We start from the raw sequence: 57,535 nt of genomic DNA, 5'->3' as shown, positions 1-57,535 counted from the left end.
GAAAAAAATGAAATCGGATGATAATGATCACTAGATCATGAACGGTTTAGATAGAGTACACGTGCCAGGTGGACAAGGTTAGACCCGTAGGTGTGAAAAAATGCTGTATACTTTGTCTTGGTTTAACTGTAATTTCCAAATGGTAGGAATTTGGTTTAGGAATTAAATGATTCATTAAATGGGATTTTGGAAGGGAAAATCATAGACAATCTACTGTGTGATGTTAACGGCCACTTTTCAGCACATGTGGGGGTTGCCCCACCATGCTTGTCTTTACGCTACTACACAGCATGTGACCCCAATTGTATTCCTTTATCTATAAGCTGCTGTAAAGAAAATTCTATAATTCCAAACAAAAGGATATTATTAACTTTGTATCAAGGGGGGGCGATACTTATATTTCCACCCCCTCATTTTTGTTCTTACCATCTTCACTACACTAGCACATCTACTTATATACATGCATATGATATTCCATGCAAATGTACAGGGTCACAGATAGGCTTTGTTACCGGATGGACGTGTTGCAGCTATAAGTCCAGCCAAAAATTATAGTAGGGCCCTCATTATTGGATGATACAGATCGGGTAATGATATATTCAACCATTTTTCTTCTTTGGTCACCCTAGTGTCAGAGGGTATCGCCCTTTGAGGGGGCTGGCTCAGAGAAAAAAAGAGGGGCCAAGGCCGAATATATCGATTCCCTACAGGTCCATTAAAATATTAAAGTCGGACCCGCATTACTGACCGATCTAAATCATTCATTTATTGGTCCCCACGGTAGATGCCATATATATCATCCCATAGGTTGATCCTAACCATCCAATTTTTAGAAGTGTATACACCATGCCGTTCATTTTACAGCAAATATATCGGACGGTTAGGATCATCTTATTGATATGTTTTTATTTTTTATGTGTAGTAATAAGAGCCCCACTACGCTTTTGCCATCGATTAAAGTTTGAAAATAGGTTCTCTCTCAGCCCTTAAATGATTTTCATATCCATTGTATTTCAGTTTGTGCTTTGCTTATGCTGCCCGTCTGGCCCCCTATTGTATAATCTTTTTGTTCCTTTAATGAATATGGTCGGGGTCTTGCATAACCCCAGCTTGCCCATCAAAAAAAATAAAAAAGAAGTTTGAAAATAGGCCGCCCTCACCTAACCAGCGGCAAAAGAATAAAGCCAGATCTCCTTTTTAGCTCCTCTAATAATTTGTAAATCTCAATGAATCAATGTTTGATGTTTCTAAAAGTTTCTTGTTTTTCCTTAATTTTTTTTTTTTAGTTCTTTTGGCTCCTTTTTTCAACGTAAAATGGGCTAAAATAAATTTTACACCCTAATCTTCACTTATAATGTGTGTAAAATTTGTTTTACAACCATTTTAGAACGAAACAAACAGCGTTTGTGAAAGAACGAGTGCAGGTGTTCTTTACGATATATTCTTAGAAGAAAATGAAATTTCCACCTTAGCCCCTGTTTCCTTCTGGGTAAAGTGGGCTTAAAACATGTTAACTTACCAACTTCTCCAATCCAAAAGCTTAAGCTATTGGAGAAGTTGGTTAGTTAACATGGTATCAGAGCCAAATGTCTCAAGTTCAAAACTCAATACCACCAGCTACTTGCTTTGGAAATCTCAAATCCTCCCCTAATTACGGTCTCATGATGATATTCTTTACCAACAACTGTAAGTTAGGCCAGATGCCACGCGTAGAGAACACTTTGATCATATAATCATGTGCCCTTGTTCCATCAAGCCTCGTTTAGGAATCAACTAAGAAAAGTTAAGGCCATGTTTGGATTACAAGAAGTTTTTGAAAAAGTTTGGAAAGGAAAAATATTTCTAAAATTTCCTAGTTTTTGTAGACACGAAGAAGATAACTTGAACCAAACTTATTCAAATTTTACTCAGAGGGACCCTTAAGTTAAGATAATATCTCTCTAAATTAACCATAATCATATCGTCTCATTCTAAATTGTGGGAAGAAAATTACAAAAATTTTCATAAAAAATGTTTTTCTTGCAATGCAAACATTTTAGTATTTTACAGTCCTTTGTCTTCCGCATGTGATATTGTTTTCTTCGGAGACTAAGACCATGTGGGTTGCCGTATAATATTCTAGAAGATCAACATAATACTCTAGAAGATCAACTGTCTCGATTACATAGACAAAAGGTCTTAATATTCACGCTATGTGACTGTTCTCTCATGCAAGTATGCGACAGCCCAACGGAGAAATGCCTTCTGCGTTACTCCCTAGCAAATCCCTTAATTTTAAGGAAATTACAACCAAAAGGTGGCGGAAATGCTACATGCTTAGGCATTGTTTTCTAGTCCAAAAGTGATTATTGGACTCAATATTAAACTCAATTTTTAGTCCCATAATCAGTTTCGGACAAAATCAATTATCAAAATCTAAAATGAGCAGGGCCTTAGGATAGCTCTCTGTTCACTTATCAGTAATTAAGGGCCTGTTCTTTTTGGATTTTGAGCCGGATAGATCTTTTCACCTTCTTCATAAAAAATTTCTAAAGATTCATCAGCCAACCCCAACTAGTTTGGGACAAAGGCTTAGTTGAGATGGCATGAACTAAGCCATATATACAAGGAGGCCGGGAAATACATGTTTTATAAGGAATTTCATGTACTAAAGCAACGTGTCTGGTCTTGTCTGTCATTTCAGATAGGATGAAAAAATCCATATGAAGGGCATGAAGCCAACAAGTTCAGTCGTTAAGTGTCACAAGTCATAAGTCCTTACTAATAAGGGCACTCTCAGTGTAACCGAAAAGTCAAAAATAGAAAGAAGAAGTCAAGAAGATGTACATAGAAATCTCTAGAGAGTCTAGAAAGATCTAGGAAGGTCTTAGACCGCTGGATGGGTGTCAAATGGCACGATCTGGACCGTTGATGTAAGTCCAAGGCCTATAAATTGGGGAGTCATGAGCTGAGCTGAGTTGAGTTGAGTTGAGAACTGAGTTTGAGTCCAAAAAAACTGATCATTGGAGTAAAAATTGCGTTCATTTTGAATTGAAATAAAATAAAGTGACCCAAATTCACGGATCTAAAGCCAGTAAGCCACGCGTTTTGATATTTGAGGATGTCACGGGCGGCTTCTGGCACTTAGCAATAATGTTGTAGCTAGACTGTTATTCAACACGTAATAATTTTTTATTTATATATATTTTTTAAAAAGTAGAAATAGGACACGCGTCACACCATGAAAATTGCCACATGGCATATAAACAGTGGCCTGGACCCACGTAAAAATTTCATGCGGTGCCACGTTATGGGGCGAAGAAATTTAAGGCACTTTCAGGATCATTTCCCCTCGTAAAATTGTAAAAATGTGAATGGAGGGGTGCCGCTATTGAAACAATGGGGTGGCGGATGTACATCATTTCTTTGTTCCTAAAAAGGCCAAAAGGAAATTATAGAAAAAGACATCCACGTCATTGTAGGGTCACAACCCAGAAATAGGCTTAAGTAGTTAGATTTACGTGCATGTGTAATATAATTGGGGTTGTTGATCTCATGGGTTGCTATAAAAAATGTTAGAATTTGTGGGATCAAACTGTTAGATTGGATTAAGATCTCACCGTTGGATCATCTTGGAAGGTAGATTGGGTAAGTTGGCTAAATGAACCATCTAGAAAAATCAGGCAACAGATAGAAGAGACAAGCAAGAGAGATTATAAAGTAGATTTGATTAGGATTCTTTCCCTTCATAGTTATGTTGATTTGCTTTTATATTTATCATATAAGTGCTATATATAAGCACGCAATGATCATCTTGTAATAGTATTCAAGAATTAGTGAAAACCCATGTTTTGATAATAAAAAATTTCCCTTTACATTATCATTTTCCTATTTCTTTTACATTTTTTTTTTTTTTTTGGTATATTTTTTATTGTTCCGGATTTCAACCTTAACCAAACAACAGAAAACCCATGTCTTGATAATATGGCGAAATCAGGCTTTTTAATTTCCTGCTAATGGGTTGCTAGCTTTTCTAATTCCTTACTTCTAGGTTTTTCAATTCCTGTATCCTCAAAACATGGTGAGGAGGATATCAATAGCTTTCTTGAAAACAAAAGGTTGAAACTTTTGAGGATTTATAATAGAAATGGTGCACTTTTATGACCCACACACTAAAAAGGAAAGTCACTTAACTTTACCCTCGTTCCTTAAAGACACTAATGGGCCCCCACTGTTGCCTCATTTGAATGATCAGATCTCTGTTGATCCGAATGACAACGAGAAGAAGAGCTTAATCAGATGAGTCTCTTCTTTATCTCACGCATATGGGTTGCCCAGTCTGGATGGGAGCAAACCCATATTGCATGTCTCACGATGTTCTGCAAGATCAACGGTATTGATCTCACATACATGCCCCAAACGTAGACATGAATACATTAGGTACCATTACTTCAATTTGTCATACACAGATAGGATTTAACAGTAACAATCGACACTGGGTCCCGTTCGGGACGTGTAATCAGGGCCGTTGATAGAACCCAGTATCATCATTAAGAAAAAACACTCATCTCACTTTCTCTTTGCATTCATTTCCTCCTCTCGAAACTCGAAAGGGAGGAGATTTTTCAATCAATTTGTGGTGGGCACTAAAGTAGTAAATAATTTATAATCTCTTAGTCTTTTTGACTAATAGTTTCACATGTGGACAGAGCCATGAAACCTTTCTTTCGTTCCTGTTTGTTCTATTTTTTTTATTATATTACCAATTCCATCTCCATCGTACGATCATAACCCTCCGATCCTGCGCATAATAAAAACCTCTCTAGATCAGAGGGCTAGGATCGGATTATGGAGATGTTTTTTGGGCACGACTTACATAGGTCCAGGGCGAACAAATGAATGGTTTGGATCATACTACGTGGGCCTCACTATTTTTATTTTTATTTTAAACTCGATCTTATAAAGAATGCAGGGTTAATTTCTTAGGTATTTCTCTTCAAATTTGTCTCTTAGAGGTGTGATTACATAAAATACTTTGATTAAGAGAACCTCTGTTACCATTGACATGCTTTCATTCATGGTCATTGGAGCCGTGGGCCCAGGGGACATGAGCAGCTCAGTGGACGATGGGGAAATAACAAATGTCAGATCTTTATTAAATACCCTGAAGACCTATATTATCAATGGTACTATAGCTACAAAATTCTGCTATCACCCCTTTATATTTACTTGGCACACCGCGCTCTAGTTAGGGGTGGCAAAATTGGCCGAACCGAACCGGAACCGAGCCGAAACCAAACCGAAAATTCGGTTTCGGTTTGGTTAAACCAAACCGATTCAAATTTTGGTTTGGTTCGGTTTGGGTCTCAAACCGAACCGAAACTGAATATTTGCAATTATTATGAGTAAAGGGTGGCAAAATTGGCGGAACCGAACCGAAACCGAACCGAAAATTCAGTTTTGGTTCGGTTTTGGTTTGTTAAAACCAAACCGATTCAAATTTCGGTTTGGTTCGGTTTGGGGGTCAAACCGAACCGAAACCGAACCATTGCCACCCCTAGCTCTAGTGTATTTATGACCAAGGTTCTAAATTTCGGTTTTGGGAGTAATTTCGTGGGTAACCAGAACCGAAATTTTAGCCGAAATATCGTATTTTTAGACCAAAATTTTGGCTGAATTTTGTAAAGGGATAAAAAATTAATATTTTACCAAAAATTTCGACTGAAATTTCGGTTTCGTAACGTTTCGATTTCGGTCCTCAAACAGAACCCGAGGCCATTTAAAGTAATGTGGCTGCAGAGCCCATGGTCATGTCAAATAATGGAGAGTTTGATTTTCTACATTATTACAGTAGTTTCTTTGTGATAAAATAATAGAAGCGAATATTTTTCAATCTCCTCCCTTTAACTCTTTCATAGTTTTGATTCAGTGAACTGGAGAACCCAATTGAAGTCTTTAAAATTAAGAGAGGGAGTGGAAATATCAACCCACGCCCTCTTCCATTAGCTGTTTATTAGTTGTTTAGGTAACTTTAGGGGGTTAAAAATTTGCTCCCCATTTTTTAACTAGAAGGACCCCAATTTTAGTGGTTTTATGACTTAGACAAAAGTTTCAATACTCAAAAACCCCTACAATGTGTTGGGACCAGGGTAGAACTCGCCCTCAAAAGCTAGCTGTTAAGGGGAGGGAACCCATTCCCTAATAAGCCCATCCACATCGTTACACTTTTCCGATGTGGGACTATTTTGCTTTCACGTGGAACCCCCCAACACAATGAGTATGTTCGTGTTTAAAATGAGGTGAATTTATCATCACTAAGGATTTGACTTGTAATTCACGTGGTCCACAGAATCAACATTCTTGATCACCGAATTGCACATTTTAGCATAGAAAAGGAATGCATATAAAGTATATTTAAAGCTAGAAGCATGATTTAATGCTTAACATAAGGGAAATGATATATTCCCGTGCAATCCACAAACCTTGAACTACCTTGTTGTGTAGCAACAGAGGCAAAATAGAGGGACTATTGGATCCCCGTTGTAGAGAATTGAATACTTTGATCACCATTGAAGAGGATGAGATTTAGTTCATCCCCGTCGAAGTCAAGTTTTTCAGAGTTAAACTGAAAAATACTCAAAAGTTCTCAAAGAACTGAAATGCCTAAAGTAAAATTTTCATTCGATAATTCAAGAAAGTTTATTACCATGCTCTAATAACATCTATTTGTAAGAAATGAAACCCTAAAAAGCTAACGTATGACCTAAGCAACTAATCTAAGTTATACATTTAAATTAACATAAATAAAACCTAAAAACTTAGCTAAAATAATCGAAATCCCATAACAGACCCATATGATGCTAGTAAATCGGCCTTAACCTCTTCAAATCAAGTCCAAATCATGTGATCTTAGGCTCATTGGATTGGTAATAGAAATTACCTTTCTAATAATATCAAAATCAAATCAAATAGATGAGATTTAATGCCTAAAAAGTAGGCTACAAAAAGGATGACGAAAATAGAATTTGAAGAATAAGAAATTCCTTCCAAAATTTATAAATATCCATTGTAAGCTTCAATATATGATCTAATAAAAATAGATCGACATAAATTGATGAAAAAATCGACTTAATGTTTTGCCATTTACCCTTCACTTCAATCTCCAAGCTATCAGATTCAATTTATTTGTGTTATTCGTTCATGATTTCGTAGGGCACATCGATCATCGGTTCCAGTGAATCGTTGATCACTTCGTTACCATCAAAAGTCAATAGTTCGCCATCTAAACTTTTAGCAAAGATTAAATACACATCTTCCGTATATTCATCATATATTTGTGGTGACACCAGATATATGATTTCTTGCTCTGAGTAGTAATGAAACAATTTCAAATCTGGTGTTACCTTCCAATCTTGGCATTCAACAACTCTTCTTTAAAGTGATTGAAGATAATATGTAGGCATCGTGAATCGACGCAAACATCGCTACCAAACTTCTTCTTCAACCCAAGGAAAAAATGTGCTATGATATCAATTGGTGCAGTCCAAAAACCTCGAACTACCTTGTTGCATAACAGCGGAGGCAAAATAGACAAAATAACAAGAAATTCTTCAAGTCGAACGGATGGAATTTGATGGCTAGAAAGTAGGCCACAAAAAGATGATGAAAAATAGAATTTTAAGAATAAGAAATTCCTTACATGCCGAATGTTCCTATCTTCCCTGTGCCACCCCTCTAATGTATTTATTTACAACTACTCTTGGAGGATCTTGAGCAAATGAAAAGTTATTTGGCCATTCGCTATCTTAGGATCATTTGAGGGCATTCGGTTGCCGTTTCCATCCACCTCTTGTTCCCTACACCAAGAACAACTTGGACTTCAAAACCTGTCAATGCAATTTCAGGTTACAACTTGCATCACAAAGTATATAAGTGCATTTACCCTTCCATTATCAACACTTACAATTTCTGTCATGTGCTCTTTGATAGAACCATTTTTCCTTCCATGGGATCAAGTTGCTCGGTATCCTTACATTTGCACCCTCACCCACGTCAATGCAGTCTTATATCCACTGCCCAATGTGCATCCCCACCGTTGTCTCCAAAACAAATTCCTAGTATCTACACTCAGCTACCAACCCCTCCACTAAACCATCTCTCAACTGACCATGTACTAATTAAATACACCCATATCTCCCTACCGTGTTCGAGCCCCAAGAATTCCACCATCATACCATCAACCCATCCCATGGTAACTGATGCAGGAGCATCCCACCAGAATTGTCAGAGATCAAAGGTCCATGTTAAGTCCAGCTCATTGAAGCTAATTTTCTTACTCCAGAAGAGATTTCCATGGAAATTTTATTTGTTAGAAAAGATTGATTGTGTAGGAAGTTGAGTCGGTCAAGTAATTTGTTGATCACCAAACTGATGGACCCCACATTTTCCCCCAACTACTCAACTCGCCCATTCCAGAAGAGCGGGCCCACTGCAATCTGACGTAGCAAAATGTCACTTTACTGGCCAAGAAGTTGCCACGTTGTCACCCCTCCCTGATGCCAACGTGGCACTCATCCACCAACAGATTTTCCCAAACTCCCTCTTTAATTCTCTCTCCTACAAATCCAACAACATGACCCCCTCCATAAAAACCTTTCTAATCTCTCCAAAACTCACTTCAAATCTTCTATTTTCTAACCCAATTCCCCTCCCTAATCACTCCCTAATCATGAATTTCTCTTCAAATTCTAGACCCACATCCAATTTTCAAATTACCTATCGTGTTCCAAGACTAGACACCAATGAAATTGACGCAGTCGCCGGAGAAAATTTCCGGCGGTACACGTCGCCGGAGATAAAGAAAAATGGCGCCGGAGTCGCCATTGTTTGGTTTAGGAATGATTTGAGAATATTGGACAATGAAGCATTGTATCGGGCGTGGACGTTGGCCGGAGAGATCTTACCGGTATATTGCGTCGATCCGCGCCTTTTCGGGACTACCCATTACTTTGGATTCCCCAAAACTGGAGGTATAATGTTCAATTAGTTTGGTTGTATTGCTTTGTAGTAGAAGAGTTAGTTGCTTTTCTATTAGAGAAAGATAAACAACTTATGATTAATTATAAAGAGGGCTGATTGGAGAAAGAAGTAGAAAGAAATGGGAATCTGAATCATACAATTAAGTGAAATTTGAAATTTGATGGGAATAAACATTAATTGGTTAAGCAATATTAATAAGTTAAGTATTAAATATGCGCTGATTAATCACGTTTTATGTTATTTTATCCTTTAAAGATCTGCACCCAACTGAAATTATCTGGAAAGAATTACACCCAAATAGGAATCTGAATCATACAATGAACCCTAAACTTAAAATTTAATGAGAGTAAATATTAGTTAGTTAAACAATGGTTTTGTAAACATGTCAGCTAGTTGATCATTTTATCTTTCAAAAAAAAATATTAGTTAGTTAAACATTAAATATGATCTGAAGTTGGATCTCAGATTATTAAATGCTTTGATTAATCATGTCTTTTGTTATTTTATCCTAATAACAATTGCACCCAAATGAAATTATCTGAATGGGTTTTATGTAATTTTGAAATGTTTTTGCATATTTACAAAATTTGAAATTTTAATGAAGTGGATAGAGACAGTAAATTTTACTATGATGCTCGAGGTTTGTTTTGTTTTGTTACGGCGCTTTCAATCGGCAAAAAAAATCGGAATAAGAGACTTCACACATCAGCTTAGGTTTTTTTATTTTTATGGTATCTTAATTTCCTCTGAAGAACTAAAGAGAGTAAAGTTATACTTCTTCGTAAGTATAATGTGCGCATTCTGACTTCAAGAATGTAACTTACAACTAAAATTCATCTAATGAAATCCAATGGTTATGTTTCAGACATCCACAACTTGAGGTCTGAATCTGAATATAACTAAGTTTCAAGTTTGTTTTATATTATATGGATTATCATTAAATTAGTTAATTAAGAACTATCTTATATCATAAAAATTCATGTTTATGTTAGAATTCATGCTTGGGATTTTTTTTTTTCATTTTACTTATTTTCTGTTTGTAATTCCTCATGACTAATGACAGCTTTCAGAGCACAGTTTCTCATAGAATGCTTGGCCGACTTGAAAAAGAATCTAACCAAGAGGGGATTGAACTTGCTCGTAAAACAAGGAAAGCCGGAAGATATCCTACCTTCAATTGCAAAAGCTGTTGGTGCTCATACAGTTATGTGTTTTCAAGGAAATCGGCTTCATTTCTTTGTTATTGATCATCTTTTCTGTTTAAAAGATCCATTGGATTTCCAACTTAATGGCAGATCCATTGGATTTCCAACTTGAAGGGTGATCTGTTAGAATTATAGCTTTCTTCTGGAGTTTTCATTATGTTTTCTAAATATTCATAAACTGTACCTTCTTTTAATTCGTGGTTATCTATAATTACGTAGTTTTAGCAGTATTATAGGGAATAGTTCTTATGCTCCATTTATTCTGGAGTAAAATGGGCGTAGGATCTTAGGTTTGATGCTGTTGTTGTTAACATTGCTAAGGCAGATTTTTCTGATTGAGTGTTATGATATCAGGTTTATGCTCATAAAGAAACTTGCAGTGAGGAGGTGACTGTCGAACGGCTAGTTAGCAAAGGTCTGAAACGAATAGTGTTTCCATCAGGAACCACCAACCAAAACTCTACAAATCCAACTCTCCAACTTATATGGGGAAGTACTATGTACCATATTGAGGACCTGCCATTTAGTCCAGGAAGTTTACCAGATGTGTACACGCAGTTTCGCAAGGTAAAACTCACTTGTCCTTGACTGAAGTTGAATTCGCTTTTGAACTTTGATGTCTTTAGAGGATTCTTGATTGAATGCTCCATGTTGTTGGGACCAATTTACAGTCTGTTGAATCCAAGTGTTCTATCAGAGGTTGCTACAAGCTCCCCTCGTCTCTTGGGCCTCTTCCTAGCAATGGTTTGGATGAGATTGGTGGATGGGGATGTATACCTTCCCTTGATCAGCTCGGAATTCACAAGGAAAAGGTAGGTTAAGGTCCCATTTTTCTCCGATTTTCTTTTCCATATCTTCCAGTAAACATTCATGCCCATAACTCTGTCTGTATAGTGATATTACTGAGATTCAAGGTTTTCAAGTAGCACAACTCACCATAGGTGTCTTAGATCGCTAATGGCCAGAGTGTGGGAGTGAGGAGAGAATGAAAAGCCCAGAAAAAAACAATTTGAAGTAGCACATTTTTTTCACTGTTTTTTAGAGAAATCTCATGCCCTGTTTCATGCTCTCTCCACTCCTGCCCTCTCAAGTCTCTCCCCCTTCTTCTCAGCTCCTCTTTCACAATTGGGCCAAAGAATATTCCATGGAATAAGTTTTCACGGTTGCCAAACGTGCCCTTAGTTTTCTCATATTGAGTCAAGGGAATTCACATGAGGAACCATGAACCAACAAGCTAGAACGATGTTGCATGGATATTTGAAAAGATTTAACAATTGTATTGAGACTCCATCCCTCCTTTTTGCCACCACTCGTCTGTTTGGTGTTTATATTCTACTCTTCATACCAACATAGTATGATTATCCTCTTGTTATTCATGTTTTATTTCTGATTATTGGTTTCATCATTTAATTTTCTGTTTTATTTTTCCCCTTTCAGGGGTTTTGTTTTGTAACATTCATGAAGAGTGGCTTGCTACAACTGCTTGAATAGAAATGGCTAGAATTCTATCAGGAATTTATGTTAGTCTTCAAGTTATTTTGCACGGAGGCATTGTGATTTCTGTGGACTAAACAGAAGAAATTTTTCTTTCTGAATGCAGTGTGACAAAGGACTGTGCTTTGTTGGGGGCGAAAATGCTGGTTTGGGAAGAGTTAATGAATATTTTTGGAAGAAGGCAAAGAAATTTCTCTCAGTTTTTTCTAATTATGTTTTACTTGATAGACATTTTAGTTAAAGACCTAGTGTTTCATGATCATGGTGTCCAGCAACTAAAATAAGAGATGCTTCAATATGGGTGGCCTTTCTGTATTTTACATTTTTATCAACATTAGTGGTTGAGAACTGAGTTATTTTCTGTAATTGCCTCTCTTTCCATTGCAAAAATATATATTAGATTTAAGTAATAACTTAAAGGAAGGTGATACAACAATAGCATCTAAATCCATATATGCATATCCTTTGAAGGAGATTATAATTCTGCCAATGCATTCTCTGATTATCTTAGTGGAGAAGATTATCAAATAGAGTTTAGATGGACTGGTAAGATTAGCATGGACAGAAAGAACTGTCTTTACAACTTTCCATGTTACTATGCATTACTAATGTCTCTTCCTGTTAGTTAATATAATGCCTAAAAGTTTCATATATCTATTTATTGTAAACCAGTGAATTATGAAGTCCCGGTAAGCATGACATTGAAACAACCGAAATGTTTCCTTTACCTTCTCCACCAAAATGGATACTAAAACCGAAATGCATACCAAAACTAAAATCATAAGCGTATTAGTAGTATGCTTTATAAATATGTATTACATAATTATATTTATATAAATTGCAAGTGAAATGTAATGTATGTATTTATTATGTGTACATATTTTTATGAATTACATGTGAAATGTAGTATCTACTGAATTATTAGAGATGTGGAACAATGCATGTCACTAGGTGTTCAATGTTTTTAAACCGTTATGGATGGTTGTCTTGCTTATGCGATGGTTTCTATGTGTATATTTGTGCTTATTCTAGCATCTCCTAAAGTTATATAAAAAAAAATTCTATCACTTGAATATGTTTCCATGATTTTAAGAGATTTCCAACGAAATTTTCAACTGAAAACGAAATGTTTCTGTTTCCATGCTGACCGAACCTGAAATTTAAAACCTTGCTTAGTTCTTGAAAGCCTACTAACATGGTTATCCAATTTCCAATGGTTTTCAATTACATGCAGGACCTTTTAAGAATTTATAAAGAGACAAGAAACGGTATGTTAGGACCTGATTACTCAACAAAATTCTCTCCATGGCTTGCCTTTGGATGTCTCTCTCCACGTTATCTGTATGAAGAGGTTAGTAATGTCTGTCCATTAACCTACTTAACTACACTCATCTCAATACCCAAAAATATGACTCATTCTACTTATTGGCTCCATTTGATTTGTTAGGTGAAGAGATATGAAAAGAACAGAATTGCAAATGATTCAACATACTGGTATTTCACTTTCTGTGTTTACCTGCAAGTTTCAGATAAAGTTGTTAATGTTTTCTAACTTCAGAGACACTTCTTTTCTTAGCATGCACCAGTACCTTCTAATTGTGTTCATTACCATATAATTAACTATAATTAACTACATTTATAGTACTTCCTCTGCTCTGATACAATGCTTATGATATGATTTCAGGGTCTTATTTGAGTTGATATGGAGGGATTATTTCAGGTTTCTGTCAATGAAATATGGGAATTCTATATTTCATCTAGGTAACAAATATTGGTTTGCTTTTATATGTTTTTTCCTGGGCAATGATTAATTCGCACCCCCTGTAGGATAATTCGCGCCCCTTTAATGTGAATTGACGTTAAGAAGCGTTAAAAGCCTGCCACATAGCCTCCTTTAAAGGGGTGCAAATTATCCTACTGGGGGTGCGAATTTATCATTGCCCGTTTAAAATAATAATAATAAAATAGTGGCTATCTCTTTTAAGTGAATTATCAAAAATGAGAATTTATTCATTGTACTAGGTGAAAAACTTAAATTTTCTTTTTCTTATTTTTAGTTATTAGCTACTTACTATTTTTATAAGAATTAATATATTTCTACTTATCCAATTATTTATCTGTTTGTATTTTCCACTGTTAAGTATTATTTTCACATTTACGTAGAGTCAGACATTGTCAGCGTCGTTTTCATGATTTCCCTGCCTGAGAGAACCCATTTTATTGCTCATATTTGGGAAATAGGGATAGAAAAAATCATTTTCCCTTCCATGTGATTTCCTCTTCAGTAATCATGATGCAATAGGGGCTTCTTGGATTTTGAAATTTTCAGCAGCCTGGCCTTGGGTTTAATTAACAAATGTCATCACAAGCTCAAGTGTGCCCTGGTCTTGACAAACTTGGGCAAGATGGATATCGGAAACTCTCTCGCTATATCTCAAGATTAATCATTCTTAAATTCAGAAGAATGTGATAGCAACATTTAAGTAAAAAAATTTTAAAATGTTTTTGGAACAATTTATTCTACTTATGTATCTTTCTTGTACAAGGTCAATGCATATTTTTACAAGTTTTAAACATGGAACTATTTTCCGATATCAAATTGGCAATGACATTATTCTTTGTTACCGGAATTTCTCCATTTTTAAGTCTACCTGCTAAAATATTTTTAGGTGGCCCAAGAAAAGTGGAGTCTCAGTGGAGCCAAGACCAGAAATTGTTTGAATCTTGGAGAGATGGTTGTACAGGGTAAATATTTTTTTTTAACTTTTAAATTCTTGTTGTTTTTTACAATTAAAAAACAAATTGAAGACTGTTTATTTATCAAGTAAAAAAACTTTTTCATAAGAAAAATTCCCCTTTGCAAATTGTAGGTACCCTCTCATTGATGCAAATATGAAAGAACTGTCCACAACTGGTTTCATGTCGAACCGAGGACGTCAGGTAATCTGAGTTGCATTTAAGAATTCTGGTTTTTAATTTGCTAAAAACATTCAAGAAATATAATGAAAACATCCATATTCAACTTTCTATGCAATACAGAAGGGATATACAAATTATTCCTCTCCCAGTAGTAACAAAAGCAACTTCCCCGTAATCTTTTAGAAAATCTGAAATCTTAACACATGAATAATTATTCATCTAAATTCTTTTTTTTTTTCTACTGAACAATTTGCAGAACATGCCTTTTGTCTATCTTTGTCAATTTTCAACAACTTAAAGCCTAAAAAAATCAGGAAACAAAAAACTCCGCTCAAAATCCGATCCACTTTTTCCTGATTTTTTAGCCACATCTCACCCTCAACTCATTGGTGCCCTCTCAAATCTCTCCCCCCCACCTGCCCTACCCCTCTCTTACCACTTGGAGACACAAATTTATCATGAAAAAAAAATCCTGGCGGCCAGACTTGGCCTAAAATGCTCATTTCATCATCAGATATTCTAGTGAACAGTCCATGAAAGATTAGCAAAACTTGAGACGGGCAGAATTTTGCTTCTGCTTGAATTTTTCCATCACATGTGTAGTATATTAAAGGTGTTGAAGATATGCAAAGGCCTGATCCATTAAAGAAAATTTTGGATCTTCTATGTACCATACATAGATATTTGTTATGTTTTTGTGTTATTTACTGAAAGAAAATATGTTGTTCTGTTAGTTTGTTTCTGTTTTAATTTTGTCCTTCACAAGTGGCATACTACTATTAAATTTGGCAGTTTCATATTTACTAGAAATATTGATAAAAGAAAGACAAAGTATCAATTTGTAGAAGTTAGATTTTTCCATTACCATACACTAGTATTCAAATTTTTGAACAATGATTCAACTTTAATCTGTACAGATTGTTTGTTCATTTCTTGTACGAGATATGGGCATCGATTGGCGGATGGGGGCCGAATGGTTTGAAACATGCCTCCTGGATTATGATCCATGTTCGAATTACGGGAACTGGACTTACGGAGCTGGTGAATAATCACTATCAAAATTCACGTCTCTGCTTTTTATTGATACAGATTGTTACTTTGCATACTGGTCTTTAATGTATAAATTCAGGAAATGACTTGGTGACTCGAATTCTATTTAAACTCATATCATCTTAAACGAAAAAACACGTCCATAATTTCAAAAATGATCAAAGTAGCCTCTGTTTTTCAAAAGCTATTGATAGTAAAAATGTTTTTCTTCAAAAGATCATAGCATAGAAATGTCATTTTGTTGGAGCTACTTTACTGGCCGGTGCCTGTGGGCATATGAATGATGTATCCATTATGCGGATAAGGCGAGACATCTGACGTAAAATTTGTTTTACGCCCCATTTTACGTCACAATTTACCAAACTATAATATTGTTTCATTGCAAGGTACACCTTTTTCTGTTTAAATTTAACAACCTCGATCTTGTTTGCATATGATGTCCACTAAAAGCATAATATGCCTACTATTGTGATAAACTTTCAAAATTAGGTACTTGCTGTCTTTTAATTTTCCCCTTTTATATCTAGGAATGAGAAATACAATTTATGCAGCTTTTTATACTTTCATGTTTTTCTTCTTAAGTAGTTGGTCTTTTGACAGGTGTTGGAAATGACCCAAGAGAGGACCGATATTTCAGTATTCCGAAGCAAGTAAGTTCACCCAGAATTTTGTTTAGATAGATCAACTTTTATTGGGGAACTTTGCATGCTCAAATGTCTCAAGGGAAGATTAATGAAAATTATCTTTTCTGAAGAAAAACATCAGTACCATCCATAAAAAAAAATTATTTAATACAGCCATCCTGCAATCTAGTTCTGTTCAAAACAGTTCATATTACTTTCAACACGGGGAGGAAACAAATAAAAACATATTCAAGAAAATTCCTGCAATCCAAGCATGGCCTAAAGTTATACTTCCAACATGGGGATGAGGCACTTAAACGTAATTTTGAGTCCAATAATCAGTTTGGGACTCACAATCGGTTCTCAAAATCCAAAACAAACAGGGCCTTAATAAACTCTGATGACCCATCATTGGTTCCAGAGTTTACTCAAAAAATCCAAATCCGGTTTATACTGTTTCTGTATTTCAATAATTCATTGTAAGTTTCACAAAAAAATATTTATAAGTTCTGAAAAAAAATTCTACATTCGGAGTGAAGATTTCTAAACTCGATTATTTTCCAGGCACAAACTTACGACCCTGATGGCGAGTACGTTGCTTACTGGGTGCCAGAGCTACAAGTGCTTCCAAAAGAGAAGAGGAATTTTCCAGGGAATTCATATATAAAGCAAGTTGTGCCTTTGAAGTTTGGAAACACAAAACAGAGGTATGGTCATGCCAATCTAGAGATGCAGAAGCAGAAGAAAGAGTACAGAAGATAGTCTCTCGTTTGTAGAATGAAAAATACTTATTCTCAAGCATAGAACCATTCTCACATAAACCGTTAAAGGGGGGGGATTTTATCCGTTTAGGGGGGGATATAATTTCCGTTAATTATTCATCAATACTGACCAATAACAAAAGTGCAGCAGAAGTCACTACCCACCAACATTTTTGTTGGCCTCCGGAATTGGCTAAAGTTTAGTGGATTGTTATTACATTACAATCAGCATGTTTTTTAGCTGCAAACTGGTATCAACACTCCCTTATGTTTTTAGCTAATTGTGATAGCCAATGACATATGACAGTCCCTTGTTTTGATAAGTGCACCACTTTTTCTATTTTAAATTTCCAAAACAACTGTTCCTAGGCTCTTTTACAACAGCACAGGACCAGTTAATCAATTGAATGATCCTAACCCTTGATCCACCAGGCCTCGTTTTAGGGTTCTGCCACGAAAATCTAAATCATTGATTTTTGTACTCATTTATCTTTCGGATGGTATATCAGTTTATCAATTGAATGATCCTAACCCTTGATCCACCAGGCCTCGTTTTTGGGTTATGCCAAGTAAAGCTAAATCATTGATTTTTGTAGTCATTTATCTTTCGGACGGTATATCGACCTTGTGGGTTGCACGGACTAAGATCAACGGCCTTGATTACACATACATGTCTCCTTGTGGGAAATTGATCCTGAGATTGGCCGTCCGTCCGCCTAGTCCGACCGATAATTCGTAGGCTCATCCTAAGAGACATTTTCGGCACAAGATCGTTGATCGGACCGGCAACCATAAGTCAGGCCAGATGCAGCTGAGAATACATTGGTTGGATGATCCTAAGCTCTTAATCCATCAAGTCTTGTTTAAGGATTCTGCTGGTTGACACAATAGCAAGTCACCACAACATTTCTCAAACAGTATTTTAAAGCTGCATTTGAGCATTTGAGTTATATAATATAGTTGAGTAATACGTCTCTGCAAAATCTGAAACATCATATTGTTTAGCACAGACTGCTATATGGCTCAGATCAAGTTACAAAACAACATGTCTAAATATTTACATACTGCATTTGAAAGCCAACAACATATGGACTAACAACGCTTCAGATCAAAATCATGAGAAGGAAAGAAGCTATGTACAATTTGCAGCGAGAGTCACACCTGCATTTCTCATGGGAGGGGCACAAAAGACGCTTCCTGCAAAAGATTTCAGACCACTGTAGAGACACACCGAATACTACGGCTCCGATTGCCGATAACTAAGCCGCTAACAGAAATGGGGCTTTGTGAGACCCTTTGCTCTTGGAAAAGGGTGTCTTGTATAAGCGGGTTGCTTGCACGAATGGGTGGAGAAACTGAGTAGTAGGGTGGAGAAGCCTGCAAAAAACAAAGAAAAATTACTAACAGAACTGGTTTTGGTTATCCTGAAGCAAGTATGTATTTGGGCAGATCATATACTGCAGATTAGAGAGAAAAGTAGATGGGGAGAGGCAAATTCCTCAAGGCCTGTTTGGATTGCAGGAATTTTCTGGAAAAGTTTGGAAAGTTAAAATATTTCTACTTCCAATTTTTTTTTCACACAAACGCACAATAAAAAAAAAGATGTTCAACAATCCCTATTCAATTTCTACTTAGAGGGAACTTCAATATATGATAACATTAGGAAATGTTTTTCTTGCAATCCAAGCAGGGTCTAAGCTCATTAATAATTTCTGGCAGAATTTTAACTCCATAGTAAATATGACTGACAGTAGGTACCTAAGAGGGATATCTTTCGCTATCTTGGTTCAATCCTACATAAAGAATGAGAGATTGAAGATGATGTTAACCACAAAATAAGAGCAGGTTGGTTGAAGTAGAAGCATGCTTCAGGAGTTCTGTGCGACCGTAAAATACCTACCAAGTTGAAGGGAAAGTTTTATAAGACAACTGTGAGGCCAACCATGCTGTACGGCTCAGAATGTTGGGTCACCAAGAAGCAGCATGTGCATAAGATGAGTGTAGCGAAGATGCAAATGCTTAGATGGATGTGTGGCAACATAAGGTTATATCGAATTAAAAATGAAGACATCCGTAAAAAGGTGGGGGTGGAACCAATTAAGGAGAAGATGAGAGAGCAACCGCTTAAGATGGTTTGGGCATATCCAATGTAGGCCTTTGGATGCTCCAATGAGAAGAAGTGACCCGTGCCAAGTTGATGGAGTAAAAAGGGCCAAAACCAATTTGGGTAGAAACAGTGAAGAAAAACTAGAGGGCTAGGAACATAACAAAGAGCATGACCTTGGATAGGAGAGAATGGAAGAAAATGATCCATGTAGACGAACCCAACTAGTGTAAGGATTAGACTTAGTCAATTTGAGCCGGGTAGATCCTTTCACCTCCTTCATGAAAATTTTCTAAAGGATTCATTTCTCAACCCCAACTAGTTTGGGACAAAGGCTTGGTTGAGTTGAGTTAAGTTGTATTAATATCTGCTACATCTTTCTTTTTTTTTGGTATTTTTTCAAGAGGAAATGATATATGTGTCCCTTGTTTTGACAATAGCACTCCTTATTTAGTAAACACTTCTTTCATTGGTTGTTGATATATTTTCTGAGCATTGCAACAGCCTTCAGCACCTAACTACGGGAGTGTAAAAAGAAGAAACAGGGGCCGTGATTGAGGAATGGGTGTGTGGATACCAATGCTGTTCTCCTAATTTTCTCCATTTTTAGAATTAAAAATTGTGGACAGATTAGAATTACAACCTATGAAATCAAACTTAATACGACGGCAGGACGATGCCAAATTACACCCAACCAACATCTTAATTAAGCTTCAGTTAAAATGGCTTAAGAATCGGGTAAATTGATTGGACATTAGAAATAGCTAAAGACTCAGCTAAATTTTTTTTTTAAAAAAAATCGAAATACATGAACAGATCTTTGATTGCTCAATCATTAGGGCAAGTAAAAAAAATTCATAGGACATATAGCAACTTCTTTTTCATTTATTCTCTCGGCAAGAAGTTTACTAACAGACAACTACAAAAATCACAATTTTCATTCATGAGAAAATGCAAGAGGAAGTCTACAAACACACCTTACTTATGATATCTGAGAGCTCTGCTCCGACTTTTGCCTCGATGTTCTCTCCGCTATACCTGGATATTTTAGCCATTGTGCATAGTAAAGGTCACTTTGCAACAGACAGAATGAAAATTCAATATCCACAACATTCATAATCTGTATCACTACTTTTATATTGTATGAAATTCGTATGGTTAAGAATCGCCTTCCAATGGCTGAGTTAGTCAGCAGCATTGCCTTTGATCCATTACAGAAAGATTAATAATGAGATGGCCACATTCAACTCACCGCAACCAGAGAGAGGCAAGGTCCCTAGTTCTTTGCGGCGAAGCGTGTTTCATTTGCAAACATAATGCCTAAAACTATTCCTAGAGAAATGCAGAAACGGATGGCAAGCATCTTATTTTTCACTGTTTTAAAATGCGGAAGCAAGTTTTTGAAACTTAATTTTGACAGCTCTAGCATGGGAAATCCAGGCCGCATTGGAGGGATTTTAAGAGATGAACATGGGGGAGTAAAATGGGTGTCCTCGGGTTCAATTGGTAGAGCAGATGCGAATGAACCGGAAATTCGAGCCATTCACCAGGGAATTAAGTTGCTTGGGAACAAGGTGGTAATTGAAGGGGACTCACTAAACGTGATCAGATGGCTCAAAGGACCACATCAAGCCCCTTGGAGATTTGCCCCATTTTTTTATGTAATCAAAGACCAGATTGGGATGGCGCCAATATCTTTTTCCCACATCAGTCGCTCGGCCAATGGAGAGGCGGACAGATTAGCTAGAGAGGGGGTCTCTAACGAGAGATTGGAACTCTTTGATTTTCTTCTTCCCAGAGGGACCCTAAGTATCGTTTCTTTTTTTTTCTCTGTTTCATGCTTATTGTATCTTTGTAATTGCGGGACCCCCTCGGTCTCATTTTTCTTTATCAGAATCAATCTTTACCATTCAAAAAAAAAAAAAAGAGGATGCAGGTCAAAACGCGGCCAAAACAAATACTAGTCGACTCAGCACGACACGGTTGAGTACTCGGTTGACGCGGCGGAGTACTTGGTTGACATGGTCATAACTCGAGAGAGTCAAAAGAGTTTTGAGTGACTTTATGGGCAAAATGCAGAATCGTACAAGAACACAACCAAGGTAAAAGGGAATCGACTTTGAGAGTCCACGATGACGCAAGGGAGTTTTGAAACTAAGTTATTTTTATGAACTTTAATTAGTTAAGTCCACTTTCTCCAAGACACATCACATTACTTCACACAAAAAATGCTCAAAAAATATAGTTGTGACGTCTCCTCCTACAAGCATCGCCCATGCCCGCTTATTAGTTTTACAAATGTTGGACTAAACATTTTTTGAGGAAAAAATACTGGAGTGAAACATAAGCTACTTGGATTTGGAAATCAATTAAGCACATGCCCAAAATTCAAATCGAATCAAACTCAGGCCTACTTCTAGTCGAACTTGGAGGTCTAGTTTAAAAGCATGACCACAAGTTTTACTCTTGTTAACAATGAAGCAAGCCTTAGTTTATTCCTGTTGATATAGAAGTTTAAGTAAATAATCATTAAAGAGCATCTAGGAATATTTTTCATATTTTAAACGATTCAAGTCATATCCAAATCAGGAAGCTTCAGTCATTTTCCACTGAAATAATAAAGGATGATAGACAGACCTCATATATCCTTTCCTTGGTTTTGGACATACAACCCCTTCATTCCGGCAGCGACATTTCTCCATCATTACAGCTGTCTTCAGTTTCTTCCACTCCTCAAATTCTTCGTCCACATTTGCATCATAGATCATGGTAAAAGAGAGCAGAAGATTAGATAAGTGTGTTTCCATTAGGGAAAATGATTAAAAAAAGAACAATTTTAGTGGGTTTGTGTTTTTTCTTGAGTAATAGGAATAATCACAATCGTAGAATGGTAAAGAAGAGAATAAAAACCTTCCATGCTCTCCAGCATAAGCCTAGAACCCCAGGATGAAAAAAAGTATAAATTGTTCCCTCGGAATATGGTTTTCTGCATAAAATGCATCAATTTAGATGAAGCAAAAAATAGTTTCAATAAATAGATGTGTTGGGGACCATTTCCTTGAATTCAAATGAAGCAAGAAATGGATATAGTATCTAAAATCAAAGTTTCTTTGATAGGATTTCCAGACAAAACTGTAAAAAAGAAGATGAAAAATGAAAAGAAAGCAAACTATCTGCTCTCAGTTGGTACAATTCAAGTCAATCTAATTGCTTTTTTTAAATGTGCCTTTTCATGATCAGTAAAAGCTAATTTTTTTATATTTTTTATCAATGAATTCTTCTAACATGATCATGTATCTTCCTGAAATTAGTGTAACATGATCATGTATCTTACAACACTCATATGGTTCATTTCAATGCCCCTGCTAAAATCAAGCAAGTCCAGGTCAAGAAATTATTCCAACAGCTCGGCTCATATAAATTATCCAGCACTTCAAATAAAATCCATCCACCAACTGAGTGCCGAACACATGGCACCTAGTCTGAGGCAACCCTCCTAAAAGCTCGGTTATGTAAATAGAAACCGAGTCCCGTAAAGGACCTCAAGTTCTCCAGGATAAACATGGAAACCGATTCCATAGGGAAGTTGACAAATAAGGAAAGACTCCCATAAAGGCAAGTCCTTCACACTACCTAAGACTCATCTCCTATGAAAGTAGGCATCTGACACAATTCACAAGCATTGTTAGCATGCTTCTCTATTACTTGGATTTCCTGCTTGCGTGCATATTTCTGACGAGTGGTTTCCAGGAGTCCAAACTCCAGGACCCTAAGGCATTTTCTTTGAGCGCAGGCGCAGATCGGAGCTCTACCGAAGCACCAACCACGGAGCGGAATTCAGCACCAACGTCAAGCACTTCAAATAAAGTTCAAGAATTTAGGCCACGTTTGGATACCCAGAAGATTTAGATTTGGATTTAGTTGATATTTTGAACTGGATCAGATCCTCAGATTTCCAAATCAGCTACAACGGTGCAAAAAATTCGGATATTTTGTGTTCAAGAAAATCTGTTCTGCGAGACATTATTTGGAAATCAATATTTGTGGCAACTTCCTTCACCGTCGCTGCTCCTCACCGTTGCTCCGGCAGCAGCGAGACATCCCTCCTTCCCTCCATCTCTCTCTCTCTCTCTCTCTCTCTCTCTCTCTCTCTCTCTCTCTCTCTCTCTCTCTCTCTCTCTCTCTCTCTCTCTCTCTCTCTCTCTCTTAAAAATTGATCACGAAGATGATTGATGTATGCTGTATGCAAAACTCAAATCCAAATCAAAATACAAATGCATGAGGTGTCTAAACGGGCCCTTACAGAAATTGAGAAACTTTTTCAAGTCCTCGGCTTCAATCCTCAAACAAAAATAACTCGAAAAAATAAAAATAAAAAACAATGCAAGACGAATGCCTTTAAGCAGTAAAGCATCCAAAGAAGTCCCTCTGCTAAAATTGAATAACATAAGAGCAAAAAGAAATAAAAATCTGAACAGTAAAGAAGCTTAATTAAAAAAATTCAAGAAATAAAAAGGAAATTGTCACCTTACTACTAACGAAAGTACGAAATCTCGATCTCCTCTCTAATTAATTCCACCCTATATCTTCACAAAAGCCTAAATATACCAGCAAAAATCATAAATTTTCCATGGAAAGGACCAGATCTAGCTCCTTGTTTTCCAAATCGTCTTCAAAACCCTAACTTGGAGAAGAATTAGAGGAATCTCTTCAAACAAATCTTGTTTCAGAACTCCAAATAAATCAAAGTAATTATACGCAATTTTCAGACCTAAATCTGGATCTGAAACTAGAAAACCCTAAAAATCTAGCTCAATAAAGATATAAACCGGGAAAAGCGCAGAGGGAGAAAGAAGGAGAGTGTGCTCTCCAACTTTTCTCCACCTGCTTGCCAAAGAACGACAATGGGAAACGAGTGTCTCCAATCTTTATCCTTATAGCCGCTGGTTACTTTTAATGACGAAAATACCCCTCATACTGAGACGATAGACTAGACCAGATGAGAAGAAACAGGATGAACCACGTTGCGTCTGAAAGATCTACGGAGTCAATAACGACACGTCTGCGAAATGAACGGTTGAGAGTGATCTCTTTTTATACTACAAGGGGTGGCCCGGGGAAGAAAAGGAGTGAATATAACGAAAAATATTTTGCTCGAAGAATATAGATATTCTTTTATGACTCGATTCTTTTGGGCAAAAAAATCTATATCTTAAAAATGTATGGTATTTGATAGCCACAAAAGATATTTACATTTGTATGAGATTTTAAATAATCTCGAGGCACCCAAGTTTTTGGGTTATATATAGCACAAAAGTAAAGAAATAGATAAGGACAATTACATTCATAAGGTATTTGATAGTTAAAGGGAACATTACATTTATATGATTTTAAATAGGGCAGTGATAAATCGACTCCCCGTTTGGATAAATCGACTCCCCATGTGTCTATCTCTCTCCTCTTTCTCTCTCTAAATAACCTTAACTAACAAGATGCACGCGACCATGCGCGCGCGTGTGTGTGAGAGGGAGAGAGATAGATTTCTCATATCCATGGCTTTATTTATCTGGGAAAGTATCTAAACCTTGAGATTTTATACATTGTGCGCCTATGAAGTCTTGGGGCCCACCTCTCAGGCTGATCTAGACCATTCATTTGATGGGCCACAACGCAAATAGGCCATTCCTGTAAATCATCTCCATAGGATGATCCCAACTCTCCTATCTTAGAGGTTTCTATAATGGCGGACCCTTTTCATATCGGAGGGTTAGGATCATCCTATGGATATGATTTAGGAGGTACAGCCTAGTTACTGATTGCCCGTCAAATGAACAATTTGGATCATCCTAAGAAGTAGTCCCCACTGTACTTTCTAAAAAAATGCTGCCGGACTCCATGCCCTCACATCGTATAAAACCTCCTAAACTTTTGCCTTATTTGTTTTGGATTTTCAGAATTGATTTTGAGTCCATAACTGATTATCAGACTCAAAAAATACTCTCAGGTACTGTTCGTTTTAGATTATGAAGACCAATGGTGAGCCTCCGGATTAGACTCAAATTACATTCATTTTAAGTCCAATAATCGGTTCGGAGGCTCACCATCGGTTATCATGATCTCAAATGAACAGGGCCTTAATTTTGAGTTCAATAATCACTTAAAGATTTAGCTAGAGGCTGAATCCCACGAGCCACAAATATGTGAGTTAGGATTTCTTCAAATGGGGAACTTAGGACAACGTCTATCACTCCATCCATAATGGGACCCACTAGACGAAGGTATATGGAGGCACTTGCGGAACAGAACGTGATGCGGGTATGACAGTTGCCTCCTTGATTAGACACCATATAAAAATACTCCTCTCCTCAAGGTTTCTTGATTTTACGATGTCTTGGTCCCTCCTTCCTGGAGCACTACAATACTACTTTCTTAGTACAGGCCATTATCCATTTCGAATTAGTTCGCCAATTGGAGTGTCCTAAGTCTTACTTACGTTGTACATAGTTAGTGCTCGTGATTAGGGGAAGGAGGAGGGAAGATAGAAGGGAGAAGTGTTATTAAAATGAAAAGTTGGAAGGATGAAATGTTATTTGTAGCTTTTAGTAAAGGGTGTTTTTGTACATTGATGCTGCCATTTGGATCTAGGAAGCTCCATAGGATTTTGTGGCTATGTCTAGCCATCTAGGCTACAATCCAAAATAATTCCAGACCTTAGGATATGGATCCAATGGGTAGTACAATTCGGATATCGAGTTGCTGTACCCAAATCCTATCCATTAGCATTTGGATCCTTTGCATCCATAGAAACCCTCTAGGTCCATTGACGGACACCCCTACTTCAACTCCATCTTCTTCTATAATGCTATGTTTGGTTGCCGGGTTTTTTTTGTTCCTGGGAGTTTTGTGGGAGAGTAAGTTAAATTTTGGTCCCATCCCATGTTTGGTTGCCTTTTAGCACTAGGTTTATTTTAATCCCACTCTTGTAATGATTACTTGTGGGGTGAAATTTTTAATCCCACTTTTTGTAATGATTGTCTTTTCATCCCATCCCAAGATAACCCCAGGAACAAAAATAAACTTAGGAACCAAAAATAAGCTTGAGAAGAATTTTTTTCTACCTAACAGTTCAAGCAACCAAACAAAGGTTAAAGGAAAATAAGAAAAAGAAAAGGAAAGGGTAGCTGGGTAGCTTTACACAAGACCACACCTAGGGGTGCAACTTCGGCCGGTCTCAATCCGAACCCGATAGTTTCAACTCGATTTTGGCTCGGGTTGGGATGACATTTCCTTGGGTTTGGTTGGGAAAAGCTAACCCAATTTACTTTCGAGTTGGGTCATGGTTGAGGCCTTGGCAACCTGGCCTGACATCTATCCTCTAATTTTTATCTTGATTTTCTCTGGGTCATTGTATTTTTCTGTCTGGCAACCCGATTTTTAGGTTAGATGAGTTCGGTTAGGGCTGAGAGATTTAGACGTGGGTTGGGTTAGGGTTGGCCATCCTCAACCCGAGGCTCGGTTTGGGCCAGAGTTGAAGGAATGCTATCTCGTGTTGGGTATGGTTGTAGACTTGTACGGTGTTTAACGCAGATGGCAACTTTATTCAATGTCCTAACAATTTACATAAAATAGGGTCTATTTAAGATATATGGGGGTCGATTAAATCCACCCCCATACACCTTAAATCAACCCCAATACAGGGCAGTGCTTAGAGAGAGGAGAGAGAGCAGAGAGAGATATGGGGTCAATTTAAGATATTAGGGGGTAGATTTATCACTGCTTCTAGTTTGCCATAAAATAAAAAATGGGATCATGTTTGATGATGAGAATCTACCAAAGCGCAGGGCCCATCATCACCATCCAATCAAGGCCCCACCATGGAGAACGGTCAGGATCATACTGAAACCGATTGGAGGCTATGAATCAGCTTTACTTATTATATAGACGAAAATACCCCTCCTTAATCTTTAATTGCTTTGAAAGTTCTAAAACCAAAAAGTCTAATAGGCAAGGTGAGCGGCAAAAACCTGTTGCTTGTAAAGGGCAGAAGAATGGGTAGCTCCCGCGAAGACTCTCCAGATTGGTTGCGCTGTTTTCAGGTGATTTCTCTTTTCCCCTCATTAAATCAATTTCATCTTCATGTTATCAGTTGCCACTATCCTATCTCTTAATGCAACTCTTTTAATCTTTTTATTTATTTGTCATTATTATTAGTTTGCTGTTTTTTATGTTGATTACTGGGTAAGATTTTTTTTTTTCTTTCAATTGAGGTAGTATTTGTGTAAGAAATTGCATTTAATCTCCTGATTTCTTAGTCTAACCCTGCAAATAATTAAACCTATGACTTGGGTTTTTTTTGGTTTTAAATTTTTTATTTTCTAACAACTGGTAAACGGAAAAAGACATGACATCAATTGCATGTTCCTGTAAGCAGTTTCATTTATCCCTTTGATCTATCACCATAGCTTTGCAAATTTGTAACCATGTGAATTGGGTTTCTAGTTCTTGACATTATTGTAGAGTCTAGCTTAGTAGCATGTCTTGAATTGCACTTTCCTTATTGAGGCATAGTATTATAACTTTGGTTTTCTTTTCCCTCTTACTGAAGAGTAAGTAAATACAAGTTCGCTGGCTTTCAACTTTTTACATATAAATTTTGCCCCCAGACTAATTTCAAGGATTTACTTTGTTCAACAGGCGCCGACTAGGCCATTTGTGGCACTGTCTTCATCTTCTGATTCTTCTCCCATTAATAGCCCGATAAGGGCATCGGACACCAATCACGAAGTACTAGATAAATTGCAAGATCAAGATCAGAATCAGGAGGCCATTTTTGTTGATAGTGGAGGAGAGTCTCCCGTCAACAAGGCTCGGAAACCGAAGGCCTCAAAAAACAAAAAGCAACTAGAGAATCATAATCTAAGAGAAGGTATATCTATACGGTAGAAAGATGCTATTTGATTGGAAGCACACGATTCATTACATTTTTGTTCATGTAAACCGATGGTGACAACCGATTGTGTGTACCAAACCGATAATTGGATTCAAATTTAAATGTAATTTTGACTCCAATATTTGGTTTGGCACTCACAATCGGATGTTATAATCTTGTATGACCAGGGCCTTAATAAGAAACCAGCCAACCCTTTGAAATGAGAAAAGCCTTTTGGAACTGTCATCATGTCATTCAGCTTTTAGAATCGATTGGATGTAGCTAAAAACTAGGTCTCATATTCCTTTCTAGATTCTCCTCTATGTTATATTCCAAGTTCCATTTTATGTTATCTTCCATGGTGATACAGACGATGGAAACGAGGGGGAAGCAGGTGAGGACGAAATTTTGGAGAAGCACGCAGAAACTCGTGTAAGGCTTTTATCTCTTATCTGAGAATCGTTATCTAACTGACGGTGGATACATGAGCTACTTGAATTGAATTACCCATTCAAGATTATTCAATTCGTTAATTACATCCTGCTGTAGCGGTTTTTGGTAATTGGAGAATTTAGTTTTCCAGTGTTTATGGCATCTATGATTGGTCTTTGCTATATCGAATTCAAAAAACAAATCAGATGACTTAATTTTCTCATGATTTGCAGGTCTCCTCAACATTGCCTTTGGTGTTGTCTGAGAAAATTCAACGTTCAAAGGTAATATTTTTGCACTATGGTTGATAGATGATTGAGTTAAATGTTCCATTTCTTGTGAAATAGATTGTGATCTATCTGCTGTGCATGCTTACTGTTGCACATCTTTCTCTTGTGAACCATGATAAGCATATATGGTGGCTTCTTGTCTATTGAATTTTATTTTATTTGCTGTGATATTTTCAAGTTTCATCCATCTTGTATCGTAAAATAATGTCATAGAGAATACATTTGGGAGCGATCCACATCATTTTGAAGATCTGTCAAGTCCACCATCCATATATTTGTGAAATTTTCAAATATTTAGAATTCCACAACCTTCTCTCAAGACTTCTCATTGAAATATGGAAACACATTATCTGATATTCCTTACTCCATGGTTATTTGTTTGGGTAAACTGACAGCAAGCTACTTTGTTTCTGCAATAGCAGCACTCAGCAATTTCTATCTTCTTTATATTGAAGCCTATATTATTCTAGGCACTTAAAAATGGGGGTGGTACCCATGGTAGGCATTAAGGGTGCAAGCCATACCCATGCCACATGTACTAGTTGGATGAACTATAATTTTGATGCTCCGTTGATTTCCCATGGGGTGTCATGTGGCGCATAGCAATTGTGAGAATGGGAAAGACAATGCATGTTTTGGTTCCAAATTCCAATACATCCTGGCCATGTATGGCGTCAAGCAATCACGGGCTTTGATCAGAGCCTGTTGGTGATAATGCAAATTCCCAGGACAAATATAAAGCAAATCCTTACTAGCTTATTTACTTGCTCATTGAATATGATCTAGACCTTGTTGGTAATCTTGAGCAAAATATCTTTACCAGAATCACCTCATTTGTTTGAAATGTCACTGCCATTATTGTTTATAGGACATCAGATAAGGAAAAATACATTTTGGACAAATTGTTGTACATGTTGGATAATGGTTTCTCTACCTTTTGAAACCTGATAGTAACATTTTTGTGTACTAGGAAGGATTTCTTTGGGGACAGAGGCCATTTTGGTTTATAATTTATATATCCATTTATTCCGTGCCTTACTTTGATTGCTTAAATCTGGTGTGAATCTGTACACTATATGCAGGTACTTGTTGAATGTGATGGAGAATCTATAGACATGAGTGGTGATGTGGGTGCCGTTGGGAGAGTGGTAATTTCTAATGCCCCAACTGGGAATCATGAAATGCTCTTAGATTTGAAAGGTATGAAGCATCATGGTTTGTCTACCTTGTCTTTTGGGATGGTTGCTGAACCAAAGTTCTATTGTATTTTACTTTTTCAGAATGTAAAACTTGTTTCTTTGGGGTCTAGTGTGAGATGGTAGCTAGAGGAATGCAGTGCAATGTGGGTAGCAGGGAGAAACTAAGAAGATATTGTATTTTACTTTGTCAAACATATAAAACATGTTTCTCTAGGTTCTAGTGTGAGACAGTGGTAGGGGTGTTAATTATTCGGTTCTAACCGAATAACCGAACTGAACCAAATTGGTTCGGTCGGTTCGGTTTCGTTTCTTTTTTTGGAAATTCGGTTATTCGGTTTCGGTTATCTCAAAAAAAAAAAAAAAAATGGATGAAAACCATTTTTTCCCAAAAAAAAGTGCTATTTGTGCACTCCGTAGGATGATCTAAACCATCCATTTGATTGATCACAACTTAATTAGGTTGTGCTCAAAAAATCATTTCGATCGGATGATCCTAGCCCTCCGATCCAAACCGAGATTTTCCTTTTTGTCCTCTTTTTCTACCACAATTCGGTTATTCGGTTATAACCGAATAACCACCCCTAGACAGTGGGTAGAGAAGTGCAGTGCAATGTGGGTAGCAGGGAGAAACTAAGAAGAAGTTCTATTGTGTTTCGACTTAATAACCTATGAAGCTTGGCTTCTCGGGGTGTAATGGATGCGCTCTGCCTGTTCTAGTTGACTCCCCTTACTAATAGGGTATTGGCTAGGGAAGGAAGGGAATGTGAAGAGGGGTAGGAGGTGAAAAGGGAACAATCATTTGACGCTATATTTCTATGTCCATCATTAGGTCTCCCTTTGACTATTTCTTCCTTTCCAATCCCTTCAAAGGCCTATTCTTTTCCTTAAACTGTATGCATTTTTTGTTCTCTCTGTCCCCGTTTCTGCGAAAACTTCGTAGGGATTACTTTCCAATGACAGATGACAACACCCCCCCCCCCCCCCCCCCCCCTCTTCTCTTCTTACCATTTCCCGTGGCATTGATTTCCTCCAATGGCTAACATACATATCTCCTATTGTCAGGCCTTCCTTTTGTGATGGCTCCCTTGCCATCCTTGTTTTGGAAGATTAGTTAGGAGAGGACCTTTAACCACTGTCATAAATAAATGACATTGTCTTAAACTGATCGCGGGCCAGCATGCAGACGAGGAGGCTGCTGACCTCCGAGAGGAAGGATTGAGGACCTTGAGTTCTAAACTTAAAAGAAAACTCTGGCTGAGACTAAAATCAATCTGGCCTTTAGTTGTTGCTTCCTTTAAGCTTTTTTGAGGATCAAGGTTGCCTGATTGTCATCTTGCGTATTGGTTAGTCAGGCAAATTCGGTGTTTTAGGTCCCAAGCTTATTAGAGTTGGCCGAATCAATGATCTCACAAGCCTTCCGAACGTTCTACCTGCTCGTTGTGCCATGTGGGATGAAGTTGTAGGCAGTCCCATGGGAACAACGACACTCGTACTCATGATGGTACAGACATGTACCCAGCATGTGACACGCTTGTCAGGCACGGCATTGTAATGTGGAAGAAAAGTCACTGATGGTCGTCGTTCGACAAAAGAGAGTGTTGACGTTTGTCATGCACAATGTGATACCTTGACAAGCTGTCATGGTATGAGAGGTCTGAACAACTGCAGGATGAACATCGTGGCGTAATGGCTTTGGATGATGAGCTTATCCTTTTTGAGGTATTCTGGCTTATGATGAGCGTGACAGTAAATTAACCTCTTTAGCCCCTGTAAGGGTGACCTGTAGGTGGGGGTTTGCCTCTCAATGGAAAGAAAACTTTGTCTTGGTCAATTGAGTTGTGACGTTTGAATGTGCTGATGCCTATACATAGAAAGTCGGAGGAAAGGGACTTAGTCAAATCATGTGCAAACACCATGCAACACTCATTTTTGTGTGGTCAAGGATTTGTACAAAATGCTTCTTGTATTATGATGACCTTTCCTAAAATCAACTAGTGTATTTTTTGAAAGCCTAAGCCCTTGTTTCCTTTGGTGGATAAGAAGGGACATATTTGTTGAATGTTTGAATGGGATTCATATTGAATCCATTTTATTAATTGACCAACTAACTACAATGATAATAAGATAAGCGTACTACCGCATTCACAATATATGATAAAAGAATAAGTGCGGAGTCAATTGTGGATTTTTTATTTTTGTTTTATAGTTTGAATGGCAGCAGATCTAAAGAGTTGATTTAATTTGATAAGAACAGATGATACATACTTATTATGCGTCCGTTGTCACAATAAACAGTAGATGAAGAAGTTTGGACTTTGGACTGTAAGGTGAATCGGCTACATTAAGATTGCCGGCTGGGTAGGTCCATAGCCTTAGATGTCCGTTCATAGATTTAACATATATTAGATGAAGAAGTGTGGACTATAAGGTAAATCGGCGACATTAAGATTGCCGTCTGGGGAGGTCCATACCCTTAGATTTCTTTTTATAGATTCTGGAATCTCCATCTCACTGAAATTGATCCAACACAATTAAATGGAAAAGTAGTCTAGAAGAAAGTCCACTGCCTCTCTATTTTATAGTCACTCAGACTTTGAGTTTATTCTTTATTGGTATGCTCCACTTTTGTTTGTTAACTTTATTTTTATAATTTGTTATTTTCTTTGTTAGCTTCGTTGTTTTTAGTTTTTTATTAGCATTCCAATCACAGTTTTTTATTTGCCTTTTATTGATGTAAGTCTCTAATATGCACCGTCCACCATTGCATCCATACCATTCTTCTGAATGTATTATTTCAATATTACAGGAATGATATACAAGACAACAATAGTTCCTTCCAGAACATTTTGCATTGTATGTCATCCATCTTCATCTTATTCTCTGATGTCAAATTTTTGTACAGTCTAAACTTATTCCCGTTTTAATTATATGTTTTTTCCCCTTTCATACAGGTTAGCTTTGGTCAGACAGAAGCAAAGGTTCGTCTTTTGAAAATATGGTTTAAAATTCCCCATCCTTCCCTATTGATAATGCATTTTCAGCATGTGAATTAAAATTAGTTATTGATTTTAAATTAGATGGTTATTTTCGTGACCTTTTATTGATCAAATTATTTATTTACTTTTTGACTGATAAGAAGGCTAATTTAGAGTTGAGGAGCTCTCTAGTGGGTGGAGTGTCTGTTATCCATTTACAGTTTTAGTATGACACGATTCTTTTTGTGATGACTCGGAGGACCAAGTAAGCAATCTTATGATGTGTTATGGTGGTTTGAGCTAGTGTTTGGGCTCAAGATTAATGGTAGGAAGTGCCTAATGTTGGCTGTCTCAACGGAGGAGAATAAAGGAGATCACAAATGCTTCTGGATGTAGAGCAGAAAGGCTCCCTTCCCCCGACCTTGGCTTACCTCATGCCTGTTGCATTCCTTCCAAAGCATTGTGGGAGCCAGTCTTTGAGTGGAGTGAAAAACGATTGGCCCTTTGGAAGAAACACTACTTGTTGTTTTGGGGGAGATCAACTCTTATCAAAGAGATTCTTTCCAGTCTCCCTACCTACTTTATGACACGATTCTTTTTGTGAATTGTGATGACTCGGAGGACCAAGTGAGCAATCTTATTATGTGTTATGGTGGTTTGAGCTAGTGTTTGGGCTCAAGATTAATGGTGGGAAGTGCCTAACGTTGGCTGTCTCAATGGAGGAGAATAAAGGAGATCACAGATGCTTCTGGATGTAGAGCAGAAGGGCTCCCTTCCCCCTACCTTGGCTTTCCTCACGCCTTTGCTTTCCTTCCAAAGCATTGTGCGAGCCAGTCTTAGAGTGGAGTGAAAACGATTCGCCTTTTGAAAGAAACACTACTTGTTGTTTCCAATCTCTATGTGTCTTTTAAAGATATTTGTGGCAGTTGCCTAGAGTACTGAAAAACTCCAAAAAGAATTCTTATGGGAAGAGAGGAAGGAAAAACATTAAAACACTTGATGAAGTGGGAAACAATTCGCAAACCCTAAAATGGAAGGAGGCCTTGGGATTGGTGATATACAAAATAGGAATTGTGCTCTTCTTGAGAGGTGGCTTTGGAGAATGGTAGAGGCAAGAAAGGCTCTTTGAAGAGTCATCTAGGGTAAATGTAGTGTCAAAGAGTTTTTTTCATCCCTTCATTAGGTAGGTTGGGATGAGGAGAGAGAATTTAGTTTTGGGAGGACTTGTGGCTTGTTAATATCCTTTTGCGCCATTTCTACCTCGACCTTTATAGGTTAGTGTGTGAGAAAGGAACCCGCATCATGGACTGCTATGAGAGAGTGGGGGGTAGAATAGTTTTGTCTTGGTCCTTCTGTCTCAATTTCAAAGATGAGGAAATTAAGTCAGTTATTTCCCTTCGCTGTCGTCTTCAGAATGTTTGTTTTTTGTTCTCGCTATCTGATAGAATGATTTGGGCCCTGGATTCTAAAGCTTATTTTATGTCTGGTCCTTCTTCCTTTGCTTGGTGAAGGGAGACCATACGACCTTCAACTGGATTCAGATCTGGAAAGTGGCGCTCTCACTCCGAAATTCCTAGGTTTCTGCTGAACAGTGGCACATCAAGAAGTTAACACCCTTGATATTCTCAAAAATGAAAAGCTAGCATATGGTGAATAAATGTGTGCTGTAATTTGAAGGAGCAAGTCGTGCAACCCCATCCTCCTTCACTGTGGGTTTGTTAGGAGTCAGAGGACCCAGATTTTGTACATGTTTGACAAGCTTGGGTCCTTCCACATTCCTTATCAGCCCTCTTGGAGGTATGGAACTGTTACCATCTTGGAGAAATGAACGTGTTTTGTGATCCTTAACTCCATTAGCAAGTGGATGAAAGGAACAGCTGGATGTTAGAAGATAGATGGTCATAATTTGGTAAACTGTTGGGACAAGGGTCAATTATTTCTTGGGCCTTTGCTAGAGAGGAGCTCAAGACATAGTCTGCCCAAGACCTCCACAGGAAATGTGATGCGAATCATGAGATCATATTCGATAGAATGGGAAATCCAATGAAGGTTCGGAGGGAAGGATTTTAAAACACTCGATGAAGTGGTAGACAGTTTGCAAACCCTAAAACAGAAGGGGGCCTTGGAATTGGTAATATACAGAATTTTATCTGTGCTCTACTTGGGAATTGGCTTTGGAGAATGAGAGAGGAAAGAAAGGCTTTTTGGAGAAGAGGCAACCATGGTAAAAATGGGGTCAAGCACACTCCAGAACTGAATATGGAGTGTGCTTGCTACATAGACTCGGTCTTATTCTCTTCAATGCTTTGTTACAGATATTTGACCCGTATCCTTTCAGCTAGTGTATCAATAACTTTTGAATTGTACTTGCTTTTATTGTGATGCATTATAGTCACTGCATTTCTGTTGTAACTGATTTAAATTTTAAAATTATTTTATTAATTATTAATGAAAGACGTTTTGCTACAAATGGGGAAAACGTTAGAGAGAATAGGGGATGTGAAACGGTTAAGAGTGGGAGAGATTTTAGGGATGAGGAGACGTTTCCAAACGTCTAATCCCTTTACTTTCTCTCATAAAAAAACGTTAAGGGTAGTGGGAGAGATTTTAGGGATTCATTTCCTATATTATCTCACCCACCTCTTCCCTTAGAAGTAAGACTCTTAAACGTTTTCTTTCTCTCCGAGACCTGACGATTTCTTCTTGAGGATGCACCATCTTCTTTCTTGGAAAAACCCCTACATCATATTCTTGGTTTTCACATATTTTGATCATTCATTCTTTATTGATGTTTGCGATACGGGCATGACGAGTTCATGGGATCAATTCCCTGCACGGAAGAGACCCGAAGGGTGGTTGAATCTTGGGAACCAAACGCCAGTGAACCCAATGCAGAGGGGGCGTTTTGACTCTTAAGAGAACGTCATTTCTGACGTGCCTCGATCCATTGAAATAGGCTATTTCTATCCTTTCTCTTGATTAATTTACTTTTATTATTTTGACAGATTATACCTATATTAATTAATATTAACAGAAATTCCTAAAGATAGATTTCTTGACAAAAATCTCCAACAATTTCTTCTTCATGTGGTTATCACTTTGTTTAAGTGCTGAATTTGATTTTTTGCATTCTTGATATTAAGGAATTGACCATGATGTGTCTGGCAAGTTTTTCTCAGATTTTGTATTCTGAAGCAATTTTTATAGTTATATTGATTCAGAATTGTGTCTTTCTTGGTCAGATAGAGGCCATCATGAATGATTTTATCCAACTGAAACCTCATTCTAATGTCTACGAGTCTGAAACAATGATTGAAGGTAAGACTCATTTCCTTAAGATTTTACTTTATGGTCAACTGGGTTCTGACTTCTGACTGATTTGCAAAATTTAGCATATTTTACTCGTCAAAAATAATAATTCAAAGTCAATCTTTTACCTTATTTATCATCTACAAGTCATAGAAATCATTCCTATGGCCCATTTATGTGGCTTAGTAGTTCTGAGATTATGTATTAGTGGGTTCTTTGAAGAATTTGGATATCAATGTGTTCTGCTATATATCTTTTTGCATCTTACTAGTATTTTCGCTTCTGCTCTGAAATCCTTGTTGTAATGCATATGAAGTTAGTATCTCTACTTGGAAGGTTTGACTGATGGATGAACATGGGTGACGTCAATTTTGGTTTCATATTGTTGATCACATTTTGTTGGCTATTTACCACAAGAAGGCTTTAAATAAGTCGAATCAATGTGTGTGGGTGTGGGCTGAGTTGATAATAATTGTTAGACTCGGTTGGCTATTCATATAGATGAACTGGTTGCCAAATGACCAGAACGCATGTGGACTGGATCAGTAATTTACTGTTCCCAAGACTAAATTAATGTGAAAAAGACTAAAATACCACCACTCTACATGAATACATACAATATATGTACAACTCCCTTCTTGACAATTTATACATTAGTATAACTGGCCACATGGGCATGTATACTCACACTGTGGCACATATAACATTCATATTACTGTATTTGCCACAAGCTTTAAGTTAAATAGTGCGTGATTAAGACATAGGCTGCCTTTTGAGAATGTGCATTCGAATTTATCTTTTCGAATCAGAGTCCAACAATCTTTTCTGCGAAAGAGGGCCTTTTAAGTTTTTGTTTCTACCTATTTTGCCTTAAAAACACTTAAGGTTTTCTTTTTTGAGTAGGAACCCTCGATGGATTTTCATTTGATTCAGAGGAGGAAGGAGACACAATTCATAAAGCATCTGCTCGTCAGAGTGATAAAAAAAATGAAAATGAAGAAGCGACTGATCCAAAGAGTAACAGAAAGGTTGAAAAATCATTGGTATGCTATGCTGTAAACCTTATCCCTGTGCGCTGCCACTTGATTAGGGTATCTCAAATCGATTTCGAAACTTAGTCAACTGAGACGCCCATCAATTGTTCTTTTTTTTTTTTGCTATTAATGTTATTGTTCATAGGCCCTTATTTGATGGAAGCTTATATGCAGGGTGTGCAGAAGAAGGGTAAAACTAAAACTGCAGGAAAGCCGCCTATGAAGGGGGGAAGAAAATCAAAAGTTCCAAAGAAAGCAAAGAAAACCAAGAAGTGAAATGAATGTATGTTGCTTTTCTCACATTGTTTTTATTATCTTCAATTACCACTGCATTCCATCCTTACAAGGTAGGAGGAAAAGAATTCAAATCAGGATTGTCTTATTTTACTCTTTCAAATGCTGATATTCTAGTAGCCAAAGAAAAGTGAATTACAACGAGGTCTAGAAAAAAGAGGGACCTTTGAAGAGATATGTTATCTAACCTAACAAGTCATTTATATGGGAATAAAACATTAATTTTTCTTAAATGACCAAAATTTCCAATATATAATCATATTATCACATAAAAGAATTAAAATTAGCCGAATCCACGAATACATCTTGCCCTTACATTTTATATCTTACGAACGAATTTTAGCCTCCTCATTCTGTTAACCTGATCGGAATCGCCATCAGTGTTTTCGCCTGTTATTCCTTTGAAGGAAAGTAGATCATAAAAGCAATTAGAACTCCAAAACCTTTTGTGAATTCACATAGGCCTAGATGTAGAGGATGAATAGGAGAAGGAATGTCATGTGAATGGGGAGGATGTTTGATGAGGAGGCCATCTGCCCAGCCTCTCCATTATTGTCTCCGCGAATAGGTTGAACAGTAGCTATGTTATTTGACCTCCTCAACCTGCATGGTGACAGAATGTACAAAAATAAATAAATAAGTTAAAATACCATTAAAAAAAATCCCAATTTAAAACAATCTCCATTTGAAATTCTTCCCTCATTAGCTGTATAATTAACCACAATTATCTAAAACAACTAAATCACTATCATAATCATCAGGGTGTTATAATTATAATTGCAATGATAGATAGTAATACTCATTACATGGCCCCTGGGCATGGATTACACGTACAAATCAGGAAATTTTCCAAATATTTTAAAAGGTTATCTTAAAAAAAAAAAAAAAAAAAAAAAACTGATCACTGGCTGTTGCATGAGTGCGGCCACACAGATTTTGTGTTATTCATTTAATTCATCTGAGGTGGCTTCATTCTCATGCAACAGCCGGCCCGCGAAATGCCTACTGCGATTGTCCCTAGCAAATCCCTAATGATATTAATGATAATAAGAATAAATAATGGGAAATGTTATCAGCACTACTGTATTTTGATGAGGGCACTCCTCACTTTATTAGAAGTACGGTATGACCAGCACCATAGGATGATCCAAACCGTCCATTAGATGGGCTACAGCCTTTTGCCCCAAAAATCATTTCCATAGGTTGATCCTAACCCTCCAATCCGAATGTTAGAGGGTTGACCCTAACTGTCTATAGATTGGAGGGTTAGGATCAACCTATGGAAATAATTTTTGGGACACAACCTATTCAGGCTGTGGCCCATCTAATGGACGGTTTGGATCATCCTATGGTGCGGGCCATACCATACTTTTAATAAAGTGAGGAGTGCCCTCATCAAAATACAGTAGTGCTGATAACATTTCCCATAATAATTTAGGCGATGATATTTTCACCCCCTCTGCAGTACGCATTCGCCTCCTTGTAACGTAAATTCATAATCGTCTGTGTTATAACAATAATAATAGCATTACTAATAATTGTTGGAAGGGGGAGAATTTTGGTGCATCAGATTACTTGGTTTGGATAATCAAAAGTGTCCTACTCATAGTTTTTCATTATAAGTGCTCTGATTACTCTGTTGTTGTTGTTAGTATTATTATTTATAATTATGAATCTTGTTCATTAAGTCTTTGAGGTATTGAGCCTCTAGCTCAATGGTCAAGGCTTTGTTCTTCAACCTGAAGGTCGGAGGTTCAATCCATCTTACCAACCAAAAAACAAGTCTTTAATTGAGATTGAGAAAATATGGGCATGTTTGTCACTGTTGAAGTAAGGTACTTTGTTGCCTTCCAAAAGAACAATGGTCCATCAGTTCTGTAGACCATGAGGAATGATAGATGCAAGGGCCGGAGAAGGGCCCTTGAATAGATCCTCATTATCAAGTGTAACTGAATTCAATTCTGAACCGACTTTAAAAATGACGTGGATCTATTCAAGGGCCCTTCTCACTCCCTTGCATAAAGAGTGCCCTTGCATCTATCATTCCTCATCATCATGTACCATATGAAAGAGTTTTGGAGTGGGTGTTGGAAGCACTAACCCAGTGATGGTGGGACAGAAAGTGATGGCATAGTCAAAGGCCTTGCAAGTGAAAGTGCTTGACCCATCATCAAAGGCATAGCTATAGGCCTTTGGGCAAGCTCTCTTGAAGATGTTTGAGTAGGAAGAAGGCCCACATGTGGTGGGACTTGCAAATTCCCCACTACAACAATACTCGTCACGCCCAAATGCCACACATGCACTCTTGCATCCAACCACACCTGTGGCTTCACCACCCTCCACCACTTGGAGTTCTTTTGGGCAACCTGAAAAAAAATTTAAAATTTTATGTTATCAAATAATTAGGGTTTGCTAACTATGGTTATTGTAAATAAGATAGGATTGAGATGGAGCGTCCGATCTTATGATTGCATTATATTTTTATTAGAGATTCACACTGGTAAATGGATCGTACACATGATAGATGTTTTGGTTGTGATTGTGACCGTTGATTTGATGGTTCATCATTGGGCGACCGAGTGGGTCCAAGATCGTTGCTGATTGGAGAATCAATGCCTTGCAGACATCTTAGGAAAATGTCATCTTCATAACCCTTGATCAATGATCTATATCATCCGATGAAGGTGAGACCATCGCTTTAAATATTGCAATGTGCCCTTGGTCGGATGATCTAGACCATTGATTGCATGATCAACGGGTCTTTGGCTTCCCACAACTATGAATCATGAAATCAATGGTCACAATCACATCCAAAGCCATTTCATGGCTCACTTTTGCAAGAGTGGTTTTCGAAAAATTCTGTTGAAAATAACCGCATCTTTGTAATAAGTCTATTTAATTCCACCTAGTTATTGAAAATAACCAACTTATGCATAAAATCTTATATTCAAATAAGTTGTAAGAAGGTATGCTACTTGGTCCAGGCTCAACCTGAAACCGACCGGTTTAATCCAAATTGAGGTCGGGTTGTGCTTGCAGTTCATCAGTGTTACGAACCCGAATTGGTTCGCAACACGATTGATCTTCTTAGAGGGAAGATCGGCCTCTTGATCCACTTCGAGGGAAGGATCAGTCCTCCTTTGTGCACAAGACACAATTTCTCAAACTAGTTTCTCCATTCATTGATTTCCATCACAGCATGTGCTTATATAAAACACTTCAAGATAAACATAGAAAGATCTTATGATAAATATAAAAATAAGTAAATAAAGATTATCCTAATCTAAATTATAATCTATCCAGCTACTAAATAAATAACTAAATAGCTAAATAAATATTATAATCTATCCAGCTACTAAATATATCATATCTAGTAAGATCTGATCTTATTCTCTAAAATAACAAGATAATTTATTCCATTCTAAATGGGATCCATCTAGGCACGTATCAATCAGATTGGGATTTAATTTTGGGTTGGGCTAGGGTTGAGGCCTTGGACAATCCGACCTGACCTGCATCAGGCTCCATCCTTCTAATTTTATTGTGATTTTATCATGATATTCAAAATCTTAGGGTTATATCTTTTGTTTTCACCCTGGACCTACCCGTACCCAACCCATCTCTATTGGGAAAATCGAATTAGATGGGTTGGGTTAGTGTTGACCTTCCTTGACCTGATGTTCGTGTTAGGATTAACGTAATGCTACCTCGGGTTGGAGTAGGGTTGACCTCAACCGGATCCTGCCAGGCCCTTTTGCTTTTTTCTTGATGACATAGTTTATTCCCACTCCAATTTTTAGGGCAGGACTATTCCCTATGGATGCGCTTAATCGCCTGTAAATCACACGCATTGGGTAAGCCCCGGGGGATTCGAACTCACATCCATGGGGAGCATACCCATGACTTTAAGCCAAAGAGCCACACTGGTACGGATTCGTGGCCCGAATTTTATATTATGTAAGCCCATATAGTCTAGTAATTTCAGAAAGTATTGTGCGGCCAACACCGTAGGATGATCCAAACCATCCATTTGATGGGCCAGCCACAACTTAAATAGGTTGTGCCCGAAAAATCATTTCCATAGGATGAGCCTAGTCCTGTGATCACAGAGGAGCTTCATATTATGGAAATCTCTATAGATCACAGGATTAGGATCATCCTATGGAAATGATTTTTTGGGCATAACCTATTTACATTATGACCCATAAAATGGACGGTTTCGTTCATCCAACGGTGTAAGCTGTACCGTACTTTTTGAAAAATACTGGACCACACCGGCTCACACCATATAAACTCTCCATATAATCGAGAAAAAGATTGTTGGATACCGGAGTTGAGATCTGCTGCACAACCAGTGGCATTGCAACCCCCGTAGACCCCACGAGGCACGATGAGAATCGGCAAATTATAGCCGTCCACAACACTAACATCATAGTAATCTTTATCGTCGCCCTTCCCAAGGGTTATCTCAAATAGTGTGGTGGGGGGCGTGGGACCCATCCCATCACACTCCATCTTACCCCCACAATCCCCGGTTCCACAAATCCCCACCCCCCAATCTTCAAATTTGCACCCGGTCCTAGCCCAAATCCTTCCTGACCAACCTGGGGTGACCTGAATTCCGACACTTTGGCCGGAATCAAGACGGAATCCGGTTGTCGGAAGTTGGGGTGTCCCCGCCCCGGCAAGTGTCCCGGGCCATATTGTATAAGGACAATTGTTTGTTACAATGAAGGTGCATGATAGAGAATTAGTGAAAAGGAGAGAACATAGGAAGAAAAATGACCGAAAATTTTTTGAGGGTCTCATAGTTGTGGGAAGAATGGCGATGCCATTCCATTGCTAAATATTGGAAATCTCTTGCTTTGTTGGGTCCCTCAGCTAGAACATGACAACTTTGGGTTTAGTATTTCTCTATTTGGGTGGCCTCTTTGTGAAGAGATACCTTTCTTTGTCCTTTCAAGCAAGAGAATTGCGGAAAGAAATGTAAATCCAGGATTGTTCTATCCAAAAAGGAAAAGTGGGAGAAGAGATAAAATATACTGAAGTTCCTTTCATATATACCTTCTCAACAAAGAGATATCAAATACAGTCCCAGCAGGAGAAAATTATCTGAATCCCCTTAGGCTCGGTTTGGATGCGGGCTCAAGCATTCTTTGGGTAAGTATTCACTATGGAGAGGGGCGGGATGTTAAATGCCTGGTAAAGCAAAGCAAAGTGTAAGTAAAGTTCTTGTTTGGATGCAAAGTTAACTGGTTGAGAGGAGGAGAGGAAGACTGGAAGAGATAGAGAGAGAAAGTTACAGAGAGAGGAGGGAGGATTACCTAAAATTCTCTAAAAATCTCCTCAACAAAAACGATAGTCGTCTTAACAGTTAATAAAAGTCCTAAAATTATAAGTTACTTACATAATTTGCAATGCATTACAAAATATGGGCCGTTAGATCATCGATCTAGATGACCCGGCCATACATGAAAATAAGATGCATTGAGTTGCATTTGATGAATCCTTGTTATATTATGTTTCCTAACCCTTGATAGTTTGCCTGCCAGTGATACATTCCTCCCTTTCTTCCCTAGGTTACCCTCTCTAGTGTATTTATGACTACTCTGTGTACGCTAAAGGGAGTATTTCAGAAGTATTGATCATTTTGTTCTCTTAGGCTTAGTGCTTGTCGCTCTTATTTGTAGAGCCTTGGTTCCCCCTTCTCGTTTGTTCCGAGTTAGGGTTGGTTTGTGATCTTATTGTTCTATCTTTTTCCTTATCTAATAAATCGGTAGGGGTCCCCGTTAAACCCTAGCTTACCCATCAAAAAAAAAAAAAATGTGTACACTAAAGGGGGTGGTCTGGGGAAGAAAATGGAGTGAATATATCATTTCTCAATGCTGAAATTCCTTAACTAATAAAGAAAGGTGGGGTATAAGGTATTGAATGAATGTGTATGATGGTAGTACAAACAACCATAATATACAAACGACCATAATAATAAATAGGTTGGTGGATACGTCCAGAATGTTTTCAGCTTTATGGCTTGGCAATGAAAATAGCCCCTGTCAAAGTTTATTAAAAAAAAAAACTTAAGAGAAGACAAAGCGTGAGTGCGTGACATGAATTTGTGGTAACACAGGAGAGAGGAGAGAGGAGAGAGGAGAGAGGAGAGATGAGGAAAAATACGTGGCTATTCTTCTTGGATTTTCTGGGGCTCTTGTTGGGTATTCTCTTGTTGGGTTTTTTCTCAAGTTGTGCTTGGTGTGCGGTCTTGGGTGAGAGAAGCAAGGAAAGGGTTGCGGGTTTGTGATTAATCTATTGTTTTTCTTATAGGAGAAGATCATATTTCTCGCCCGTGGATTAGGCTTGGCCGAACCACGTAAAATCTTGGTGTTCATCTTGTGGCTTTGTTTATTTTACTTTTCCGTTAAATTGTGCACGATTGGATCGGATTGCCCGGCAGATTTTCCCAACAACAAGAATAACGTTATAAAATCTTCATGTATCCATACAAGTCTTCTTTATTCTTGTAATACATATACTACTTGAATAAAGAAGACTTCTAAAAAAAAACTCAACCATGTGTTAATTTAATTTAGTACTATCTTTTACCCACCGACCTACACTGAGGGGCTCTTCTTGGATCCTCTTATTATTATTTTCCTATTTTTCACATATACGGTTGAGGAAACGTTGGGACCCACATGTACGACGTAATCTCGAAGATAAGCCATGAAATTATTGGAGGGTGGGCAGGGGCGGCTTGTCTTTTTGTTAGGAATGATAGGGAGAGGAGGTGAGGTTCTTATATCTCACAGGGAAAATGAAAAAAAAAAAGTGATTTTTTCCAACCAATTTTACATTCTTTGAAGCCTTTCTACTCGTGTGATCCACTCATCCTGAGCACGTACTTCTAGCTTACTTGTGCATATTTCTAAATAGAAATGAGAACAGGAAAAAAAAATTAAATAAAAATGATAATAGCATACCATTGTTTTGATAGTTGCACTTCTTTTTTATTTTATATTTCTCATGTTTGAAAAATCCATCACCAGCAAATAAAAAATTGCTAAATTAATCATGGGTTTTTATGATTGTAAGGCAATTGTTATTATGATTTATGAATGATGTTTATGCTTAAATACTATCATGATCACCCAAGGACCAATAGATAAATTATTATTATTATTATTATTATTATTATATATATATATGAAAAATGCTAGGAAAATGCATATAATATATAAGCCTCCTAAACCTTTTCGGAAAAAAAAATATTTTCTTTTATAAATGGAATAATAGACATTTACAATAAATAACAAATTGTCCCTTGATTAGAATCATGGTTTTAAATTTCAACCGAAATCCGGTGGAGACCGACACCAAAATCACCCAAAACCGAAACGGTCATTTATTTCGGCCGAAATTTTGGTTTTTCCAAAATTTGACCCCAAAAATCTGTTTTTTTTAATATTTTACCTAAATTTCAGTATTTTCGGCCGAAATTGAATATTGAATATGGATTATGTACTAGATTTCGACCGAAATTTCAGGGTCCGAAACTGGTACCGGAACCGAAATTTTAAAACTTGATTAGAATGACCAATCAAACTCCTCTTGGATAATGACATCCTAGGCTTGGACTATACAACCTTTTAACCTTTCTGCCCTTTAATTTTTATGACCTCTTCTCTCTTCCCCCTTTGTTTTTTTGGTCCATAGAGGTGTGATGACTTTATGGACATTGAATTTAGACCATCTTTCGAATGTGACATAGGGCTGCATCTTATATTATTTGTTAGCTTGTTTTGGAAGAGGCGGTGAGATGTCCTATTAATTTGTGCGAGACTGGGTCCCATTTTTATCTTTTCATTATTCAAGGGCGATGATAAATTGGCACCGCCAGTAAGATAATTCGCTCCCCTTTAGACGTCAAAAACCGTAAAAGTCTGCCACATGATTCATGTTAAAGAGGTGCAAATTATCCTATACGGGGTGTGAATTTATCATCGACCATATTCAATTGCTGAGACATATGAGAGTGGTTGTATCCTGCATGATGTCAAGCTTATGAAGGAGAGCTTATTTCTGGTATCTTTACTTCGAGGCTGTTCATTTAAGATTATTACAACCAATTTGTGAGTGCCTAAGAGATTATTGGACTCAAATTTAATCATAATTTTGAGTCCAATAATCGGTTTGACACTCACAATTGATTGTCATAATCTTAAACGAACAGGACCTAAATTCCTGCAAATCTGATTGTAGTGTGGTTGTTTCTTAGCGCCAATTTTATTCTTTGTACAACCACCCGTTTTGGTGCTATTCATCTCTCTTTTATTTAGAGGTTTATTTTTTCTCGTGCACAAGTTATAGTTTTGTCTAGATATTGTTAAGATCATCAAATACGAAAAATAATCTAAGTAAATAATAAATTCTAGCCATCCAATGAAAAAACAAAATAAAAGGGATAGGTGGAAATTGGAAAAAGAGGTAGGGGCAGACCGAAAATAACTCAAGTAGAAACAGTGAGGAAAGACTTGATACCTAGGAACATAACGAAAAACATGATCTTGGATATGATAGAATGGAAGAAAATGATCCACGTAGAAAAACCCAGCTAGAGCCATGATTAGAGCCGGGTAGATTCCTTCTTCATGAAATTTTTCTGAAGGATTCATTTAGCCGACCCTAACTAGTCTGGGACAAAGGCTTTGTTGAGTTGAGTTGAGTTGAGTTGAGGTGGAAATTGGAAAGTACCAGAAAAAATGGGTGGCAATAACATTTCTAAAGATCAATAGCAATAATTTGTAGGGACAACAATATGACAACTAGCTAACTGTAGGCATGTCAAAATCATCCATGCACTACATATAACTAAAGTTACTTTAAATTGAACCCAGTCTCATATATTGAGACTTCCCCTTCATGTGCATTTTCATCCATATATTTAGACTGTCTTTTCGTGAAAGTAAAGTTACTTTGAGGAAAATACAAATAAGTGGGGTGAAACGAGGTCGAATTCGTGAAAATGACTTCATTTGACGCATGAAGAGCTAAAACTTACAATTGAGTTTGTCACTCTGAAGAGTGCTTTTCATTTCCTTTCTTTCATAGAGACCTAAGTCTTGACAGGCCTATTTTATGCAAAGGAATTTGCTAGGGAATTCTGCAGAAAGCTATTTCGCAGCTCACTTTTTAGCAGATTTTGTCTTATTCATTTAATTCATTCGGGGTGGCTGTTCTCTCTTGCAAAAGTGATCCGCAAGATAGCTTTATGTGAAGGTTGCCTAGCAAATCCATTATACAAATTATAGGCAGGATATAAAGAAAATATAGATTTCTTTATGATTTACTAGTGTACGTAATTGTCAAGGAAAAGAGGTTTAATATAACATTAAATTAAAATACAATCTTCAATTTCTGATTTTTGGTAGGTGAGTTACTATAGAGACTAGAGAGAAGACACACACAACATAGGGAATTAAATGATTGGGAGCTAGAAACTAATGTGGAGAGATGAGAGATACCAAATAGAAGCAAAAGGAGAGATAAGAAAGGTTGGTGGAAGTGGGGTTTTCACAAAACCATAAAAAACATAAGAAATCTAGTAAAGGGATTTGGTGGGGGGTGTATGTCCATTTCCAAACCCTAAAGGCAATAGAAAGATGTGCCAACTTTAGCTTTCTTTTGATTACTAGTCTAAACAAAGATGTAAAGACAATAAAAAAATGCCCTCCCTTTTTGTTTGGGCAGGCATGTTGGGATTGAACCCTAGACCAAATGGGTTTGCACAAATATATCCAATAAACATGGCATAAAAGAGCAAGAAATGTATTTGGTGGGTCTCTCTCTCTCTCTAAAAAAATCCTTTTAACATGATCAGTTATTTAACCTAATTTTTATGTGACAAGATATTTCAACCCCCTTTTCATCATTTCACACTCTTTTGTTTGTCTTTTCCTAAAAATAACTACATCTTCACAATTCCACCTCTATGTCTTTGTATTTTCTTTAAAATGATATCATTGGCACTGGCAGCATATAGCAAACCAACATAGGTGAAAATACTGGGAAATACTGGGGAAAAGTTGTGGGAATATCATCTCCCTTTTTCTTTTCATTCATAAAAAATCACAAATCACTAAAAAAAAAAAATTTCAAAACCGACCAGGTAGAAAGTCCCCAATCCGGATCAATGCCACCGATGGATCGAGTGACTAGAATCATCCGATCAAGTTGAAGCGAAAGGAAGTGGGCCGGACTTGGGGTTGTTGGTTTGGTCAATGGTCCGATCACATGCATGAGCCATAAGTGGGCCCAAAAGTGGTTGTTTGGAAAAACCCTAACACAACCATTGTCTTTTTAGTATTTTGCTAAACCGAGGGGCGCTCCCATTCGGTCACCAGATGCATTTATAATGCAAGCAAGTTAAAGAGTATTAAAGGCAAACCAAAAACGTTAAAGGGGGTGAATTTATCCTCAAGCAGTGAATCATTCTTTCAGAAACCGTTTTGGAGGGGGGGGGGATCATTCCCTTTTTGAAGCAGTCAGTAGAAATGTGTAGAGTCAGAATAGGATGCCGATTCCAGTGCCTGATTCCAGCAATCCAAACGCATCCGTGGATAACCTTATCATCAATCTATAGCATGAACAAGGTAGGTCCCACTTAGAACGTCATGTATGGTGTTCGTGTATACAGTAGTCAATGCAAGCATAAGAAATATATAAAAAAAAAAAAACAATTAGTCATCTACAAATGAATAAAAATGTGCATTATAAAACAACGAGAAAATTTTGATAAATGAATTTAAAAATCACGTAAAATATGGATCGAGAAATTTCTCATTTCATTGATTCCAAGGAGCTCTAGAATCACGTAATCCATGACCTCTTTATTCTATCTAAAAGAAGGCAGAATTTCTAACCATAACATTTTTACATATTTACAAATAGAGAAATTATATGATGCCCGACCGTGAAAATCAAGGGCGGAGAGAGAGAGAACCTCTCTCCCTTGATTTTTAATCCAAGGGAAAGCCCAGTTTTTTACTTTTCCTTAGTTCAAAAACCAAGGCAGTAGGTTTTGTCTCCTTCCGCCCTTTACATTTTCACGGTCGGGCATCATACAACTTCTCTTACAAATAACTCTCTTTACCATGCTATGTTCCATATAAGACATCATGACTTATGAAATTATTTATCAGTAATTTTTCTTAATTAAATGGGTTCTGCTAAAAGAATTTATAAATATCTTTGTATGAAAATAGTATACTTATCATGTGTATTATTTTAATAAAACATTTATTAAATACCACTAATCTGATTTATTAAGTACAATGGAGAACCCTCTGAATATAACATCTAGGGGTGTAAACGAGCCGAGCCGAGCTTGGCCAGGCTCGGCTCGTTAAGCTCAAAAGCTCGGCTCAGTCAAGCTCGGCCAGGCTCACGAGCCTTCCCGAGCTCGGGTTATATTATGTTCATACCCCTCATCTTCCCTGGACAACCCTACTAGTGTAATTTGACTACTTGTTTTACACTATGGGAGGTGGTCCTAGTAACAAATGGGGTTCCAAAAATGAAGTGACATATTTTGGCCCCCCTTTTAATGTATAAATTAATATATATTTAAATATATTAAATTCTTAACGAGCCGAGCCTGGCCTAAATTAGGATCGGCTCGTTAAGCTTAACGAGCCTAGTGAGCCGGCTCGACTCGGCTCGTTAAGGATTCGAGCCGAGCTCGAGCGAGCCTCCGAGCCCGAGCCAAAATTGACACTCTTAATAACATCTTCAAATTGAAGTATTAAATGAAATATTTGAATGTTAATTTTATCATTATTTATAAACATACTTGCCTAAGGGTACTTTTGATCTTAATTACATGGGTTTTGTTAGAGACTCATAATTTTAGAATCCCGTTACGAAATTCAATGGTTGTACCGGTAGCTAGCCGATACGCCACATTCAACACTGCTTTGACCTCGTCAAAGCAATGGTTGTAGAGAGGGAGAGAGAGCTGGTCTTCCTTTTGGCCAATTAGCATATCCGAAGAATATTATTGTATAGTCACTGGTAGACTGTGTTTTTATTTATTTTTTATAAGGTTAAGTGCGGGGAATATTTAGTTGCTGAGACCAACCTACTAATTCCTTTCCACAATCTCTTCCTTAATGCTCTTTTATTTATCCTCTGGATGCCAATTTACTAAAATGCCCTCAACTTTTCCATTACAAGGCCAAGTTTCTCTGCCCTTTAACTTCTTATTTACACCTTGACCTGCCAAAATGAAATGTAATTTCCCTTTACAAGGTGTGATTCGAGTAGAGGATTTAAAGAGTTCCCCTCAGCCTTGGTAAAATGACTAAAATAACCTCACAAAGAAAATCTAGTTTACTCCTACTTCCTCTTCTAATTTCTATTTTACGTTCTATGAAATGATGAGATTACCTTGATGCTTGATTACAATTGTTAAGTGCTTAAAGCATAGCCACTGCAATTGCTAACTATGATTAGATGACAATAAATTAATGTAGATTATGATCTTAGCATTGGGGGCATTTTGGTCATTTCAATGAGGGTAATTTTGTACTTTCACCATTCTTGTTCCAACTTCCAACCCAATAGAAAATAATCTTAAAAACAAGAAGAAGATAAGGTAAGAAATCACATCCGAGTCATTACAAAGTATTAAAAAACAATTAAGCATTCATTAAAACAATTACTTTATTTGCCATTTTTAAAACGTTTTGTCAAAACATTTTTGGGGTACGGCCGTATGATTATGAAGGTTAGGTCCATGTACAGATAAGACAGCTCATCTCCTCTACAAGTCAATAAGAGCTGCTCTTGTATTGTCTCAAGAAACAAAATGCCCATTTTCTTCTCCACCTTTCCTTTTTATTCATCTCTCTTCCATTTTCTCCCTCACTCTTTCTCAGAAGAAACAAGGTAGAACCCATTTGTACTCCATTTTTTCTTTTTTTCTTCTTTGGCTAAATGTCTTCCTATATTTTGAACAGATTTATCTCCAAACCCACTTTTTTTCCTCTCTTTTTGTCCCCTCATTAAGCCCATTTCTCCTCATCTGTTATTGCAAATTTACCCACTTTTTCCCCCTGTTTGTGACCCCTCATTAAGCCCATTTTTCCTCCTCTGTTTTTGCAATTTTATCTCTTTTCTCCATAAATTCCTCCAAACTTTCTCCATAAAGTCCCTTTCCCTCTCCTCTAAATTGATTTAAACCATCTGGGTCTGCAAAAAATCTCAAGATAAGCATGTCTGTTTCTCAAGAATCATCTTTTGATTCTCGTTTTTCCCATTTAAGAGGGGTTCAATGGCGTATAAATCTTGGCATATTGCCATCTTCTTCATCTTCTTCTATCGAAGATATTCGCCGTGTGGCAGCTGATTATCGGAGGAGGTAAAATTCGATGAAAACCCTTTTTTTTAATGGCCTGAGAACCTTTTGTTTTTTCCATCTGGGTGATTTTTATTGGACACTATTTTGGGGTTTTGAGGCTTGAATTACATAAGGGAAGTACCTTGGTTTGTGGGTTTATCGTTTGATGTATGAAAATAGCGGTTTTCTTAACAAAATCTGTAGATTCTTTTTTTCCCAAGTGGGTGCTTTTGATTTGTGGAGTTCTTATTCAGGTTCCATGCTTGAAAATTTACATTTTTTTAGCCTTAATTGGTAGTGTTTAATATATGCCAAGAGTATTTTTATGTTGTGGGTTACCAAAAGGGGGTTATATTAGATGAATTCGGTTGTTTCCTTATGTTATTTTATTTATTCTATTGGGTACTTTGATTCTGGAGTTCTTTACAGGGTTGGGTTCTTGGAATTACTTGAAAGAACTGTTCTGATTTTAATTTGTATAGTCTGATGCGTGCAATGAAAGTTTTTTTTTTTCTTATTGTGGATTACGGAAGTATGTAGACTGAATTGAAATTCCGGATGCTTCTGAGGCCGAGGTGAGGGCAGTTCATCAAGGGTTAAAATTGTTAGATAGAGGCCTTATGGGTAAAGTGGTGATTGAAGGAGATTCCCTTAATGTCATCGGTTGGCTCAAAGGTTTCCATGCTCACCCTTGCAGATTTGATTGTTTTTTCGATAAAATGCAAGCTTGGGTTGGTGCTTCCTCAGTTGTTTATCTTATCATCATATCCGCCATTCCACTAACGAGGTTTCGGTTGGGCTTGCTAGAGTCGGAGTTTCCTTGCAAGATTTGGCACTCTATAACTCTCTTCGTCCTTGATTGCTGTATTGTTTTCTATTTTTCTTTTTCTTTCTCTCGTGTACTTGTTTTTGTACTGACCATCACTGTCTTTTTTATGAAATGCATCTGGCTAACATTAAAAAAAGGTACTATAAAATTTTTACTCAAGTTGTTTTAAGTGTTTTTCTATGGGTCTTTCATGGTAAAACATGAAGTATTTGGCGGTTATAGAGGCACCTAGTGGTTTAGGTCTTCTTAGGAGTTCTGATGTAAAACTAGGATTAAAATTTTAATTAAGTTGTTTTAAGTGGTTTTCTATGGGTTCTATCATGGTAAAACATGAAGTATTTGGGGGTTATAGAGGCGCCTTTTGGTTTAGGTCTCCTTAGGAATTCTGATGAAAAACTAGGATTAAACCAATAACTATTTTCTGAAAATGAGTTTGAAATAAGTCATGATCGAGGGATTTTAAAGATGGTGAATCGGAGGCCTGCGAAATCCATCTCTCTATTCAAAGTAGTCCATCCGATGGAAGGGATTCCTGGAATAATACATGGAGGGCTGACAATATAAACTGAGGTTCGAGTTTCCTCCAACTAGGATGGTCTCATATTCAATGCTAGAACCTTGAGATGTTACTACAGCTAGGAGGGTTTAAAGATGTTACCCTCCTCCAACTAGGTGGGTTTAAAGATGTTACCATAGTTTCTTCACCTTTGACTAGAGGATTCTTTTTCCTTTTTGTGAGTATTATTGCTGAAATTTTACAGTGACCGTTTGAGTTGAAAAACCATACAAAACATTCACTTATAGTGTGTGATTTCATTTTGCTGGAAAAATTTGTGCTGCATGACTTATCTTCTATCTGACCTAAGTTGGTGTCTTCACAGATATGCTGGCTTGAGAAGAAAGCTTCTAATTGATCCTCCTAAGGATGTAGATAAAGTTCCTGATCTTGTCATTGACAATCCATTATCTCAAAATCCAGGTACATATTAAACTTTTCTTACGTTTTTTGAAGAATTAATTGTAGATTTATTGCTCTCTTAAGAATTTTTATTTCAGATGCCTGTTCAACTCCAAAGCTATACTTTTTACAGATAAAAATCATATCGCCTTCTTATTTATTTAATTCCTTGTACATTGTGTATGCAGATAGCATGTGGGGACGCTTTTTCCGAAATGCTGAGCTGGAAAAGATGCTTGATCAGGATTTATCACGTTTGTATCCAGAACATGGAAGCTACTTTCAGACAGAAGCATGTCAGGCCATGTTAAGAAGGATATTGTTACTATGGTGTCTTAGACATCCCGAATATGGTTACCGACAAGGTAAACATTCCCTTCCTCTGTTTTGAAGATTATAAATAAGAATGGGTGGATCATTCTCTTCATCAAATGCAAGTTTAAAATTATTCATTTAAAAAAAAAATGATGAGAAGAATCATTCTCTTCATCAAACTCAAGTTTAAAATTAGTGGTTTTCAAAATGATGAAAATACTTGGGACTTCTAAATTTTATAAATGCATTCACAATTTGTCTGATGTAAGAAATATTTTTACTTGAGTGGCCATGATACCCAGGTCACTCAGAAATGATCATGACAATTTTGTAAGTCCAAATTAACCAGCCAGTAATGCTCGAGAATTTCTCCGAGGTGAGAAAAAAGGAAATCAAGTATTCATCCATAGTGATTTTTTTTTCTTGTGTGCCAGTTTGAGGCATTCCAAGCTTAGAATTATTTTGTATTTCTATTTGAATTTTCATCATATTCAAACCCTTGCTAGGCACTCCAACCATAATGAGTGAGAAGAGTTCTTTTCTCAGAGCAGTCTTTTCTTATGATATGCAATGCCAATGACATCCTGTTTTCTCTCAGGGATGCATGAAATTGTGGCTCCTTTGTTATATGTTCTTCATGTCGACGTGCAACATCTTTCTCAAGTTCGGGAGCTCTATGAAGATCAATTTTGTGACAAGTTCGATGGTATTTCTTCCCTAGAAAGTAATCTGGCTTGTAACTACAACCTTACAAAGACCAGCTCGCCAGTTTCATCAAAGTGGGGATTGGGGGACGATGGCACCAACAATTTTCAGGGGGTTGTGGCCAAAGTCAGCAGTCTGGACGAACTCGAGCCCGACATAGGGACCATTGTGTTGCTAAGTGATGCCTATGGAGCCGAAGGCGAATTGGGAATTCTCCTTTCCGAGAAATTTATGGAACACGATGCATATTGTATGTTCGACGCTTTAATGAGTGGGGCCGGCGGTGCGGTGGCTATGGCAGACTATTTCTCTCCCTCACCTGCCCTCAGGTCCCTAACAGGCTTACCTCCAGTTATTGAAGCATCCTCTGCATTGTACCATTTGCTTTCTATTGTTGATTCATCTCTTCATTGTCACCTCATTGAGCTCGGGGTCGAACCTCAATACTTTGCACTCCGCTGGTTGCGGGTTTTATTTGGACGAGAATTCTTACTAGAGGATCTGTTGATCATTTGGGATGAAATATTTGCATCACCCAATGGGAGATCATTTTCGGGTCCCACTGAGGATGATATGCAGTCTAACTTTAGGATCCTAAGTTCCCCTCGTGGGGCCTTCATTGCGGCAATTGCGGTCTCCATGCTTCTTCATTTAAGATCCTCACTGCTTGCCACTGAAAATGCAACCACTTGCCTCCAGAGGTTACTGAATTTCCCGGAGAATATAAATGTGAAGAGGTTTATAGAGAAGGCTAAGGTGTTGCAGGCTCTCGCACTTGACACGAGTGTCTCTGTGTCTCCGTCCCACGGTGACTTGGCCCGAACCAAATCAGCGTCTGTTAGAGGTTATAATGTTCCATCTGTTCCGGTTTCTCCTAGGACGCCTCTAAATTTGTTACCAGAGAGTTATTGGGAAGAGAAATGGAGAGTGTTGCACAAGGCAGAAGAACAGCAAGCAAGTGTGAGCGGTCCGATTTCATCTAAAACAAAGGGGTCATTAGTTAAAGAGAGGTTTAGCTTGTCTAGAACAGAATCAGACCCTTCACCAACGAAAATTGTGGGTGGAGAAAATAACACGCGATCCTCTGTTAGGCGAAGGCTGCTGGAAGATTTGTCCCATGAGCTTGGCTCCGAGGATGATTTTGATAAGTTAAGCAGTAATGGAGTTTTAAGCTCTAAAGATCCTCTCTCCATGGTTTTTGAACAAAATGGTATCGAGAAGAACTATACTTGCGGGACTGAAGAGACATGTTTGAGTGGACATACGGCCAGCGAAGATAACTCCTCGGTTTTCTCCTCATCTCCAATTCCTTATAGCGGAGATCATGACCATGAGAATGACTCCGAGAAGAGCAGTGTCGTCTCACATTTGTCCATTGATGACAATGATGACGAAACTAATAACACGGAGGAGCCATGCAGTGTCATGTCTGAGGATCCACCACTTCCAGAGTCTGAACCCATGGAGGCTACCACAGTTAAACTTGGATCCAACACCGATGTGGCGGCAAAACAGGCAACTGCATTGAAGGAGCGAAAACTTCTGTCTGGTAAATTTCAATGGTTTTGGAAGTTTGGTAGAAACAATAGTGAAGGGGCCTCTGATAAGGAAAGTAGTACAGAAGCACAGAGAAAAGCAAATGTAACAAGTAATCCGAGTACCATATCATCCTCATCAACTGCAGAAGAGTGCAGTAATTCGTTGGGATTTAGCAGTGTTGCTGACACGCCGGACAAGAAAGTGATGGGTACTTTGAAGAATCTAGGACATTCTATGCTCGAAAATATCCAGGTAACTCATGTTATGTGATAATTCATGCTCAGATTTCTTTTTGCAGTAATATAACTTGTGTTCCCTTACCAACTGAATCAAAGTTTAAAAAGAATAAGCATTTTCTAACCTACAAAAAAAAAAGGATGAGCATCTTTCTACTACACATTTCAAGTCTGTTCTGTTACTTAATTCATGCGGAAATTTCTATTTACAGTCCTATAATTTGATTTCTGTTACCAACTGAATTAGAGTTTGAAAAGAATGTCATTTTTCTACTTGCACATTTCAAGTGGGTTTTGTTATTTCACTTGATACTTGTATTGACTAACTAGCATTGTAAATGCAAATGCAAAAAAAAAATGAAAATGTTACAGCAGTGTAAGCTACTCTGATTCTCTTTTATACTTCTCATCATTTGTGATGAAAAACTGTTACTGATTGTACTAATGATCTGAACTTCCTACACCTTTTTGGCAGGTGATCGAGTCGGTCTTTCAACAAGATCGAGGCCAGGTTGGGTCGTTGGAAAACTTATCTAGAAATATTCTCAGCGGCAAAGGGCAAGTTACAGCCATGGCAGCTCTCAAGGAGCTTCGGAAAATCAGCAACCTTTTATCTGAGATGTGAGTAGATATTTTGTTCTTGTATCTGTATTATACATTTTGTAATTATAATTCTTCAAGCCTAAATAAAATGAGCTTTTGAGTTTTTGCCCCCTTCTTTATTTAATCAATGTCTCTGGACAAAGATTGAGATGTGAAATATCTCATATATGTGTGTGTATATAAAGCATGGGAGTAAAGAGGTATATCCTTTTTCTATTTTTGAATCTCATTTTAGATTCGTTTCAGTTCTCTTATTTGTATCAAAATAAAATTTAAAAATTGGCATCAAAATATCACTTAAAGACATGCAGCTTTCACTTGATGCTAAAGGCCTATTGTATGATGATGTCTAGGAAAAATAGTTCAGATCAATATTCTAATGGCCTAGATTTGATCATGTATAGAAGATTCATTTACCCTTAGTTAAACTTCTTTGTTTGTTGACATATACACCTTCAATATTTGATCTCTTAAAAGTTACACCCTATCTTTTGATAAGGGCACACTACCTACTACCATATACAAGAATTAACTGTGGTGGAGAAGAAGAGTGGAAGAGCAGCAGGTTGGAAAAGAAAGAGAAGAGTTACTTGAGAGAAGATAGCATGCAATCACGGTGTCTCATGCAGAAACTCAATTGAAGTGTTGTTATATATTTTCTCTTAAAAAAGGAGTCACTTGAGAGCCAAGGCTTCCATTTCTGTTTTCAAAGTATTAATATTCAAGATTTCGCCTGAATACTTCTCAAACATAAATTTTCTCATGTGAAATGGCAATAGACAAACATGTAAAAGCTACTCCTGTAATGTGCTAACAAATTCTTCCTGGAGACTCACATGAGGGATCCTTCATTGATTGGATAATCTTACTTATCAAAATACGAATTATTTGTTTAATTAACATTACCATAATCAATCCCTTGGATCTTAGGCATTCAAATCAAAGAAAAACTTGAATTCTAACAACAGAGTTGGATATACCTTACCCCATTGTCGCTTCACAAAACCATCAAATCCAATGGAGTGTCTTTGCTTTCCCGGGCACAAAATTGACTCGGACCTTGGCCCTTCCTTGGATGTGGTTGCACTCCTAGAAGAGATCAAAAGCAATAGAGGAAGAGGGACCAAAGGCCATATTTATATTAGTTATAATTGAAGAAGAAAGGTCCCATTAAGCTCTCCTATCTTATAGTCATTTTTGTTTGGCATCTTGGGCCCCAGAATAGCATATTACTCGGTGCAAAATTGGAGCAGCCCTCGGCATTAAATGTTCAAGCCAACCATGAAAAAAAAAAACCAATACACTAGAGAAGATATATACA

General features: G+C 37.4%; 5 protein-coding genes across 7 annotated transcripts; 3 read left to right on the top strand and 2 right to left on the bottom strand.

The window, feature by feature from the left end:
- The first annotated feature begins 8,585 nt into the window (after nucleotides 1-8,585).
- On the top strand, nucleotides 8,586-17,138 carry CRY3 (cryptochrome 3). Of its 2 annotated transcripts, XM_077382389.1 has the most exons (13): nucleotides 8,587-9,008; nucleotides 10,082-10,221; nucleotides 10,578-10,790; nucleotides 10,895-11,035; nucleotides 11,824-11,898; nucleotides 12,952-13,068; nucleotides 13,165-13,211; nucleotides 13,402-13,478; nucleotides 14,387-14,462; nucleotides 14,588-14,657; nucleotides 15,554-15,677; nucleotides 16,287-16,336; nucleotides 16,874-17,138. In XM_077382389.1, exons 1-13 carry the CDS (start codon nucleotides 8,612-8,614, stop codon nucleotides 17,069-17,071), a joined length of 1,725 nt encoding a protein of 574 aa, XP_077238504.1. In that variant the 5' UTR covers nucleotides 8,587-8,611; the 3' UTR covers nucleotides 17,072-17,138. The 2 variants fall into 2 exon arrangements, with proteins under 2 accessions (XP_077238506.1, XP_077238504.1); XM_077382391.1 differs by lacking the exon at nucleotides 15,554-15,677 and having other exon boundaries at nucleotides 8,586-9,008; nucleotides 16,874-17,130.
- A 906-nt stretch (nucleotides 17,139-18,044) lies between these two features.
- LOC143879804 (uncharacterized) lies at nucleotides 18,045-24,090 on the bottom strand. 2 transcript variants are annotated; one of them, XM_077382393.1, is made up of 5 exons: nucleotides 23,702-24,090; nucleotides 22,085-22,160; nucleotides 21,812-21,914; nucleotides 20,157-20,212; nucleotides 18,045-18,447 (listed from the first exon to the last, which is right to left on the bottom strand). In XM_077382393.1, exons 2-5 carry the CDS (start codon nucleotides 22,101-22,103, stop codon nucleotides 18,338-18,340), a joined length of 288 nt encoding a protein of 95 aa, XP_077238508.1. In that variant the 5' UTR covers nucleotides 22,104-22,160; nucleotides 23,702-24,090; the 3' UTR covers nucleotides 18,045-18,337. The 2 variants fall into 2 exon arrangements, with proteins under 2 accessions (XP_077238508.1, XP_077238507.1); XM_077382392.1 differs by having other exon boundaries at nucleotides 20,152-20,212; nucleotides 23,702-24,088.
- A 2,813-nt stretch (nucleotides 24,091-26,903) lies between these two features.
- BIN4 (double-stranded DNA binding protein) lies at nucleotides 26,904-37,811 on the top strand. The gene is made up of 10 exons (XM_077382387.1): nucleotides 26,904-27,270; nucleotides 27,869-28,100; nucleotides 28,474-28,535; nucleotides 28,769-28,819; nucleotides 29,908-30,025; nucleotides 32,831-32,877; nucleotides 32,976-33,002; nucleotides 36,242-36,317; nucleotides 37,212-37,351; nucleotides 37,517-37,811. The coding sequence occupies exons 1-10, from the start codon at nucleotides 27,223-27,225 to the stop codon at nucleotides 37,616-37,618; spliced, it is 903 nt and encodes a 300-aa protein (XP_077238502.1). The 5' UTR covers nucleotides 26,904-27,222; the 3' UTR covers nucleotides 37,619-37,811.
- Nucleotides 37,812-37,858: 47 nt separating this feature from the next.
- Nucleotides 37,859-42,456, bottom strand: LOC143879802 (pathogenesis-related thaumatin-like protein 3.5). The gene is made up of 3 exons (XM_077382388.1): nucleotides 41,965-42,456; nucleotides 39,738-40,002; nucleotides 37,859-38,239 (listed from the first exon to the last, which is right to left on the bottom strand). The coding sequence occupies exons 1-3, from the start codon at nucleotides 42,443-42,445 to the stop codon at nucleotides 38,101-38,103; spliced, it is 885 nt and encodes a 294-aa protein (XP_077238503.1). The 5' UTR covers nucleotides 42,446-42,456; the 3' UTR covers nucleotides 37,859-38,100.
- An 8,037-nt stretch (nucleotides 42,457-50,493) lies between these two features.
- Nucleotides 50,494-56,325, top strand: LOC143879799 (Ypt/Rab-GAP domain of gyp1p superfamily protein). The gene is made up of 5 exons (XM_077382386.1): nucleotides 50,494-51,050; nucleotides 52,740-52,837; nucleotides 53,005-53,181; nucleotides 53,730-55,627; nucleotides 56,087-56,325. Exons 1-5 carry the CDS (start codon nucleotides 50,905-50,907, stop codon nucleotides 56,234-56,236), a joined length of 2,469 nt encoding a protein of 822 aa, XP_077238501.1. The 5' UTR covers nucleotides 50,494-50,904; the 3' UTR covers nucleotides 56,237-56,325.
- The last annotated feature ends 1,210 nt before the right edge of the window (nucleotides 56,326-57,535 follow it).

This window comes from Tasmannia lanceolata, unplaced genomic scaffold (genome assembly GCF_043159265.1).
Source record: "Tasmannia lanceolata isolate RefF3 unplaced genomic scaffold, GAP_Taslan_0.1 ptg000006l, whole genome shotgun sequence".
NCBI classification, from domain to species: Eukaryota; Viridiplantae; Streptophyta; class Magnoliopsida; order Canellales; family Winteraceae; genus Tasmannia; species Tasmannia lanceolata.
The sequence above is the reverse complement of the archived record's forward strand: the minus strand, read 5'-3'. Positions and strand labels throughout refer to the sequence as shown.

What these genes read in the sequence shown, in the direction of transcription:
- CRY3 (XM_077382389.1), top strand. Translation starts at nt 8,612, where the DNA reads ATGACCCCCTCCATAAAAACCTTTCTAATCTCTCCAAAACTCACTTCA. An exon ending in TGTCGAACCGAGGACGTCAG is followed by an intron (nt 14,658 to 15,553) that starts GTAATCTGAGTT and finishes TAATCTGTACAG; the next exon opens with ATTGTTTGTTCATTTCTTGT. An exon ending in ATTTCAGTATTCCGAAGCAA is followed by an intron (nt 16,337 to 16,873) that starts GTAAGTTCACCC and finishes ATTATTTTCCAG; the next exon opens with GCACAAACTTACGACCCTGA.
- LOC143879804 (XM_077382392.1), bottom strand. An exon ending in CCAAGGAAAGGATATATGAG is followed by an intron (nt 20,213 to 21,811) that starts GTCTGTCTATCA and finishes TAAAATATCCAG; the next exon opens with GTATAGCGGAGAGAACATCG. An exon ending in TCTCAGATATCATAAGTAAG is followed by an intron (nt 18,448 to 20,151) that starts GTGTGTTTGTAG and finishes TGTTTTTTGCAG; the next exon opens with GCTTCTCCACCCTACTACTC.
- BIN4 (XM_077382387.1), top strand. Translation starts at nt 27,223, where the DNA reads ATGGGTAGCTCCCGCGAAGACTCTCCAGATTGGTTGCGCTGTTTTCAG. An exon ending in TTGGTCAGACAGAAGCAAAG is followed by an intron (nt 33,003 to 36,241) that starts GTTCGTCTTTTG and finishes TTTCTTGGTCAG; the next exon opens with ATAGAGGCCATCATGAATGA. An exon ending in GAAAGGTTGAAAAATCATTG is followed by an intron (nt 37,352 to 37,516) that starts GTATGCTATGCT and finishes GCTTATATGCAG; the next exon opens with GGTGTGCAGAAGAAGGGTAA.
- LOC143879802 (XM_077382388.1), bottom strand. Translation starts at nt 42,445, where the DNA reads ATGAGACCCTCAAAAAATTTTCGGTCATTTTTCTTCCTATGTTCTCTC. An exon ending in TGCAGCAGATCTCAACTCCG is followed by an intron (nt 40,003 to 41,964) that starts GTATCCAACAAT and finishes ATTTTTTTTCAG; the next exon opens with GTTGCCCAAAAGAACTCCAA. An exon ending in TTCTGTCCCACCATCACTGG is followed by an intron (nt 38,240 to 39,737) that starts GTTAGTGCTTCC and finishes GTCACCATGCAG; the next exon opens with GTTGAGGAGGTCAAATAACA.
- LOC143879799 (XM_077382386.1), top strand. Translation starts at nt 50,905, where the DNA reads ATGTCTGTTTCTCAAGAATCATCTTTTGATTCTCGTTTTTCCCATTTA. An exon ending in CGAATATGGTTACCGACAAG is followed by an intron (nt 53,182 to 53,729) that starts GTAAACATTCCC and finishes GTTTTCTCTCAG; the next exon opens with GGATGCATGAAATTGTGGCT. An exon ending in CTATGCTCGAAAATATCCAG is followed by an intron (nt 55,628 to 56,086) that starts GTAACTCATGTT and finishes CCTTTTTGGCAG; the next exon opens with GTGATCGAGTCGGTCTTTCA.